We start from the raw sequence: 72089 nt of genomic DNA, 5'->3' as shown, positions 1-72089 counted from the left end.
GAAGTGCATTGATTATTACTTGTGCATATCGGTACAAATCTGCTTTCATTATAAGAATTTTTATTTGTACGCAATTTTATATTGATTATTGTATTCCAGGTGTGGTTTGAAGGGGTGTTGATCTAACTCGTAAGGATCGATTGTAAAGGTTGAGGTCAGCCCTGCTTTAATTTGACCAGGTTGTATTTTGATGCTGCTCCACCCATTTAGTGAGCCGTAGTGGAATCCTTGGGCTTGTAAGTTGAGATGGGGACGTAGGCAGTATTGGCTGAACCCCGATATCATATCGTGTGTTGATCTCTTCCTTGCACACTTTATTTTTTGCACTTTGAATTCAGTTCATGTATGTTTAATTATTTATTGTCTTGATTGTTCTCACATACGTGCTTTGAAAACTGTGAGTATTGGAATCCATTTAGAAAGACCCCAAGTTATGAAATACTGCTAATATCTTGTTAAACCTAGGAAAAAGTTTAAAATTCCAATTCACCCCTCCCCCTATTAGGAATACACCAATTCCAACAACCACAACACAAGAGCCTCACACTATTTTATCGAGTCACCTTCATGGCCTATAATGTCACCAATTCGTCTTTCAAATTCTAACATAATTAGTTGTGGAGCATGTATGGTCTAATATTTTATATTTATTTTGAGGAAATAATTATAGAGAAAGTGAAAAAGAGGTGAAGACTAAACTTAATTTGAATAGCAATTATTGTTTAATTATTAGCTACTTGTGAGTGGATATAAGAATGTTTTGGGACAATTATAGGTAGTTATGATAGTGTTTTTAGCTGTCTAAATACCAAACCAAGAAAGTAGAATTCTCTTTCTAGTAGTTGAGATTATAAACAAAATTGTGTAGTTTTCTAACAAATCGTTGACGGTTTCCATATACCCTTTGATGGTTGCTTCGACGGTTTCAAACAGAATATTTATCAGGAAAAAACTGTCGACAGTTTGGTGAAACCGTTGACGGATTACTGCAAACCGTTGACAGTTACGCATGTTGCTAAATTTTCAAGAATCTTAATAGTTGAAAATTGACTGATATCTGATAGTCTGCAAGCATCTAGGATTCTTCAATTGTATTACATGAATATTTGTTTGTATTTGATAGTTTATGATCTTCTTAAATTGGTATTTAAATACTTTTGAATTTGTAAAACCTATACCTTGTATAAGTCCTATATATAGGACATATCTACATCAATGAAAATGTTCATCATTTTCTATATGGTATCAGAGTCCTTTTTCTAAGGAGCCATTTTTTTCTCCCCCTAATGGTCGTTTCCTCTGAGTCTGTTACTGTTAACACTCTCGAGCTTCCTGACAGTGGCAACTCTCCTCTTATTATCATCAATGTCGGCTCCCACCTTCCTTAGAAACTGACCCCTTCCAACTTTCCTTCTTGGCAAGCCCAACTGATGTCATTGCTCATTGGCTATGACCTCCAGGGCTACCTTGACGATACCACCATGTGTTCGTCACAAACCCTCTCTCCCAACACCTCCTCAGCCAGTTCATCTTCTGCAGGTGGATCCAATTTGGCTTTCTGGCATTGGCTTTGGCAAGATAAGCTAATCCTTCACGCCATCCTTGCATCTATCTCTGAACCAGTTTTGTCGCTCATTATTGCTTCAATCACTGCTCATGATGTTTGGTTCAGTTGCAACGATTCTCTACCAATCGTTCACGCACTCATGTTGTGCAACTTAAGGAGGAGTTGAATCTCATTCGGCTAGAGTCCCACTCGGTCTCGGAGTATCTCCATGCCATTATGGTTTTAGTTCAATAACTTGATGTGATTGACTGCCCCATCTCATAGGATGACATCACTTTGTATGTCCTCAATGATCTTGGTCCTAAATTCCGTGAGATTGCAGTGCCTATTCGGGCATGTGAGACTTCTCTTACGTTTGAGGAGCTTCATAACATGCTGGTTGGCCACAAAAGTTACTTCCGATGCGTTGACGCTTCCAATTCCGTCTTGGTTGCCACTGCGAATACCACTCAGTGCAGCACTACTGCTTCCATATTCAACCGCAACCAACATTCTAGCCCTGGTTCCTATGGTCAACGTCACCTCAACTCTAGTTACTATAATTGCAGGGAGCAGTCTGGTAAGCACCGAATTATTTCTCAATTGTCTGACAAAGTGAGCCTGTGAAGACCCAAAAAATAATAGTAATTAAATAGAATAAGGAAAGGAAAATTCAGAGGAGGTAAAGCAGGGCTCGTCGACGAATGCTCTGGCTTCATTGAAGAACTCCCTTATACAAGTCATCAACAAGTCTTAGTATCTCATCGACAAAGAGATACCGAGAGGGTGTATTTCAAACCCATTCATTCGTCGATGAGTTCTTTACTTTACGTTGACGAACTTCCTTCTTCACCTCGTCGACGAGGCCACGTGGCCAACCATCTATATAAGAGCAAAAATCATATTTTTGACAGAAAAATCATCAAATTCTCTCTCTCTCTCTCTCTCTCTCTCTCTCTCACACACACACACACACACACGGTTTCAATTTCTCTCACTTCTCTCTAGATTTCCAACCCCGTTTCTCCCCGATTCAACGACCAGAAGCTACCATGATGATCCTGGGGAGATTTTTTACAACCTAACTGGAGCAGAATTTTGATTTGAGAAGTTTGAGAACTATTCCAAAATCAGGGTAAGTAGATTATTTAAGGGTTATTGGGTTTGTAGGATTTTCTGAACCTAGATTTAATAGTAAATGTTGTTATACTGCTATTTGAGATGATTTATGTGGGTATTGTGAATTCATGGCTTTTGGGGCTTTTTACTGCAGGCAAGTTAAGGGAATCTAAAGGGTGTTCTCAGGAACCTAGGTACGATGAGGAATAGTTTATAATTTAGGAAATATGAATAAGAAAATTATTCTGGGTATTTAGTTATTTGACAATATATATATATATATATATATGTGTGTGTGTGTGTGTGTGTGTGTGTGTGTGTGTGTGTGTGTGTGTGTAATTTCAGAAATATGGAATTATGAACATCATGTGCATGAGCTAGAACTAGTAGACGAGTTCAGTTAGCCAAGGTAAGGGAAATATGCTATGCTAGAAAATTCAAAAAATTTTATCAGTAAAGTATAGTATTTAATTATTAAGATATAGTGCATAATCTATACAGTTTTACAGATTTCAAAATATGAGTTTTATTATTTGTGTGGCATGAGTAGGTATTTGCTTAGTACAGTGTTTATGTAGTTTTCAGAAAATCATGATTTACAGTATTTTTGCATAGAAATATGTTTTATCAGATATTATACAGACAGATATATTTTACAGACAGATACTGCTCAGACAAATATATTTTACAGACAAATATATTTTACAGACAGATAATATTAAAATAGATATATTTTACAGATAGATATTTTACAGTATTTACAGAATTCCATGATTTTCCAAAACCATAACACTCAGATATTACAAATTATTCAGTCAGATATTATAGTTAGATATTACAGTATTTCAGATCATATTTATAGTGTTATGGTTATTTTGGAATCATGATGAATTAGCAAAATAATTATATATATATATATATATATGTTAATATTATACAGTATCAGATCCCTGATGAATTATTTTAATCAAATTAATTATTTTAGACAGAATCAGTCAGCAGAGCACGATACCATTGCTATTTCATATCAGAGTGCAACCACATATCTCAGATAGTGTGTAAATTCCATCTACCATGCCTATGGAGGGATTGTAGTCTCCCCAGATTCTTAGGTTAAGGTGGCCGGTTTGACGAGGTAGATACTAGTATCGTGCCTTTGGAGGGATTGCAGTAAAGGTCGAACTAAGGTTTGGTAGAGTATTTAGGTGACTTATCCTGGTGGGCCAACCAAAGTTAAGTCCAACCTACGGGCCGCACAACCCTGTCATAAGGGGTTAAATCATGACATACAGATTTCCAGGGATATTACTCAATTATATATATACAGAATAACAACAGATATATTATATTCTTAGCAGTATGAATAAATAGAAAACTCAGATAATACAGCTGTATTTTAAGCCATATAGGTGTGAGTTACCCAGTATTTACATGATATCTTAGTTCAGTTATTTATCAGTAAATTATTTATGTAAATTCAGTTGCCACACACTAGTAATAGCATATTTTTTTCTTATTGAGCGTTGTCTCATCCTAATAAATTAACATTTTTCAAGTGATCTAGTTAGACGAGCAGATTAGGCTTGCAAGTAAAGAGGTCGTCTACACTACCCTGTCTGTAGGGTAAGTGTTATCAGGGGATTGTATTTTTGAGTAGTATTCAGGAGTGTTTGGGTAGAAGATGCTAGGATGATGTATAATTATATATGTATGTTTTAGGATAATATTGGCTTCTGGTAAAATAAATATAGATGTATAACTTTATATTTTTTTCGCTACATAGGTATGCTATTTTATGAACGGGATTTTCCTCAGTGCCCTCCTGAGGCCTGAGATGTTATAGTAGATAATATAGGGGTATCAAAGTAAAATGATTATCAGTATATTTTATATATTATTAGAAAAAAAATAGTATGAATTTTCATGTCATTACAGAACCACTCGGCCAAGACTTATCACTCGGCTTCAAGAGTGAAGTCTATAATTTGTGTCGCTACCAACTCATCCACCGACAAAAAATGGCTTGTGGATTCCGTTGCTTCTCACAACATCACCTCTGATCTTACCAATCTCTCTATTCACTTGGAGTATAATTGCATAGATGAGGTCATCATTGGCAATGGCTCAGGTTTGCAAGTCACACATGTTGGCTCTATGCCTCTTCCCTCTTCCTCGAAACCTCTTAAATTGACTAATAGTCTTTGTGTTCCTAATATTCACAAGAACTTAATCTTCGTTCATAATTTTACTCGTAGCAATAATGTCTATCTTGAGTTTCGCCCATTTTATTTTCTTGTGAAGGATCAGAGCACGGGGACAACTCTTCTTCGTAGTAAATGTCAAGGTGGTGTCTATCCAATGCCAATGGCGTCTTCCACTAATGAGTCTTTTGTTTTAGCACCTGTTCGCGAATGAACAACATCTGACACCTGACATCGACGACTTAGGCATCCGTCAAATAAAGTAGTTGATTTTGTTATTCGTATTTTTTCCTTCCAGTTGTAGTGCCTTGTGCCTCTTCATCATCAATTTGTAATGCTAGTCAATGCAATAAAAGTCACAAGTTGCCTTTCTCTTCCACTTCTTTTGTTAGCACTGATCCACTTGAATACATTTTGTAATGCCCTGGTCCTTTATACGAACCCAGAGTGCTACTACAAAAATTTTGTTATACATGTATCTGATAAGCATATACAAACAACCCTCCCTAAACAGGGACAAATGGGTGTATCTCATACATATCTGTATTCATGCACAGGGTAAAACATAAACATTCCCATTCGAGGTTCTATTAGACATATACTAGAGTTCTATCTATATTCCTCAGTACAAAGGATCCATGTTTAAAACATAAACATATTACACTCTCTTACATTCTACCAGGCTAACAACCCAGTACTGATACAAAAACTTACGTCTACTAACAAGCCTATACGCGCCAAAGTCCCTCGAGAAGAATTAAGACCGACGTCCTGTTGGACCTAAAACAAAGGTTGTAAGATTCGGGTGAGACACTTCTCAGTAAGGTGTAAGATATTACATCAGCACGTGACTACATGAATTTATTCCAATTAAAATAGTTGCACAATATTACATACACAGTACAGTACTATCAGTGATACATAAACATAATACGGCATCATTACAAGCGAGAGTCCCCAAGGTTAGGATAGGGTACAAGCTCATACACTGTATGATTCCCTCCACATGGTACTCAATCCTGTGACTTTGCCCATTTCAGTTTTTAAATCATGTATATGAAAATTTAGGACAATGACTAGTTTTGGAACTTTCAGTAATATGTCTAATTACCCTATGGCATGGGTTGTGCACTGATAACTTTGATAGAGCCTTGTTCGTGCAGGCACTGTCAAGTATCATAGATATAGTCTAGCTGCTCCACCTAATCTATTATTTCACCAGAGGCCCTATACACTCTTGTAAGCCGACTATCTCGATACCCACACTGAAATACATGTGTGTTTGCACTGTACCTCAGTCAGCAACGGAACCACGCCTCTAGCTATTTAAAGCCTCAAATAACCTAGAGTATCTTTTAACACCTTCGGAGTGTCTTTTAACTCCTTTAGTAACAAGTTGTGGTCCTAATAAATCATATATATAATTTACAATAAAACATAACAACCTGTGCAGTTCCAGTATTTTTCACAATCACAATCAGGCAATCTTTCATGCATTCATTCTTTCTGTCAGACAGTGGTGTTAACTAGTACAAACGCTCTCATTTCAACCCTTTTTACAAATTAAGCTCGGTGATTAATCGACACCTATTTTCCACATTTTTAGATAACAAAAATGGAATTTCAGTTTTCACAGTTCAATTACCAATATACAATTCAATATGTTCCATTTCATATCAGATGTCACGTTTGTTTCGTCAAAATTCGCTATAAATAGTGTATAACTCGAAAAATGCCATTTGGACCGCAAACATGAGTATCAGGCAGTTCCTACTATAGTTCTAAAGTAGTTAGAGTATTTTTGGAGAGTTTGGAATTCGTATACCAAAACCCCTATTTTTACCAAAAATTGTAAAATTGTAAAATCGTAAGAAACATCATTTATACCCGGTAAAATTTTGCAGATAAGCAATCAAAATGTGCATAAAGGCATAAGCCAACTTTCTAGTGGTTCCATTTTCTAAAAATACTAATGTAAACAAAGTCCCTTACCTTAATCCCGAAAATAGAAATGCGAACGGATCAGTCCAAAACAATGACCTGGGATCTTCGAAACCCTAAAAATCGAAGAACATTACTTCAATATAATCTCGACTATTACATAACTACCAAATCAAAAATGAAATTAGATCCTTACCTCGATTTTAAGGAAAACCCAAAAAATCTTCAAAACGATGATCTGATATGTTATAACTGTAGAGTTTGTTCCCTTGATCCACACATAAACTTCTGATTGTAGAAACAGACGATGAACGGCAAAGGATCATAGACAAACAGAGAGAGAGAGAGAGAGAGAGAGAGAGAGAGAGAGAGAGAACTCGTCAGTTCTAGAGAGAAAGAGAGAGAGAGAGAAAGAGAGAGAGAGAGCTTTTAGGTTTTATTCACCCATAAGCAACCGAAAATGATATTTATAGAACCTTTGACTGAGTCAAATTCGTCGACGAACCAGCCATTCAGTTCGTGTACGAAGCTCTACCTTCGTCGACAAACCCCATCTGGATATTTTCTTTGGTTTCGCTCGATATCTCTTCATCGATGAATCTTTGAATTTTGGTGATGAAGAGTTGAAGGGGCTTCGTCGACAAACATACTGCCTTCGTCGACGAACCCTGCGGTAATTCTCTTTTTACCCTTTTCTTATTTATTTTCCTTATTTTTGGGTTTGGGTTTCAACACTCTCCCATTCTTATAATAATTTTGTCCCTGAAATTCACCAACCAATACTAAACTCACTCTACCTTACGTTAGAGGCCTATAGAAGAGTCGGCAGCTACCCACGAAGTAGCTCCAGCCCGAATTTATTACCTACCCTCACTTATGGTGAATGAATATCGTGGTTACAACAATAAGCTTCAGGAGCTTACAATATACATACAAAATTCTCCCGAAGATCATATCTACTTACTAAACACACTAACATATACACATTCACTTACCTGACGAACTTAACCGTCTCTAAACAACTGAGGATACTTCTGACGTATCTCAATTTCTAACTCCCATAAAGCTTCTTCCACTGCATGGTTCTGCCATAATACCTTTACTAGCGGTATTTCCTTAGTTTGTAGTTGTTGTACCGTCTGATTTAATATTTGCACTGGGACCTCCTCATATGATAAGGCATCACTAATCTCTAGAGGTTCATAACTAAGCATGTGTGATGGATTTGGCATGTACTTCCTCAACACTGACACATAGAACACATCATGAACTCTGGATAGTGCTGGGGGTAAAGCCACTAGATAAGCAACCAAACCTATCCTTTCCAGGATCTCGAAAGGCCTAATATACCAAGGACTTAGTTTCCCCTTCCTTCCAAACCTCATCACCCCTTTCATCGGAGCGATCTTCAGAAACACCATATCTCCTACCTCAAATTCTAGCTCTCGTCTATGAGCATCGGCATAACTCTTTTTCCGACTCTGAACTACCTTGATTCTTTCCCTTATCAACTTGACCTTTGCAGAGGCCTACTGAATCAATTCCAGAGCCAGTATCTACCACTCACCTACTTGATCCCAGTACAACGGAGATCGACACCAATGACCATACAACGCCTCGTAAGGTGTTATCTTTATGATGGCCTTGTAACTGTTATTAAACGCAAACTCAACAAGATGTAGATACCGTATCCAACGGTCACCAAATTCCAGTACGCAAGCTCGCAACATATCCTCCAATGTCTGAATAATCCTCTCAGACTGCCCATCCGTCTGCGGGTGAAAAGACGTACTAAATATCAATTGTGATCCTAAGGCATCCTATAGACTCTTCCAGAAACGAGACGTAAAACGTGGATCTCGATCCGAAACAACTGAAACAGGAACATTGTGGAGTCGTACAATTTCCTATACATATAGCTCTGCCAACTTATTCAAGGAATAGCTGGCTTTGATAGGAATGAAATGTGCATTTTTCGTCAGCCGATCAACTACAACCCATGTAGCATTCTCTGATCCCGTCACAAAATCCATCAAGATGTGCTCCCACTTCCACTTGGGGATGTCACGTGGTTGAAGTGGTCCTGCTAGCCTCTGGTGCTCTGCCTTGACCTGTTGACATGTCAGGCACTGCTATACAAAATGGTAAATCTCTATTTTCATATTGGACCACCAGAAAGATTCCCTTAGATTCCGGTACATCTTCGTATTATCAGGATGTACAGTGTAGAGCGAATGGAGTGCCTTCTCCAAAATGACTCGTTTAATTCTAGCGTCATTCGATACACATACTCTGTTATGGAATCTTAAAATCCCATTGCTAGAGATACTAAAATCCGACTTTAACCCACTCTGAATTCCTTCCATAACCTCAACCAGCTCTGGATCCTCTTTTTGCACTGCTCGGATCCTCTCATGTAAGGTCGGCTGTACCACCAAGCTAGCAAGAACAGCCTGATGATTTCCTTCCACAACCTCTAAGACCAACCTTTCTAGGTCCATACAGATCTGATGTTGAACTCCCACTGCAGAGATTGACACATCCACAGACTTCTAACTTAGAGCATCAACTACCACATTTCCTTTATCAACTCAAGCCATCTACGTTATCTCATGTTCAGCTCTTTCTGAGTGAAAATGTACTTAAGACTTTTATGATCAGTAAAAATCTTGCACCTTTCACCATACAAGTAGTGCCTCTATATTTTCAATGCAAACACGACCGCTGCCAATTCCACATCATGTGCCAGGTAGTTCTTCTTGTACTCTTTGAGTTGATGAAAAGCATAAGCAACTACTCTACGCTGCTGCATTAGAACACATCCGAGACCCTTCTTAGAGGCGTCACTGTAGATAAAAAATCCACCATCCCCAGATGGAATGGTTAAAATTAGAGCAGTAACCAATCGTCGTTTCAACTCCTAGAAACTCAGCTCGCACTCATCAGTCCAATCATACCTCACGTTCTTCCTCACGAGTCGCGTCAAAGGACCTGCTAAACTAGAGAACCCTTCAACGAACCGTCGGTAGTAACTTGCAAGACCCTGACAACTTCTGATCTCCTAAACATTATTTGGTCTCACCCAGTCCACTATTGCCTCTATCTTACCCAAATCCACAGATACTGCTTCTTTGGATACTACATGCCCTAGTAAAAAAATCTGTTTCAGCCAAAACTCGCACTTCATTAGTTTAGCGTATAACCTCTTATCCCTAAGAACTTGCAATACCAGTCTCAGATGAACTTCATGCTCTGCAGCACTCCTAGAATACACTAGGATGTCATCAATAAATACCATGACGAACTGGTCTAAATATTCGTGAAAGGCCCTATTCATCAGATCCATAAATGTTGTAGGTACATTCAGCAAACCGAATGGCATAACCATGAATTCATAATGGCTGTACCGAGTTTGGAAAGTTATTTTCGGAACATCCTCCATTTTCACCTTCAACTGGTGATACCCAGACCTTAGATCAATCTTAGAGAAGATCTGTGTGCCCTATAACTGGTCAAAAAAATCATCAATCCTGGGTAACGGGTATTTGTTCTTGATCGTTACCTTGTTAAGTTCTCTGTAGTCAATGTACATCCTCATCGACCCATCCTTCTTCTTCACAAATAGCACAGGTGCTCCCTAAGGAGAAACACTCAGTCGAATGTACCCCTTATCTAGCAGCTCCTGAAGCTGTTCTTTCAACTCTCTCAGTTCAGCTGGAGCCATACGATACGGAGCTTTCAATATTAGTGTCGTACTTGGAGCTAACTCTATAACGAATTCCACTTCACGGTTCGGAAGTAATCCTGGAAAATCCTATGGAAACACGTCAAGGAACTCGCGCACTACAGGAATCGTCTCTAGTTTACGTTATTCTGCTTGCTTGTCTTTCAAAAATTCTAGATACCCTTGGCATCCTTCCCGAAGCAATCTACCCACCTGTAAAGCTGAAAGGATTCATGGTGCAGAACGCACACACGACCCTATAAACTTGAATTCCTGCTCCTCTGGAGTTCTAAACATCACTTCTTTCCTGTGGCAGTTGATAATGGCATAACTGGAAGACAACCAGTCCATCCTTGGGATTATATCAAAGTCATACATGTCAAATATTATAAGGCCAACTGATAATAACCTTCTTTGGATCACTACTAGAAAGTCACGGACTACTTTGCCATATACAATTGTCGATCCCGATGGTGTAGCCACTACCACTTCATAACCCAACTGTTGCATCTTCAATCCACACAATTTAACAAATCCCTGGGAGATAAAGGAATGCGTTGCTCCCGAGTCAAATAATATAACAGCTTTATTGGAAAGCATGTAAATTTTACCTGTTACCACATCTCCAGCGTTTTCTGCATCACCTGGAGTCAAAGAGTACACCCTAGCCTAGGCAGTACCCCCCTGCTGTCCATCTCGTGGCGCCTGCGCACCACCTCTGAAAGGCTGCTATGGAGCTCCGCCATATCTCGGCATATTACAATCCTTCACCTAATATCCCATCTTGCCACACCATAAACAGGCCCCCATAGCCCTCCAACACTGCCTTGCGTGAAGTTTCCCACACATAGAACAAACTGAAGCGGACGTGGTACTCTGAGAAGCACCACTACGGTTCTTCTTCTTCCAGTTGTCCTGCCTTGCCCCTCCATAAGAACTGGAAGGCGCAGTTCTCTTCTTCAAGATCTGACCCCCAACATTCTCCTACAGACTCTACTGTGGTGGCTTTGTCAACCAGAGTAACAAAGTCTTGCATCTACTAGATAGTCATCTTCCTATGAATCTCCTTCCTCAAACCCCTTTGAAATTTTCAGGCCTTCATTGCCTCGTCTAGAACCATGAATGGAGCAAAATGGGATAACTCCTGAAAACTGACAATGTACTGCTGAACTGTCAGCTGCCCCTGCTCCAAACTCATAAATTCCTCCATCTTGGAATTCCTAACCATGGCTGGAAAATATCGTTCAAAGAATAATTCCTTGAACCTAGTCCACACCACTACGACAGGGATGGGTTGATGCTCTTGAAGCATCTTTACAGATTTCCACCATCTCTCCGCTTCGCCCAACAACTTGAACGTTGCAAAAGCTACTTTCTGTTTCTCGGTGCACTTCAAGATGCCCAAAATCTTCTCAATCTCCCCGATCCAATTCTCAGCTTAAATTCGGTCTGCACTTCCCATAAAAACAGGAGGCTTCAATCGCGTGAACTAATTGATAGAATAGCCCAACTCAATCACAGGATGATCCTACCCCCTATTCGTCTGAACCACCTCAACCATCAGCTGCCGAGTGAAGTCCCGCAGAACATTCGTGGAATCACTGCCAGCCTCAGCGCCAACTCCCTCACTGCTACTGGCTCTAACATTGGTAGTATTATCCCTGGATTCCATCCTGAAAAGCAATTGAGGAAACTAATTATAAGTTTAACCAACTAAAACTACAATACTACAAACTTACTTCCCAAAATAATGGTCCTAGTACTGACGTACCCTACTGAATCGCATGCTCATTCTGACTCGAGTTCTACCCTTCCACTTAGAAATAAAACTGCCAATAGATTGTCGTGACTTTCTGAACCTTTCGAATGATCCAGAAAAGCACAAAATTTCATCAATGGATTTCTATCTCTAGGTATACAAAGCTGCACTAGCTAATCTTATTCACATCCTAAACTCTGGCATATTCTAAACTACAAAACCTAGTAACCTAAGTTCTGAGTATACCCCTAACCAGGCAGTATGAATCGCATCACACTTTCGATTGGTTAAGGGCTCTGATAACATACCGTAACGCCCCTATCCTTTATACGAACCTAGAATGCTACTACACAAATTCTGTTATACCTGTATCTGATAAGCATATATAAACAACCTGCCCTAAATAGGGACAAACAGGTGTATCTTATACATATTTATACTCATGCACAGCAGAAAATATAAACATTCCCATTCGGGGTTCTATTAGACATATACCAGAGTTCTATCTATATTCCTCGGTACAAAGAATTCCATGTTTAAAACATAAACATATTACACTCTCTTACATTCTACCAGGCTAACAACCCTGTATTGATACAAAAACTTACGTCTACTAACAAGATTATACGTGCCAAAGTCCCTCTAGAAGAACTAGGATTGACGTTATGTTGGACCTGAAACAAAGGTTGTAAGATTGGTATGAGACACTTCTCAATAAGGTGGAAGATATTACATCAGCACGTGACTACATGAATTTATTCCAGTTAAAAATAGTTGCACAGTATTACATACACAGTACAGTATTATCAAAGATATATTAACATAAGGGTAGGGTACAGGCTCAAACATTGTACGATTCACTCCATACGGTACTATACCTTGTGACTTTGCCCATTTCAATTTTTAAATCATGTATATGAAAATTTAGGACAATGACCAGCTTTGGAACTTTAAGTAATATGCCTAATTACCCCATGCCACGGGTTGTGCACTGATAACTTTAACAGAACCCTGTTCATGCAGGCACTACCAAGCATCACAGATATAGTCCGGCTGCTCCACCTGGTCTATTATTTCACCAGTGGCCCCATACACTCCTGCAAGCTAACTATCTCGATACCCACACTGATTTACAAATATGGTTGCACTGTACCTTAGTCAGCAACGGAACCGCACCTCTAGCTATTTAAAGCCTTAGATAACCCGGAGTATCTTTCAACTCCTTTAGTAACAAGTTATGGTCCCAATAAATCATATATGTAATTTACAATAAAACATAACAACCTGTGCAGTTCCAGTATTTTCACAATCATAATCATGCAATCTTTCATGCATTCATTCTTTCTATCAGACAGTGGTGTTAACTGGCACAAACGCTCTCGGTTCAACCCTTTTTACAAATTAAGCTCAATGATTAACTGGCACCTATTTTCCACATTTTCAGATAACAAAAATGGAATTTCAGTTTTCATAGTTCAATTACGAGTATACAGTTCAGTATGTTCCATTCCATATCAGATGTCACGTTTGTTTCGTCAAAATTCGCTATAAACAGTGTATAACTCGAAAAAAACTATTTGGACCACAAACATGGGTATCAAGCAGTCCCTACTCTAGTTTTAAAGCGGTTAGAGTAGTTTTGGAGAGTTTGGAGTTCATATACCAACACCCCTATTTTTACCAAAAATCGTAAAATCGTAAGAAACATCATTTATACCTGATAAAATTTTGCAGATAAGCAGTCAAAATCTGTATAAAGGCATCAGCCAACTTTCTAGCGGTTCAGTTTTCTAAAAATACTGATGTAAACAAATCCCCTTACCTTAATCCCAAAAACAGAAATATGAGCGAATCAGTCCAAAACAACGGCCCGGGATCTCTGAAACCTAAAAATCGAAGAACATTACTTCACGATAATCTCAACTACTACGTAACTACCAAAACGAAAACGAAATCAAAACCTTACCCCGATTTTAGGGAAAAACCTAAAAATCTTCAAAATGATGATTTGATCCACTATAACTATAAAGTGTCTTCCCCTGATCCACGCATAAACTTCCGATTGTAGAAACAGATGATGAACGGCAAAGGATCATAGAGAAAGAGAGAGAACTCGCCAGTTCTAGAGAGAAAGAGAGAGAGAGAGAGAGAGAGAGAGAGAGAGAGAGAGAGAGAGAGAGAGAGAGAGAGAGCTTTTAGGTTTTCTTCACCTTTATGCAACCAAAAATGATATTTATAGAGCCTTTGACTAAGTCAAATTCGTCGACGAAGTGGCGCCTTCGTCGACGAACCAGCTATTCAATTCGTCGTCAAAATTCAGAGAGTTGTCGACGAACCCCATTCGGATATTTTCTTTGGTTTTGCTTAGTATCTCTTCATCAACGACTCTCTGAATTTCGACGACAAAGAGCTAAAGGGGCTTCATCGACGAACATACTGCCTTTGTCGACGAACCCTGTTGTAATTTCCTTTTTACCTTCTTCTTATTTTTTTTTTCCTTATTTTCAGGTTCGGGTCTCTACACATTTATACTAATGTTTGGGGTCTTACGACTTCCACTTCACTTGATGGGTTTCGATTTTATGTATTGTTTGTTAATCACTTTACTAAATATTGTTGGTTGTTTCTCATTCGACGAAAAAGTGATGTTTGCTTCATTTTCTATCAATTGAAAGAGCTACATGAAAAACAATTTTGTTTTCACATCAAACACTTGTACTTCGATAATGGGGCCGAATATCAAGGTCTTCATTATTTTCTCTCCTCTAATTCCATTAGTTGGCTTACTACTGCTCCTCATACACCTCAAGAAAATGGTACAAGTGAACGTCAGCATCGGCACATTGTCGAAATTGGTCTCACTATGTTAAGTCAGACGAGTCTTCCTCAATTTTATTGGTTATATGCGTTTTAGGCAACAGTTTATTTGATAAATCGTATGCTCACTCCTATTTTGAAAAATAAAAGTCCTTTCGAATGTTTGTTTGGTCGTCGCCCTGATTACAAAAAGTTGCGTATTTTTGGCTGTTAGTGTTACCTATGGCACAAACCTTATACCACTAGTAAACTTCAACCAAAATCTACGCCTTGTCTCTTTCTTGATTACACGAGTTTGCTGAGTGCCTACAGGTATATAAGCCTTGTTACATCTCGTATTTACGTGTCTAGGCATGTGGTTTTTTATGAATGTGTTTTCCCCTTTTCTTCCTCTGCCCATGTTGCTATGCCTTCTCTGTTTATTTCAGGTGCTAACACACAGGATCTTGCCATACCAGCGATGCCTTCCTTTTAACAAATACCCTCCTTTCCTACCACTGTGATGGATAGCACTCCTACCACCGTGCCCGAAGAGTTCACTGCGTCAGTTAAACATGGCACATGGGAGCTAGTTCCACTACACTCTACAATCAAACTTGTTGGCTGCAAATGAGTTTTTCATATCAAACAAACTCCTGATGGTAGTATTTCTCACTATAAATCATGATTAGTGGCCAAAGGTTTCATAAACGACATGGTTTTGATTATAATGAGACGTCCAACCCAGTTGTGAAGTTGGTGACTATTTGAGATGTCCTATCCATTGTTGTTAAAAAAAAAAATAGCCTCTTCGACAGCTGGATTTTAATAATATGTTTCTACATGGCCGCCTTCAATAGGATGTATTCATGGTTCAACCTCCGGGTTTTGTTAATCCTAATTTGCTTTCTTATGTTTGCAAGTTAAAGTGGTCTTTGTATGACTCGAAACAAGCACCTCGTGCTTGGTATCAAGAACTGAGTGCTTGTCTTCTTCAACTCAGTTTTCAACAGTTTAAATCCAATTTCTCTCTATTTATCTACACTTGTGATGATGTTACTCTCTATTTTTTAGTATATGTGGATGATCTCTTACTTACTAGGAATAACTCTACTACTATCTCTAAGGTTGTTCAGCAACTCGGTCATTGATTTTTCTCTAAAGGATCTTGGTCCCTTACATTATTTTCTTAGTGTCGAGGTGATTTCAGTTACCTGTGGGTTGTTCCTCTCCCAACAAAAGTGTATTTGGGATCTTTTTTCTTGCACCAACATGGATGGTACTTAGGTAGTGATGACTCCTCTTGCCACAAAGGATCTTTTTTAGCTTCAAGATGACTCTTCTCTTGCTGATCCAATTGAGTACCGCCGAGTTATAGGAGCTCTCCCATATCTCTCTTTTCAAAAAAGTATCCCAAAAGAGGCTACAGTCAAACTAATGCTTGAAAAACCACCTTAAAACAAAAACTTCAATTGAGGGATGTTACCTAAGTGCCTAACAATCAAACATGAATGAACTAAAAGGTTTTCTAGAGGCCTCAAGGCAACACAAACAAAGGTGAATCAATAGGCTGGACCTTGATTTTATTGGTTTGGTTATAATTTCCTATATAAAAAAAAGTATATATTTTTTTATTTAATGACAGTGATTGTTATTATTGTACATCATTATTTTTTTTAAAACAAAAAATAAAATTAATTAAGATAGAAAAGAGTGCAACAGAAAATGGACAATTTTGGATTTCCATAATTTGGTAATTAGCAGAAATTTTTATAAACCCCTCAATGGAAAGGAAAATCATTTTCTTGGAAAAGAGCTAATTTTAGAAGATCAATTCTCAATTGGCTAATGAGTTAAGATGTCAAAATATCTTATTTAAAAAATACAACAACAAGAAATGATCTCAAAAATAGATTTTGAAGATGTTATAAATTTGAAAAAATATAAAAAAAAAATACCAAGATTGATGGAAATTCCAAAGATTAGTGTCAATAGCCCAACTTTTCAAAGGGTTAAAAGAATAAACTTTATGAAAAAGCTAAAGAAATTTTCCAAATAAGTTTTCAATAAAATTGACATGTAGGTAAACTCACTAATGATTAAGTAAATCCTTGAGCATTCCAAAGATTATTCTTTTAAGATTACTTCTATCATATGAGAAAATTCAAGGTTGATCTTCAGTTTGACAAATGGAGCATGGAAGATGTTGAATGGGGTCTTGTGAATGAAATTGTTTTTAATCTCCTAGAACTATTATGATATAAATATTTTCCTGTTATTATCAAATTAATCGTTTATAAGATGCCTAAGAGCTACAAAAGGAAGGCAATGACATTTGTAGTCTATCGTTCTTTGGGATGGAAATCAAGGGAAATGTTCTTCCAATCATAGCAATTTTGGCATCTTCGTGCTTATTGGGAAATCCTTTACCCCGAAGGAAATGACAATCATCCTAACATAGTCAAAATTGAAGAAGAGATGCTTCTTTGATTTTGGGTTAGTCTTGGGTGGGACATGTAAAGACCTGGAAAAATAGTAGTAATTAAATAAAGAGGAAAAGGAAAATTTAAAGAGGTAAAGCAAGGTTCGTCGATGAATGCCCTGGCTTCATGGACTAAGTTCAGTGTTTCGTCGATGAAGAGATACCGAGAGGGGGTGTTTTGGACCTAGTGGTTCGTCGACGAGATTCTTACCTTCGTCAAAAAACTACCTTCTTCATCTCGTCGATGAGTACACATGGCTCGTCAACGAAGCCACGTGTCAGGTCGCCTATAAATATGCAAAAATCACTTTTCCAGCAGGAAATTTCGTTTCCCTTCTGTTTCTCTCTCTTGAATTTTGGCTTCTCTACCTTCTCTCTAGATTTATGGCTCTGTTTCTCCCTGGTTTGATGATCAAAAGCTACCACAATGATCTTGGGGAGATTCTCTACAACTTAGTCAGAGTAAAATTTCAATTTAAGAAGTTTGAGAACCATCCCAAAATCAGGTTAAGTAGGTTATTTAAGGGTTATTTGGTTTGTAGGATTTTCTGAACCTAGATTTGGTTATAGATGTTATTATACTGGTGATTGGGATGATTAAATTTGGGTGTTCTGAATTCAGGGTTTTGGGGTTTGTACTGCAGGTAGGTTAAGGAACCTAGTGGGTATGCTCAGGAATCCAAGTAAATGATAAATATATTATAGATTCAAGAAATGTGAGCATGTAAATTATTTTAAAAATTCAATTGATTAACAGGGAAATATGTATGTGTATAATTTCAATATTATGGAAGTATAAACGCCATGGGTGTAAGTTAGAAAGTTAGCAAACGAGCTTAATTTGCCAGGTAAGGAAAATATGCTATGCCATGAATTTTAGAAATTTTATTAGTAATATATATGTGTTTCGGGGTAAATTCTACAGAGTATAAATTATCTTCATTATCCGCAAATACAGATTTCAGTACAGGGGTTTTTATTTATTTAGTTGTATGACATGAGTTAATATCAAAACAGTTCATAAATTATACAGCTTTTCATAATATCATGATTTATAGTATTTTCGCATAGAAATATGTTTTACCAAATTTTACAGAATTATGAATTACAGTGTATATGCAGATAGATATTTTACAAATAGATATTTTACAGTATTTACAGAATAGCATGATTTTTAGAATTTTAAAATCATAATACTCAGATATTACAGTTTATTCAATTCAGATATTGCATATCAGATATTTCAGTTTATTCAATCAGATATTACAGATCAAATATTACTGTTATTTTCATCAAATATTACAGTATTTTCAGATCAGTTTACAGTGTTAGGGTTATTTTGGAATCATGATGAAATAGTAAGAAAATTATATATATTAGTATTATATAGTATCAGACCCTGATGAATTATTTCAGTCAGATTCAGTCAGCAGAGCACGGTACCGTTGTTATTTCAGATCAAAGTGCAACCACATATCTCAGATAGGGTATGGATTTCCTTCAACCGCTCCTTTAGAGGGATTGTAGGCTCCCTAGTAGTCTGGGTTGAGGTGGCTGGGTTGATAAGGGAGAGATCAGTTACTATGCCTAGAGGGTTTGCAGGCTCCCCAGTATTATGGGTTAAGGAGGTTAGTCTAATGATTGATAGAGTTTCAGTTGACTTATCCTGGTGGGTCAACTAGAGTTAAGTCCCGCCTACGGGCCGCACAACCCTGTCATGAAGGGTTAAATCATGACATACAGATTTTTAGGGTAGTTTTCACAAATACATACATATATATATATATATATATATATATATATACATATTTACAGGATAATAGCATATATATTATAATACTTGAAGTATGATTAAATAGAAAGCTCAGATATTACAGATGTATTTTAAACCACAGAGGTGTTAGTTATACCTTGTATTATTTTATAGGCTATCTCAGTTTCAGTTATTTCTCAGTAAATTATTTATGCTAACCCAGTTGTCACACACTGGTAATAGCATATTTCTTCTTACTAAGAGTTGTCGCATCTCAGTAATTTAACATTTTTCAAGTGATCCAATTAGGCAAGCAGGTCAGGCTCAGAGATAAAGAGGATATTTGCATTGCCCTGTTTGTAGGGTAAGTGTTTTTAGGAGGAAGGTATTTTTGGATAGATCATAGGAATCTTGATAGATGATACTGGAGAGTTATGTTGTTGTGTATGTATATTTTTGGAGGATACTGAATTCTGGTATTGTGTATATGGTTGTATAGTATTATATTTTCCGCTGCATAGGTGTTTCCTAATAGTTATTACAGGGGTATCAGAGTAAATGATTATTAGTCTATTTTAGTTTAAAAAAAAAATTGTATGTGTTAGATTTGGTGTATTCCCAAGAGGAGGGTGAATTGGAATTTTAAGCTTTTCTCCTAAGTTAAGTCAGATGACAATATGATTTGGCAACCTAGGGTCTTTCTATACTATCCCAAATGCGCAGATAGATATAAGGAACGTAAATTAAATCATGCACTTCATTCACACTATAACATACACGTGCAGAAATGTAAATTGTGAAAATGTAAAGAACAAGCACGAAATGTTATCGGGGTTTGGCCAATTGTGCCTACGTCCCGCCTTGGCTTACCAGCACAAGGATTACCACTATAAGCTCACTTAAAGGGTGGAGCGACACCGGTTACAACCAGGTCAATTAAAGGAGCTGACCTCAACCAATACGCCTTACCAGGATGGCGGACCTAACTTTCCTAACCGGATCTAAGCCAGTCCAGGACTATTTGACGAGGCTAGTCTTCCTCTTCAAGCCCACACTTGGAATACATACGATATAGAAATTTGCGCACAAATAAAATGCTTCTTACACTAAGAAAATATGCACCAATATGCTTAACTAAATAATGCAATCATAGATGATAGGATATTAAGCTCTAGTGAGACTCAGTTATGCGATGTGGTAACTCTCAACAGGATGTGAATCAATGTGTATATGTGAGAGTGAGGCCTTTGATGTCAAGCCAATATGCTTGTGACGTGATTAATCAAAAGCTCTTAATAAACCTAACACATATCTCAAATAATATTTCTTAAGTAATAAGCACAGTCGATAATAGGGATTTTACACTTGCTTAAAGGATTTTCACCAAAACACAAATCAAGCTTATGAACATTTGCAATGAGGATGCAATGTTCCCAGCCACTCAAGGGTTTTTCCCAATCAAATATTTATGAGTGAAATATAATGGGAAAAACCTTAGGTATCTCTCCAAAAATCAATACATGACACAATTTGAAACAAGGGAGAAAATAACCTATGCAAGAGATATAAGAAATACTACCTTTCAAGTTAAGTAGATAGATGAACACAAGAGGTAGAACTTTAGTAATAGATTTGAAGGATTATAGGAGTATGAGGATTTTGGCCAAAAATATTTTCTAAGGATTTTTCTTAATCATAAACCCCAATCACTTCCTAATCTTTGCAAATGATGGGCTATATATAGAGGTTGAAAAAATTATAGTCGTTAGGGACAGGCTGGGTATTTTTGAAAAAGTTTAAGTGAGTTTAATTAAAATTAACCCAGTTTAACTCTCGATAAAATTTCAATAACCCGAGAGGGTCGGTCGACCGAACTTAAGGTTCGGTTGACAAAGTATCCAAGTTCGGTCAACCGTGGAGAAAATGAACTGAGTTGTTGGTCGACCATCTTAGGATTTGAAAGTGATTTTCCAATTTAGTGTGGTTCGGTCGACTGGGACACTTTGAACTATGAAGTTCGGTCGACCAGGGCATTGGGGCATCTCCCGATGACCTTCGGTCGACCAGGAAGTTGAAGTACTTTCCTGGACAGTCGACCAAAAGGTCAAAGTGTTGACCAAGGGAAGTTCGGTCGACCAACACAATTGAACTAGTCTTCATTCGGTTGACCAAACAGTCAAAATTCAACCGTTGGGGGTTTGGTCGATCGAAGAACTTAGTATAACTGAGTTCAGTCAACCGGATATGCCCTCTTTGGGCATTTCGGTCTTTTTCTTTCTATTATAAATACCCTACTCATATAGTGATGTAATTTTAAGGCAATAGGGCAAATTGTGGGTAGTATAGAGAGTCCTAAAGTCAGTCTAGGGTCGTTGAGCTTTAAACACTATCATGCATGCAATGCATTAAATATTACAGACCATACTACTTTAGATATTACAAACCCAATAATAGAAAATACAATAGATAAGAATGTTGGGGTCTTCATTCTTCAAGTCCATGTGCATCATATAGAAATCTCCACTTGATCCGACACACAAACTTATCAATCATTAAATACCAAGGTATTTGTCATGATAAAAATGGGATATGACCTATAAGGTCAACAATCTCCCCCTTTTTTATGATGACAAATGCCTTATGCAAAAGTGGGTACAGCCATGAAAGACTCCCCCTGAACCTATGCATAAGGGAAATCTAAAGATGTAAAAAATTGCAAGCCATTTTCCTGCCATTTTCCCAAGGTGCCATTTTCCCAAGGTACCCAATTTTTCTTAAGTTCTCCCCCTTTTGGTAACAACAAAAAGGGCCAAGATAGGATTTAAAACAGATAGGCAAGTCATGGAGTACTAAACATTTAAATACAAGATATGATTTGTAAGGACTTTTTAGAAATTTTGGCATCATGCCATTTGAAAAGAGAGCAGTTTCCAAACCAATCTGTATAAAAATGACCTGAGTGAGTTCAAATATTCAATTATCTATAATGGCTAACTCAAACAGTTCAGTATGGATCAAAACGGGAAACTCATATGGTAAAGACCAATTAGGCGCACAAACACAATAACCGGTTATTTAAAGTTTTAAATGACATGAAAGCACAGTTAGACCAAAAGGATGCACAAACCATTACAGTTCAAAACATATCGGCATATGATAGCAAATATTTGGTTGAATACAAGCATGGTCTAACTAATTCGCATGTATTTTCACATGAGAGTACGATACCAATTATGCAATTTTAAAAATCATGTGTATATATCCCCTTTGATATTTTGCAAAAAGTGTTGGGGGTTGCTTGCTGAAAAAGAAACGTTAAAAGCAAGCAAACTCTACTTATCTGGTTTTGACAATGAAGTGCATACAAAGAAATAACCAGATTATGACCACCATATAGATGTTAACAAATGGATGCAAGACCATATGGCACAACAAACGAAAGTGGCAAAATAACATATCTCAACACGAGATTTTGAATGAAGTCTATAAGTTTCAACACATGCCACAATAAGTTCATTCAAGATCTAAGAAAAACATATTAGAGAGCATGACAGAATGGGTATTTAATTTTAAATGCTCCCCCTATCAATTTAAATTATAGGTTAGATGAAATGAACTGCTTACACCAGATAGATAAATATTTCATCATGTCTACTAGTATAAGCCATCAATTTGAAATAGTTAAAAACAACTATACTAATAGATGTCCCTAAAGACCATAGATGCATCAAAGAATATACATTAAGACATGCAATATAGCATGACCCAAGAACATTCCATATCAAATTATAGAATTTCAAACACAGGATATAATGTTTAGGGATTTCAGAAGAGCCTCAATATCTTGAGAAGAAAATTGATGCATATGAGTTCTTTGAACCTTTTCTATAGGGATGGAGCTGAGCTCCTCTAAATGTCTGATGATTATGCTTGGATGAAGTTTAATTATTTAATTTATTTTCACTCATCCTTTAAAAAAATATTTTGAATTTAATTTTATTATAATCATCTTTGGACAAGGTTTTATGTTTGAAAAATTCCCGTTGAAATTTCGGCAGCGTACCGTCTGTAAATCGGACATTTTCCCATAAAACCTACACCTGATAGTTTCAATCAAGCAATTTATAACTTAGTTCAAAGCACACGAGAACCTATATCCACTACCAGCATGCAATACAAATCACTGCATCCGCCATGCAGGAGACTTTCAACGCAAGCATGCAATCTAGTAGTAATCAACAATTTATGAAATATAAAACATCCAACAAAGAATATGCATAGTAAACGGCAAAGGATAGTTAAGAGTCCAGTGCAATGTTGTAATTCATAAAGGCATATGGGCATAGACATTATAAGGTAATGAGAGCGTTTAATTTTTATAGTCATGAAAGTGTAATGCTCCCCCTCAATTTTGTACTCTACTCATTTAATGTCATCACATGCTTTAAGTTTCTTGACCAAGTGACTTAAGGGTATTCAATGAAATAAACTTGACATTTTGATTATAGGCTTAACGGACCAAAAAAAATCACAATGAATATCTTTTCTGTTAGTTAAGCCTATCTTGCCTTTTTTCTTATGAATCTCAATGCGTGTGAGAGGCATAGATTTGAATGACTTTGAACTTTTAGTGACTGTGCATAGGTTTCCTTTAAAATATGTTTCTTCTGCTAGATTGAGACCTAGGTGATCAACTTAGCCATTCAGCTCATTTCAAAGGATATAAAGCTCTGAAGGATATGACTTAACATTTTGAGAGCTTATGAGACGAAGTAAAGAATAAATACTCTTAACATTTAAATTTCTATTAAGTTTGGAAGAGTATTTAGGAGATGTAGGACAATATTAAATTAGTTTTATGATCGTGAATATGTCCAAACCATTTAGACAAAGAACAACTAGGAGTATATGAATTTTTGAACACTGCTCTTTGGTGATTGGAAAGTATCCTTCAGATATGATCACATAGAGGAGCAAGGATACAAACCAAAGAATGGGTGAAACCTTACCGAATATGATCGTGGTTTGGTAAGGATTTCTTATGGATGAGATAAACCAAAATTAGGGGATTCATAATTTAAACTCAAAGGGAAACTTTATGATATCTAAATGAAGACTTGATTCCCTTAGTGGATGCCCCCTAATTTTGGTTGAGAAAGGATGTCTTTTGAATAGCCACTTTGAAATATTTGGAATTTATGATCATCTGTGCTTAAACCTAGAGTAATATCTAAGTTTTGATCCAAGCCTTTATGTTAAAAGATAGGTTTAGGAATAAAGGATATATAGTGAGATGAATCCCTAAACCTCAACTTTGTAAAATGCACAAAGTATGCTTAACTCAAGATGTTTATATTTAATTGTGGGTTGAGAATTTTGAATTATATACCAGACGTAGTAGCTTTGTCTATTTGGAAGTGGATGTATATACTAAACTTCTACATTTTGAACTTAAGTCACTTCCCAAGCTTAATGTCATTACTAACCCCTAAATCTAATCCTAGGGTCTAAGGAGAAAAATAACTAACTTGATAATTTTAATTTAAATCCATTTTTCCTTAGGTCCTACGGGGTTTTCCTTGTTAATTATCCATTTCATTTCCTTTTATAAGCCTCTGGCACTTCTAAGTAGACAGTTAAACCACACGTGCCCTTTTCTTTCATAAAGTTAGCATATTTTGTATATACGTGAAAGATTATGCTTATATATTTTGTTTTTGCTCAATGAGGCATGAAAAAGGTTATGGAATTTAAGAGATGAACCCTTTTTGAAAGAAATATTTCTTCTTAATTCTAAGGGTTTGTTGTGATTATTCTTCTCATTTTTAGCTTTGAGTGTACATCTAGAATAATCATCTGTCTCTTTTTCCAAGCATATAATTTTCAATATTTTCTCAATCTTTTTCTTTTCAAGAATAGCATGATAATTTTCTAACTCCTTGAATTGTTTTTCTATTCTTTTGTTCTCATTCTTCAAAAGTATTTTATGCTTAGACGTCTGAACTAAAAGTTTATGCATTTTAGATAAAGTACATTCTAGTTCTTTGTTTGAAGGCATGTTTTTAACAATAAATTCAATACATGATTCATCATAAGATATAACATAATTATTACATGAATCATTGCACGCTTCAACGTCAAGTATATCATAATAGCACTCAAAAACATCAATGCATGCATCATAAGAGATATTATTATCAAAAACAATAGATGATTCATCATATAGTTTATCACATGTTTTTGGCACAAGAATCATCACAGTAAACATCACATGAATTAATTTATGCATTATCGTCAAAGCAATCATTAGAGGCAACTGATGATTCAAAATATGATATATCACAGGATTCAGCATAAGAATCATTACATGCTTCATTACATGAATCAGTAAATGAGGTAGGGTAAGATTCATATACCTCATCATCTACTAATGCAACCTCCTCATTATTAGCCACTACCTGATCATCGTTTGGAGTGGCAGTTTCTTTTTCCCGCGTCTCTCCGTATCTCTTTTCCAACTCAACCCAAATCTCCCTCGCATTTGTACAAGTCATAATCTTAAGAAAAATATTAGACTCTAAAGCGCAAAACAGGAGATCCATGGCATATGAATTTGCATACATCAAATTAATATCATTTTCTACTGACATACAAATTTCCTTATCAATCACCTGTCAAGCCCTCCAATTCATAGATTTTACAAAAATGCTCATTCTAATTTTCCAGGTGGTGTAATCAACACCACAAAATACAGGAGGCCTAGTAGGTAACTGTCCCTTGTCGAATGGGGATACACCAAATCAAGCCATTACGATCATTTTGAAAAAACATTTAAGTCTAGTGCAACGAGGCTCTGATACCAATTGTTAGAATTGGTACATTCCCAAGAGGGGGGTGAATTGGAATTTTAAAATTTTCTCCTAGGTTAAGTCAAGTGACAATATGATTTGGCAACCTAGGGTCTTTCTATACTATCCCAAATGTGCAGATAGATATAAGGAACGTAAATTAAATCATGCGCTTCATTCACACTATAACATACACGTGCAGAAATGTAAATTGTGGAAATGTAAAGAACACGCACGAAATGTTATCGAGGTTCAACCAACTGTGCTTACGTCCCTGCCTTGGCTTACCAACACAAGAATTACTACTATAAGCTCACTTAAAGGGTGAAGCGATATCGGTTACAACCAGGTCAATTAAAGGCGCTGACCTCAACCAACACGCCTTACTAGGATAGCGCACCTAACTTTCCTAACCGAATCTAAGCCAATCTGAAACTATTTGACAGGGCTAGTCTCCCTCTTCAGGACCACGCCTGGAATACAAATGATATAGAAATTTGAGTACAAATAAAGTGTTTTTTACACTAAGAAAATATGTACCAATATGCTCAACTAAATAATGCACTCACAGATGATAGGATATTAAGCTCTAGTGAGACTTAGTTATCCAATGCTTGTGATGTGATTAATCAAAAGCTCTTACTAACCCTAACACATATCTCAAAAATTATTTCTCAAGTAATAAGCACAGTGGATAATAGGGTTTTTACGCTTGCTCAAAAGATTTTCATCAGAGCACAAATCAAGCTTATGAACACTTGCAATGAGGATGCAAGGTTCTCATCCACTTAAGGGTTTTCCCCAATCAAATATTTATGAGTGAAATATAATAGGAAAAACCTTAGGTATCTCTCCAAAAATCAATACATGAAACATTTTGAAATAAAGGAGAGAATAACCTATGTAAGAGATATAAGACTACATTTCAAGTTAAGTAGATAGATGAACACAAAAGGTAGAACTTTAGCAATAGATTTGAAGGATTATAGGAGTATGAGGATTTTGGCCAAAAACATTTTCTAAGGATTTTTCTTAATCATAAACCCTAATCATTTCTTAATCTTTGCAAATGATGGGCTATATATAGAGGTTGGAAAAATTATAGTCGTTGGGGACACGCTGGGTATTTTTGAAAAAGTTTAAGTAAGTTTATTTAAAATTAACCCAGTTTAACTCTCGATAAAATTTCAACAACCCGAGTGTCCAAGTTCAGTCGACCATGGGGAAAATGAACTGAGTTGTTGGTCGACCGTCTCAGGAGATTTGAAAGTGATTTTCTAATTTAGCACTGTTCGGTCGACCAGGACAATTTGAACTATGAAGTTCGGTCGACCAGGGCGTTGGGGCATCTCAACTCTCGGTCGACCGAAGAACTCAATATAACTGAGTTTGGTCGACCGAACATGCCATCTTTGGGCATTTCGGTCTTTTTCTTTCTATTAGAAATACCCTACTCATATAGTAATGTAATTTTAAGGCAATAGGGCAAATTGTGTGTAGTATGGAGAATCCTAAATTCACTCTAAGGTCGTTGAGCTTTAAACCCTATCATACATGCAATGCATTAAATATTACAGATCATACTACTTTAGATATTACAGACCCAATAATAGAAAATACAATAGGTAAGAATGCTAGGGTCTTCATTCTTTAAGTCCATGTGCGTCATATAGAAATCTCCACTTGATTTTGCACACAAACTTATCAATCATTAAATACTAAGGTATTTGTCATGATCAAAATGGGATATGACTTATAAGGTCAACAGTATGAGATTTTGAGGTCGTTATAGGACATGCGTCGCCACAAGTTTTATTTATTTATTTATTTATTTATTTTACTTTTGTTCTCTATCTCTTCAATCGACTAGACGGAGCCCCCTCGCCCACCATGTGCATGGCCCCCACCTAATTTTTTTTGTCCCCTCTCTCTCTCTGTCTTCATTTGATTGATCCCACCCCAATTATCCCCTCCCAACACCTTTACATTATGTTGACATAAATTAAAATTATAAACCAATACAAACTATTGGCTCTCATTCTTAATTCTTTAGAGTTTGGGAGAAACTATTGAAACTATTAAGCAACACGAATTTTTTTTAGCATTAATTATGATACTAACGTTGGATTTTTTGCAACCTTTTAAATAATTTAGTACATCTCCTTACAGAGTCATTATGACATAACCTAATAATTTTTCTTTGGTCCATATGCTTTTGTAAGTTATTAACAATATTGACAACAATTGTGCCAATTTTTTAATGGTTCTTCCACATTTCTTAAGTTGGGTCTCATATAAATCCAAGTAAATATTAATAGTCACATTAAACCTCTCCAAGTCATATCTCTTGTGTGGAAGTATTCTTCATCTTTTTCATTAATTTTAGTTTTTTAAATTACTCATGAGAACATCACACTCACTATCTATAAAGAAATTTAAAAACAATTCCAAAATATGTGAATAATTCTTATTATCTCCCTCACCAAAGCATGTGTTTATACGTTTCATTTAGTTTAACCCGGTGAGACCCCACGAATATCAAATCTACCAAAAATCATCCAAACACAACTCAAAATGTTTCAAGAAGATGATATAGTGAACTAACACCCATGATCCAAACAAAATCTTAGGAACCCGTGTAATTATCAAATTTGTTTTCATTTATTTTAAATAAATATAAAAATTATAAAATAATTTTTCAATTTTACAGCATTTACATATAAACAAATAAACAATAAATAGGTTTGGTAGAAATGACTTTATTCTTATTTTTATTTCTAATTTTTCAAAAAAATTACAAAAATACCACTTTATTTTTCAATTTTCTTTAAATTTATTTATATAGAAAATTTGTAAAAGATATTATTTTTTTTACTAATTTCTAAATTTCTAATTGCTTACTTTGCATTTTAGAGTGCAAAAATTAGATCTCAAACTTTGACTAGTGAATTATAACAAAATAAAATATAAAATTGTATTTAATTTCCAAATAGATGCAAATAAAAAATCCTAATTCCAAAACTTAAATGTTCATTATGTGGGAGTGCGAATAACAGATACTCCAGGACTACGCAAAATTTTGAAAATAAAATATCATGCCTGGAGATGGGAGCAGATGTTATGGCAGCAAGAACCAATCCCCTCAACCAGGACAAGTTAGATGCATTGGATATGCTACCAAGTTCCAAAGGGACTCCAATTATTCTTTTATCATTCAGGACAGTTCAAATTCAGTGTTCATGATTAATGCCAACTTGAAGGGGCCTGCTAGGTGCCACCTCCATCAACATTCCATCCCTCCAGCAGACTCCCCTCCCAAAATAGAAGTTTACGACTCACGAATTTGTTCCAAGGTCGGCATTGAATTTCCTGATAAGAAGTTTTTGATGAGTGCAAGAGCTTGTTTTGGTCTATGCAGGGGCACTTCATGGCCTGCTCCCCTCACTGTCACAAATGTGAGACCTATGTACTGCTGTGTCCATCCTCCAACCTGTTCAATACACCATTCAAATTCCGAGTTAAGTTACTGCTGCAAGTTGGTGGGAGGTGCAAACAAGCATGATCCATACTTCCATTTCAAGAAAAAAAAAATCATGGATAGCACACTTTATTAGTGATAAAGCTGCATCCTGGAAAACCATTCTATACACCATGATTAGGACTTAGCAAAGAGAAAAAGAATAACTGATTAAACGGCTACAAAAACTGCTATACCTGTCCATCATCATACCAAGCATGCCAACGACCGAGAGTTGGAAGCTTAAGAGCATCTATGCTGTAACGTGTGGATGTAACTGGAATTATGGCATCTGTATCACCACTGTCGCAAAAGAAAATAAAAAACTAGGATTATTACCTCATATAGGCAGAACCATCTGTCAATTAACCTAGATTCCAATGGACTTGTGTGGTAGGATTGAAGGGGCACAAAATGAGACAAATTTTCTGCATATTCTGTATGTAACTTAGTCAATTTCAATACAAGGGAAACATAAATGAAAATATTTTTATAGGGGCATTCTTAGAGGAGACCAATCGTGTAGTGCACCAATTAAAATCTTGGGGCATAGAGTGCAAATGAAAAAATATCTCCCGAGAGCAGGCACTCTCTGCAGCCAAAGCTAGGGCAATATCCAGCCAACCTGCCATGCAACCCTACTTATCATAACCAGCATTAGGTAAAGACCACTCATGGCCCCCAATGGTCCTCTTAGAAAGAGTAGATATATGAGAGTAATCCAGGCAAGAAAAAAATGACTGCACTCTATATAGCTTGAAAAATCTCAAATAATCAATTACACACAGATTACTCTCCTCTTTGGGATTCCTTGATATTATTTATTAGTTATCGGAACCTTCATGGTACACAACGCTTCCATCTTGGAACCTTGCTTCCATGTTTCTTATGATATAATCCTCACAGAACCTCATTCCTTTATTATAAACCTCAAAATACTTAGTAGGCCATACACCCAAGGGCTTTATTCTTTAGAAGGATGAAGTTACTATGTAATCTTGTAACACCTTAGGACATTGTTATGCAAAAATACTCTAATTATCACATCTGTTAAACACTTGGAGCTAGACTTATTTCTTTTTGAAAATGTTATATTCCATTTATTATTTTATAGTTTTATACATATTTTTTTTTTTCAGAGGCTTTCTATTAACCTTTGATTCATCTACATCTTTCTGCTTCCCACAAGTATTGCTCCTCCACTCTCTGTAACTATATATTAGTCTTGCTCATCTTTTGTACACACAGTTTGCAGTATTAAATGACAAATTATTAGATTCATATTTGTAATGAATACTCAAAGGTGCAGTTTTGCTTTCAGCTATCATCCTAATTATATAGCCAACACACTGAGTCGAAGAGTGAGCTCAAATAGGAGGCACAAACACTGATGCTGCCCATGGGAGCATGGATTTGGTGCTTGGATCTGGAATAGTGTAAATTTGGAGAAAATTCAATAAGAATTCGTTCCGAGTCTACCTGTCCAAATCCAAAACAAAAACTTGAGTACGTGTTCTTTAAGGCAGTGCGAAAGAAAGCTTAGACCAATAGACCTCCAATAGTCAATTGAGTTGTCCTAGATCCTCAAGAACTTGGGCATGGACTTCAGTGCATATCCCATGGCTTTTTTTTTTTTATTTTTTTTTTTTTGGGGAGATGGGGGAAAGAGGGGGGGAGGGGGGATGCAGAGCTTCCCAAATCTGGTGCAAAAGTAAAATCATGCCTATTCACTTTGTGCATCTTCTATCTCTCTTAATTGACATTAAGGAAATGAAAATTTACATTGTTTTCATGCTCATTCAAACTTTTATAGATCTTGTTCAACACACCCAAAAATTCCACCCGTGATGCACTCAATGTCCTAAATCTTTTCACATACAATTAGTCCCAAGCCTAAGTAAAAGGAAAGTCACATCAGGTAGCTTACAGCTACCGTAAAATTTGTTATATCTCTGCTATATGAATCCTAATATGCATTAGGGCAACCTATACGAGCGAGGTGTTGCGCATATACCACCTAGGCGTAGCGAAAATGGACGAGGGTGGGCCAAGTCATCGCCTTGAAGCTACATACCACATTGGCACCCAAGTATAGTGTCAAATATTAGAGGGTTGCTGGATCATTCTAAAGATGAGTGGGTAAAGAAGTTAGTTGAGGAGACTATGGTTAGATTAGGAGCAGGGACTATAGGTACACTTACGAGTAGAAGCATGGAAGTAGTTGAAATGATTATTAGAAAAAAATTAATGTAAACTACTTTCAAGAAACTATTTGGTACATTGGAAAAGAAAAGCATAATAATGGGGTAGGAATCATTTTGGACAAGACCTAAAATATAGCGTTGTATATGTTAAAACAATAGGCGCATAGAATCATAAAAATCAAAATGGTCTTAGGTCAAGAGATAATAAATTTTATTAGGGCTTATGCTCTAATGAGCACAATAGGTGGAGAGGCTAGGTAACTTCCAATCAATAGGTGTACACCAATGATTTTCTTTGAGTCTTTATCTTTTTCACTCTAGTAATAGGTAAACTTACTAGGAGTCTCCAAAAAGAGGTTCCATGGTGTGTGCTGTTTGCAGATGATATTGTCTTGATTAATGAAACTAAGGGTGAAATAAAATATATGTTAGAATTATGGAGAGAAGCTTTAAAATCTAGAGATTTGAGGATAAGCACCAATAACACTAGTAGATTTCGATACCTTGGATATATTGTGAAAGCTAAAAGAGAAATTGAAGGATATGGAATGCATAGAACTAAAGCTGGTTGGGTAAATTGGAAAAGTGCTTGAAGCGTGTTGTGTGATCATAGAATATCCTTAAGATTGAAAAGGAAGTTCTACAGTATGGCTGCAAGACTAGCTATTGTAGATGGAAAAGAATGTTAACTAAGAAACAACAAAGCCAAAGAGTAAAAGTTGCTAAGATGAGAATGCTAAAGTGAATGAGTGGTATAACGTTAAGACATAAATAAAGGAACGAACACATTCACAGTAAGTTAGCATAGCTCCTATAGAAGATAAGGGACAAAAGGGTCAAATGGGCTGGGCATCTATAACGCAAGCCAAATAGTGTACCAATGAAGAGGAATGAGCTGGTTACTATGAGAAGCAGTAGAAGGGGTATTCGTAGACCAAAAATAACTTAGAATGAGATATTGAATAAGGATTCAATACCTTGAATTTGTTAGAGGAAATTACCAATGATCATGTAAATGGGCGGTAAAGGATTCATGTAGCCACCCCATCTAGCGAGACTCAAGGCTTGGTTTGTTATTGTTATTGTAGTGCTTATGCTCCTTAAATAGGCTTAGGAAAGACCTTCAAAGACAATTTTGGAAGATATAGACAGTATTATACAAAGGATATCAGGGACAAAGAAAATATTCATAGGATCTTGTTTGAAAGGACCAATTGAAAAGAAAAATAAAGGTTATGAGAGGATACGTGGAGGTCATGAATATGGAGATAAAAATGAGTCCGGTGATATGATCTTAGACTTTGTCAGGTCGTGTGATCTTATTACAAAGCATGCTTTAAGAGATAATAACACTTAATAACCTCTTCAAGGGTGGATAAAATAAAAATCAAATAATTTTTTTCTTAACTAGGAGTAGATCGTTTATCATGTAAGGATGTAAAGTTATCCCAAGTGAAAGTTTGCCTACAGGACAGAGGATTTTAGTGTTATATATATGTACTAAGAAATGGAGTACATATATATAACACTAAAATCTGTTGTCCTGTAGTCAAAGAAAGGGTAATATAAATCAATGCAAAAGAACTAGGTGGTGAAACCTAAAGGGGAAAAATATAATAAAACTTAAAGATAAAATTATCAAAGTGGGAGATTGAACAATAGGGATAGTATAAGCCCAAACACTATTGGGAGTAGGATAGCTAGTTCTATTAAAAAGACGGCAAAAGAGATTTTTGGTGAATCTAAAGGAAGATTCTTAGCCAGTAATAAAAGTTGGTGGTGGGATCAAGATGTCCAAAAAGTCATAAAAACAAAAAGAACTTGGCATAAAACATGACAAAAATACAAAACATAGAAAACTTTGAAAAGTATAAAGTGGTAAGAAAAAAAATGCAATAAAGGTCGTTAGTGAAGCTAAAGATAGAGCATATAATACTTTATATGCTAAATTAGATACAAAAAAGGGTGTATTCAAACTTGCTGGAGGTAGAGAAAGAAATAGCAAAAACTTAGGGGCCATTTGGTATCACTTTCAAAAATTAGAGAAATGGAAACTAGAAACGAAAACCAAAAAATAGGAAAAAAAAAACTAAAAACTAGAAACTAGCAACCTATTTGGTTAACATTTATAAAACTAATACAAATTAAAAAACTTAATTAAAAAATGTTCATTTTCATCTTTAAATCAAATAATATTTTAGAAATACTATTAAAATAATAAAATTACGAACAATACACATTGAAAAAATTACTATAATAAAAATAAAATTTATTATAATTATTTTACTTAATTGTTCTACTTCTACAGACCCATTGTAGTCCGCCACTTCCTCGAACCTCGCAAACGTGGGAGCTTTGTGCACCGGGCTACACCTTTTTTATGACAATTGAAAAATAGTAAAAGTATTTTGTAATTGGATTTATTATTATTTTTCAAAATTTATGTATATTGTTCTTTCAATTATAATTAAATTCATATAATCATTTAATTTTGATTTTATTTTAAAAGTGTATAAAATGAATAATTTAATAATAAAAAAAACTATTTTTGGATATTAAAATTTCTGAGAACATGCTGCCAAAACAATTCAAAACAATAAAATATGGTTCTCAATTTTTTGGCAAAAGATTGAAAATCGACAATAAAAACTAACATAAAAAAAAACGTTTTTATGATCAATTTCTTCGCTATGGAGAAAAGAAAATAGAAAATAGAAAACAGAAAATAACAACGATACCAAACAGACTCTTAGCTAATGTAAAATGTATAAAAAATAAGGAGGCTAGTGTCTTGTTTGGACGATTAGACAAAGGAAAGATGACAAAGTTACTTTAATAAGCTATTTAAAGAAAACCAAGTAGGAGGCTGAAACTTAGAATTGACAAATAAATAAAAAAAAAGCTAAAACTTTGAGATTTAATCACAAATTAAAGTTAATGATGTTAAGTTTGCGCTACAAAAGATGACAAATGGAAAAGACATAGGACTGAATGGCATCCCAATTGAAGTTTAGAAATGTCTAAGTGATTATAAAATTTTATTTAATACAATTATGAAAACTAAGAAGATGGAATGGAGGAAAAGCACTTCAATACCCAAATGCAAAAATAACGGAGATGTTCAAAATTATAGTAACTATCGTGGAATTAAACTTATGAGTCATACAATCAAAATGTGGGAAAGGGTAATTGAACATAGACAGAGGTTAGAAATGAGGTTCTCAGAAAATCAATATGGTTTTATACCTAAGAGATTGGCTACAAAAGCTACATATCATTTAAGAGATTAATGAAAATGTTTAAGGAAAAAGGACTTGCATATGTTTTTTACTAAGTAAGAAAAATCCTACAATAGGGAAGTTCTATGGAGGGTTTTAGAGGGCAACCAAAAACTACATATTAGGTATAATGATGTCGTTAATAATACGTACAATAGAGTAATGAATAGTGTTATGACTACAATGGAGGGTCGAGGGAATTTCTAATCACAATGGGTGTACATCAAGGATCTGCTTTGAGCTCTTATCTTTTTAACAATAGTCATGGATGAACTTACTAGAAGCATGAAAACAAAGTTCCATGGTGTTTGTTGTACGTAGATGATTTTGACTTGATTGATGGAACTAAGGTATGGAGTAGAATCTAAGTTAGAATTATAGAGAGAAGCTTTAGAATCTAAAGGTTCTAGGATAAGTAAAAATAGGGCAAAATATATGAATTGTAATTTCAATCATGGTAGGAGGAATATTGGAGAAAAAATTAAACTTGATGGTCAAGAAATTAATAGCATTACTGGATTTCAATATCTTGAATCTATTATGCAAGCTAAAGGAGAAAGCAAAGAATGTGCTATCCGTAGAGTTAAAGCAAGGTGGGTAAAATGGAGAAGTGTCTTAGGCATGCTATGTTATCATAGAATACCCTCAAAATTAAAAGGAAAGTTTTATGGGACAGCCATAAGACCGTCTATACTATATGTAATAGAAACAACATATCTTAAAAATAAAGGTTGTCGAAATGAGAATACTAAGGTGGATGAATGGTATAGCGTTAAAGATAAATTAAGGAAGAATATACTTGTGATAAGTTAGGCATAAAACCTGTAGATGATAAGATAATAGAAGGACGACTCAAATGGTTTGGACACTTGCAATGTAAACTGTTAGAGTACCACTTTACCTAAAAGCTTAAGTTGTTAGGTTGTGGGTCAACAATGTATATCAAGCTTTAACACTTCCCCACACATGCAGTCCGATAGCGCGTGGAGAGATAAAGACATGATAAATAACACCCGTGACAGGAAACACAATAATTTTTTAAATGCACACAATAAACATGGGCAACAAGTCTAGACCCCCAGACCTCTTGGTAACCATCTCTGATACCATGTTACAATACCACTTTACCTAAAAGCTTAAGATGTTAGGTTGTAGGCCAACAATGTATATCAAGTTTAACATAAACCAAATAGTGCACACGAGGAGTGAGCTAGGTTTGGTTTGTTGTTGATGTTTCATTATTCCATACACCCAAATAGATCCAACTATCAGAGATACTCCCAAAATCTTAAATAACAACTTATTAGACATTTCATTATCATAACACCCTTTATCAACTTGAACTGGTTTATACACTCTTTGGTAGCCCAACATGTACTCATTAAAGCATGGCTAACTATTACACTGATAGTGGTTGAAAACAAGACAAAGTTTAAAGAAACCCTCGAAAAGTTGTGAACATAATGAAAATGCATAGGGGTGTTGGGGGTTGGTTTTGTGACACAAAATCGAATAAGGGTAAGAAAGATTGATACAACATGATTAGGCCAAGTTACAATTTTGATGACATGCGATATACATCAAGTTGTGTTTCTTGGCGCAAATTAAGTAATTTAATAAATAGGGCAAAGTGATTCTAAGAAGGTCAACATTCTCAACATTAAAACAATAGAGATGATGGAAAGGAAAACCTTAATGAAGAGGAAAAACTTTCAACCTTGTTCTGGATGGAGATAAAATTAACGAACTATAGAAGAAGCCAAAGGATCTACATTTTCTAGAAGATGGATCAACTTAACACTCTCAAATCTTAGGGCACCAACAATCCACCTAAGGCTCAACAAGACAAGAGGGTGGGGGGGGTGCACGACCATCATGTTCCAATTGAAGAACATCTACATATTCATCACATAGACAAAAATTAACCAAGGTGGATGGCAAACTATCACATTCCCAAAGGGATTGGACTCAAGAGGGTAGAACAATGTTTCAATAGCTACTAAGGAACTAGACTAGAGAAACCTAATGGACACCACCCGAAAGGCCTTGGGAAGTGCGTTTCAAATTCAATCACAGGCAAAACCCCATCCTATGCAAAGGCAACTTACCAAAGAGGCGTAAAGCTTCCATGAGCATAAGCCAAATGTGACCACCTCCCACCATCATTTGGTTACTATATTGATTTCTCCCTCAAAATGAGCCCAACATAGGAAGTCATAGCGATTGACGAAGAGACAATTTATGCTAGTCTCACAGAGAAGGTGATTGAATCAATGCGCTAGTTTATGCATGTGGTGGAGACAAGAACATGTACCAACAAATAGCTAAGTAGGTTGGGTTGAATACTTCACAAGTTTTTCAAAGCCTATTAGTGGGATTCAATTTGGAATAGAATGGAATAGGATGATTGGAATCAAATTTATCACTTGATTTCTTCATATTTTCCATTCAATTTTCCAATCCATTCTATTTCCACCCTATCCCATTCCACAAACCAAACATGATGTTAGTCCGAAGGACTAGTCCACTACGCGACAACTAGCCTACCTAGCAATAATGGCTCACCAAAACTTGGTGACAAAGACAGCAGTTTGGATTTAATCCCCATCTCCAACAAAGCTTTGGAAAGCAACCCACAATGTTTTCTTCTCTGAGGATTGAGGAGCTTAAGGGACTAGATAGATTTTCATTTTCCTTTTCCTTTTTATAATAAAAGAAGTTAAATTAAGAAAGGAGAGAGAGATTTACAACCTAAAAGAAGACAATAAAAACTCAAGAGAAAAGAGAACAAGAAAATAAAAAAAAAAAATTGGCCCTTCTTCGGCTTCTTTTTACCTACTTCTCAAAAAAATTATAATCTCAGGGATCAGATAACCAAAAACCCTTTATGTCCTTCAAATTACCCTCATCTACATGAGGGCAAATCCCAAATATCGAAATACCACTAAAACTTTGCCCATTGGAGGTGGTGGCACATATGATGTATCCCATCTAAATCTCATGGTTTCGTTTGAATACCATCCACATAAACCTTACTGAACCCTAGTCAAAATCACCCCCACAACAATCACCAACAACAATTCCCACTGGGTACTTGTAAAGTCAAGATGGTTAGCATGGCTATTAGAGTTTCTTTTGATGTCTTTGCGGAAAAGCAGTAGTCTTTTTGAGGAGAGAGGAGAAAAAAAAAAAAAAAGGAAAACATAATATTGATGAATCCTTGAGCAGCAATGAAAGAAGCATGAACTAAAAAGGCAGGAATTCTCTGTCAGTTTTGAAAATAATGGAGGATTAACAGACTTGAAGAAACCTAGTTGCAGCAGAGGTTATTTCCTGAATTTATGACAATAAATGGAGGTGTAATCTGCTTGCAGGAACCAAAATTGAGACTACTGATAGGTTTTTCATCAGCGGAATATGGGAGTATAAAAAGCGCAATTCTAAGAGCTGCTGGAAGACATGGTGGAATTAGTTGAACACGACTGAAACTTTATCAGTATCTTGCTTGTTCAGAAAGATGGGCAGCGTCTTTATCTGGCTTTTACTGGAGTCTATGGCCCCAGTGAAGGACCTTCTAGACCATTGCTGTGGAATGAGCTTTTGGAAGCCAGAACCAAAAGGAGTGCTCCTTAGGTTGTTGGAGATGACTCTAACAAGGTATTGTTTCCCCCACGAAAAAAAAGGTAGGAATATGGAGAATACTAACATGCAGGAATTTTTAGAATACATAACGTAAAACCGTACAACTCAAAACAGACTCCTTCAGTTCTCAAGGATTGACAGGTACCTAATCTCAACAGGGTCGGAAGAGCAATATCCCAATGTCCCTTAGAAACTTCTCTCAAGGCCTATCATTGATATTTACCCTATCTCGCTGGATACAAAGGGAATAAAATGGCACCAAACTCCCTTTCATTTCGGAAATGTGCCGCTCAAGCTTGAAGGCTTCAAGAAACATATTTAAGTTGTGGTGGTCCACTCCCCAATTTGAAGGTTATGCAAGTTTTGTGTTCGCTTTTGAGTTGAAGGGGCTAAAAGAAAAGCTGAAATTCGCACCTTTGAAGATATGCTTGAAGAAGGAATGTATTCATAGGAACAGTAAGGTGCTAAAAGATAAAGAGACAACCCAAGGCGTCACCAACAAAGACAAAAGAAGATGGCTACTTAGGAAAGAGCTGTACGAGTCCTTAGTATGGAAGAAACTGCTTGGAGACCAAAATCTAGGCCTTTATGGCTCAAAAGGGGGACTGAAACACCGAGTTCTTCCACCCAAAAACAATACTCATAGAAGGTTTAACAACTTAAGTAGAGTTAAATTTATGGGAGATACCAGAAAAGGATAGAGTCATAAAATAAGGCACATTTAATTTTAAAAGAATCTCTACTCCATTTCAGCTACTGGGAGACCAAAAGTTAATGGAATCACTTTCAGCAAGATTAATAACTCTACTGCCCTATGGCATGAAAAAAATTTTCCATGCCCTTAAAGGATTGTAATAGTGACCAAGCACCAGGCCTAACGAAATCAAGATGACCTCCTTTCAAGCCAATGGGGATCTTCTCAAAGCTAATATCATCAAGATTTTTATGATTTTAACACTGCAGATAACTTGGTGGGCAGTATTAATTCAACTTTTGCTGCTTAGATCACTAGGAAGGCAATGGCCATTAACATCAAGGACTTCAATCATATTAAGAGAATGCATTTACAAATTTTTATCTGAGACGCTTCCTTTGAGACTTAAGAAAGCGAATCCGGAAGTTATTGGTCATCACCAACATGGCTTTGTTGAAGGAAGATAGATTACAGATGCAGCCCTCATCGCCTCTGAAGTTGTGCATTCCCATTCTTGGTCAATACAACGGGGTTGTTTGTAAACTTGACACAGGAAAAGGCTCGGACCATGTTTGTTGAGATTTTCTTCTCTATATCCTTAGAAAATCAGGTTTTGGGGAATTTTTGGTGCAAAAGGATTGAACAATGCATCACTACCCCGTCCTTCTCCATTCTCTTTAATGGATGCCCCTTAGATTTTCTCCATCCTTTCAGAGACTTGTAGCAAGTTGATCCCCTCTCTCCTTTTTAATTTGTAGAATTATTCGATATCTGTCATCCTTTATTAGAGGCTGATCTTTAAGAGACTTACAGCTAACAAATCAGTTGATTTGTTAGCTATATTTGGTTCCACAATCCTAGGGGATTTGGGTAGCATGTTACCCAATTCTGTGGATAGTCTTTCCTATTTTACTGCATTCCATTTTAAATAGGATATATTATTTTCAGTAGGTTGTAAATATCCCTAGTAATTAGATGAGAATTATCATCTATTTAAAGGGAATGTAATTTTTTTCATAAGTTAGTTGAATATTCAATTTTCTTTTCCACATTTCAACATGGTATCAGAGCATCCTCTGAACCCTAACTTCCCATATGACCAAATATAGTATGGCCACCGGAGACGCGACTCCACCTCTTCACTCTCAGATGTCACCACCAATCAGGAAGCCATGGTCTCAGGCAACAACAACAGTTCAGATAGCAGCCTCATGCCCATTACAGGTTACAAACTTATTGGGAATAACTATCTCCAATGGTCCCATTCCGAGATGATGTTTCTATGCGGAACAAGAAAGGATGATTATCTCTCGGGAGTTGCAGCCCAACCAAGCAAGGATGATGTGAAGCTCAAAACATGGAAATCGGAAAATAACATGGTCATGTCATGGCTCATTAATTCCATGACAAATGACATTGGAGAAAATTTTCTTCTCTACGAAATAGCGAATGAGATTTGGGAAGCTACCAAAGAAACGTATTCTAACAATGAGAATACATCTAAATTATTCGAGGTGGAAAGTGCTCTCCATGACTTACGCCAAGAAGATTTGACAGTGACCCAATACGTCAACACCCTCAACCGCCACTGGCAACAGCTGGACTTATTCGAGGAGCACTATTGGAGTTGTCCTGAAGATGGAATCAAGTATAAATAAATCATTGAAAAAAAAAGAATCTACAAATTTCTTATTGGATTAAATAAAAATCTTGATGACGTACGAGGAAGAATCCTAGGATCCAAACCATTGCCAAACATCCGAGAAGCGTTTTTAGAAGTTCGCCGAGAGGAGAGTCGAACGAGGATAATGATGGGCCCTCAAGATTTTGCAACAAACCTGGAGAGTTCAGCCCTTGCAGTTCGAGGAAATCCATATAACAGCAGTGACAGCAGACCGAAGAAAGGGAGGTCGTGGTGTGACCATTGTCGACGACCTGGTCACACCAAGGACACCTACTGAAAAATCCATGGTAAACCCACAGATTGGAAACCTTCGCGCTTTGCCAACGACAGAGAAGGACGGGGAAATTTCATCTCGATAGATGAAAAACCAAAACCACCTGAACCCAATCTCTTCAGCAAGGAGCAACTAGAATTATTGCATAAAATGTTCAACCAATCTTCATCAACCCCTACTACTGTGGTTGGTACCGGTTCTTTGGCACACAAAGGTAATTTTTTAAGTGCTCTTAATGTTAAAAAGGAGAAGCTAGGTCCATGGATTATAGACTTAGGAGCATCGGACCATATGATCGAAGATAGAAAATTTTTTTTCTACTTATAGTCCCTGTTATGAAAATTTAACAGTCAGGATAGCAAATGGTTTACTCTCAAAGGTGGTCGGTAGAGGTTCTGTTAAAATTTCAGAGAACCTAACACTCAACTCAGTTCTATTAGTGCCAAATTTGGATTGCAATTTACTGTCTATTAGTAAACTCACTCAGGATCTCAATTGTGTAACTAAATTTTTCCCAAATATGTGTGAATTTCAGGTCTTGGATACAGGGAAGACGATTGGCAGTGCTAAGATGTGTTTGGGGCTCTATCTTCTCAAGGTTAATGATCCTCCTCAAGGAACAACTCACAAATCCGATTGTTTAGTGTCTAGAAGTCAAAGTTATTTTTCTGTCATTTGTTCTAATAATGATAGTGCCATTATGTTGTGGCACTATAGGTTAGGACATCCAAATTTCTTGTATCTTGAGAAACTCTTTCCTTCATTATTCAATAATAAAAATCCAAATGATTTTCATTGTGAGATGTGTCAATTTTCAAAACATGTTCGCAGCTCTTATCCCAACTTACCCTACAAAGCATCCCAACCCTTTTCAACGATTCATAGTGATGTGTGGGGGCCATCTAGAATCAAGAATATTACTAGATCTTGCTGGTTTATATCTTTTATAGATGATCACACTAGACTTACCTGGATATTCCTCATGAAAGAAAAGTAAAAGGTTGGTGAGATTGTCAAAAATTTTAATACCATGATCCAAACACAATTCCAAGCAAAAATACAGATTGTGAAAACTAATAATGCCAAAGAATATTTCAAATCCATTATGGATGATTATCTCTTGAGTCAAGGTATAATACACCAAAGTTCTTGTGTTGACACTCCACGGCAAAATGGAATTGCTGAAAGAAAAAACCGGCACCTACTAGATGTTGCCTGCTCCCTCATGTTCTCTACACATGTACCGAAACACTTTTGGGGTGAAGCGATTCTCACTGCAGCCTACCTCATAAACAGGATGTTCTCTCGCGTTCTCAAATTCCAAACTCCCTGTCAAACTCTACTTCAATCCTTTCCCAATACTCGACTCATCTCCACTATTCCCTTCAAAGTATTTGGGTGCTTAGCTTTTGTTCTTGTTCATAGTCAACACCGGGGTAAACTTGATCCTAGAGCCCTTAAGTGCATTTTTCTCGAGTACTCTCCAAACCAAAAGGGTTATAAATGCTATTCACCAGCTACTAAAAGATATTATCACTCCATGGAAGTCGCCTTTTTTGAGCAACAACCATATTACCCCAAATCTGAAATTCAGGGGGAGATTACACAGGAACTCCAACTTTGGGATATTGAAGAGTTATCTCACCCTTCTTCTGATTCTGGCCCTTCTCACCTATCACAAATTTCTGAATCTATTCCAACTATTGACTCCATTTCTCCTTCACATCCCTTCCTAGAATCTCCCGTGAAACATCAGCATCTGGACACTATTCAACCAACAAAAAATGATGAGTTGCTTACCCATTCACGGAGGAGAAGGAACCAAAAGGAGATAGAACAACAAGCATACCTTGAGCAAATCCAAGGGTCTAATCCGAGCCAAGATCAAGTGAAAATCCACCAGGTAACTTTAATCCCAAGACTTCCCATAATGAGTTAACTAATGATGATAGTGATTGTCCTATTGTTGTGAGAAAAAGTGTGAGATCATGCACAAAACACCCAATATAAACTTTTGTGTCATATCAGGGTTGTCATTGAATTTTAGATCTTTTGTTGTCAACCTCAACAATATCCAGGTTCCTAATAACATACAAGAGGCTCTCGGCACACCTGAATGGAAGTCTATTGTCTGGCCAGAAATCAGTGCACTAGGAAAGAATGGAACATAGGAGATCACAGAATTACCAACTGGAAAAAGTCTAGTAGGTTGCAAATGGATATTCAGTGAGAAATATAATGAAGATGGAAGTGTTAACTGATTCAAAGCTTAGCTGGTAGCAAAGGGATTCACTCAATCATATGGAACCGAGTACAAAGAGACATTTGCCCTTGTAGCCAAGTTAAATACAGTGCGGGTCCTCTTATCCTTGGCAGCAAATTTAGACTAGCCTCTTCACCAACTAGATGTCAAGAATGACTTCCTCAATGGAGACCTAGCTGAAGAATTCTACATGGAAATTCCTCTTGGATTCGAGACACAAGCTACACACAACAAAGTCTGCAAACTCAGAAGATCTTTATATGGCCTCAAGCAATCCCCAAGAGCCTGGTTCGAGAGATTCACAAAGGTAGTCAGGAGGTATGACTATTCTCAATGTCAATCAGATGATACACTATTTGTTAAATACTCACCTGAAGGGAAAAATTCTATCCTCATTGTATATGTGGACAACGTCATTCTAACGGGAGATTATGAGGAGGAAATGAGTAATCTCAAAAGTATTCTAGCTAAAGAATTTGAAATCATGGATCTTGGGGATCTCAAATACTTCCTAGGCATGGAAGTGGATCGGTCAAGGAAGGGAATCTTTGTCTGCCAAAGGAAATATGTTCTAGATCTTTTGAAAGAGACCGGGATGCTCGGATGCAAGCCAACTGATGCTCCTACGGATTCAACAACCAAACTAGGAGCCAAGGAAGACAATGAACCAATGGATAAAGGCAGATATCAAAGACGGAAAAATTAAATATTTGTCTCACACCTGACCTGATGTTGGCTTCTCTGTCAATATGGTGAGTTAATTCATGAACAATCCCAATGAAGAACATATGGAGGCAGTTTATAGAATCCGACGATATCTAAAGCTAACACCAAGTAAAGGGTTATTTTCTCAGAAGAATCAAAGAAGAGATATTGAAGTATTCAGTGATGCAGATTGGACAGGATCAATACTTGATCAAAGGTCAACTTCTAGGTACTGCACATATGTATGGGGAAACCTAGTTACATGGCAAAGTAAGAAGCAATCAGTTGTGCCAAGAAGCAGTGCAGAAGCTGAATTCAGGGCAATGGCACATGGCATCATGAAGGAATAGGGCTAAGAAGGCTTCTAAAGGAATTAAAGATTTAAGGTGAAGAACCCATGAAGATGTTCTGTGACAATCATTCAGCCATCAGCATTGCAAAGAACCAAACGCATCATGATTGAACAAAACACGTGGAGATTGATCGACATTTCATAAAATAAAAAACAGACGAAGGAATAATCAAGATGTTGTATGTGCCTACATGTCTCCAAACAGCCGATATCCTTACCAAGGCTCTGGCAAGAAAGAATTTTGATAATATGATTTCCAACCTGGTCCTAATCAATATTTACAGACCAACTTGAGGGGGAGTGTAGAATTATTAGATATCTGTCAGCCTTTATTAGAGGCTGATCTTTAGGAGATTTACAGCTAACAAATCAGTTGATTTGTTAGCTATTTTTGGTTCCACAATCCTAGGGGATTTGGATGTTACCTGATTCTATAGATAGTCTTTCCTATTTTACAGCTTTCCATTCTAAATAGGATATTCTATTTCCAGTAGGTTGTAAATATCCCTAGTAATTATACGAGAATTATCATCTATTTAAAGGAAATGTAATTTTTTTCCTAAGTGGGTGGAATATTCAGTTTTCTCTTCCACATTTCAACATTATTCAATGAGGCAAAGGTAGTTCTCTGTGTTTTGTTGCAGAATGCCACAGAGACAGGATTCCTTAAGGGCTTAGTGTTGGAAGTAATAGTAGGGAAACGGAAGTATCTTACCTCTTTTTGCAGTTGCCACCATAATCTTTTCTGAGGTGGAAGCTGAAAGAATTTTCAACTTGAGATGCATCCTTATTGGTTTGAAGCAATTTCAGGATTGAAAGTAAAATTTGGAAAAAAAAAGTGCACTTATCCCCATTTGTTTTGAGACAAATGGCTTCTTCCTAGCTGGTATTTTAGGCTCCAAGTTGCAGCCTGTCCTTTGACTTATTTAGGACTCGCTCTTTGAGTGAAGTTTAGGATACAAGTGTTTGAGAGCCATTATTGAGAGTTTATATAAAAAACATACTGGTTGGAAACGAAATTCTCTCTCAAAAGGTAGAAGACTCACACTCATCAACAGCACTCTCAAATCCCCAAGTGTGGGTCCCATGCTCAGTGACTAGAAGACTTGAAGATATTCAAAAATGGTTCCTTTAAGGAAATAAGTGGGAGGAATTGAAATACCTCTGTAGTTAAATGGGGAGTTGTCAGGCAAATTTATTCAAACAGGTGGCTTGGGTCTCAAATCTTTAATTTTGTTCAACACTTCAACCAAGCCCTCCTCAGTAAATAACTATGGAGATTCATGAATGAAAAGGAACAATATTAGAGAAAGTTTATTGCCTCAAAATACAGCCTTGATTACAATGGATGGATCTCCAAGGAAGTCAGATAACCCTATGGGATTGGAATGGTGCCTGGAAATGAAATCAGAAAGGTTGAGATGACTTTTGCACCTTCATCCATTCTAAAGTGGGTAACAGGCATACTATTTTATTTTAGTGCAACACATGGTTTGGGCTCACCCTACTCAGCATTCAATTTCCTAATATTTTCAGTTTGGTATGTGATAAGGATGCTCTGGTAAGTATGCGTTCTCCACTTTCAGAGAAAGGAGTAATCTAGGACATTTCCTTTGTGAGAGATGTCCATGATGAAATGTCCATGATTGGGAGCTTGGAGCTTCCATTGTTGGTTGCTAATACAACACAGTTCCTTATAAAAACAATTAAAATGAGCCTAAGTGTAACACCTAACAAAAATCGCAGTTTTTCAGTCAATTCATACTTTAGAAAGATGAATAAACCAACAAAGATCAGAGCCATATCCCCTTGAAAGCAATATAAAAATCTCTAGCCCCTAAAAAAGCAGCACTCTTTGCCTGGGAGGCAGCTCTGGGGAAGTTTCTTACTATAAACAAATCTTCACAGTGGGAAGATCTTTATTTAAGAGATGTTTTGTATAAGTCACTGAATCCATTGATTACATCCTCCTCCGCAGCTCTAGGAAGCTCTGGAATCTGGATATAGTTCTGGTTGGCCAGTTTTGGGTTACATTTATTGACAGTGGAGAACAAGATTGGGGCCCGCAGAGGTATTTGTTCAAGCAAAGGGAAAAAAATCCCATGACACTGATCCCTCTCAACATTTTTTTTGAATTGTGTGTAGGGAGAAAGGAACAGAAGAACTTTTGAAGGATCAGCTACATTGCTGAATCCTCAAAGATAGATGGCTTACCACACTCACTAGCAAGTTTAGAGGACTGTACATGTTGGATATTGGTGTAATTCTTCATTTTTTGGAGACTTTGTATGTCAGGTGAACCCTGTCTGTTTTAGCTATCTTTCTTGTAAATGGGGGGCGCCTCTTTGCTGCCCCTTAATAAATTCTCCTTTTGCCGATCAGGAAAAACAAATGTGAGAGGAAAAAAAAGCATTTGTTTGGCCAGAAGCAACATAAGGCTGCAACAAATACAAGCGACGTAGGATAAACCCCTATACAGTAGAACTGAAAAATTTATGCCACATTGAAATATACCTGAATATCCAGATACGAAGCCCAGAATATATAAGTTCATGATAAATGTCAAGCACCGACCTTGGAGAATCCTTCCAATTATCACCTACTTCATGACTGCAAAACAGCAACAGAAGCAATAAAAACAGAAAGATGTCAATCTGAAGCTACTTCATCACTCAAGATTATCACGTGATATGATGCCATTAAGGAAATTTATATTATATATTTCTCAAGAGAAATACAATCAAATACAAGATATGTGACAGTTTCATGTCTGATGCACATGCAGGTCACTAAATCCAAAAATGACCAATCAAAGTTTCCAATGTACTATATTTTTGGGGTTGGGATTATACACTTAATCAATATATTCCACAAGTGTTAAATGGAGCAAGTGACTGCTAGTACAATGCGTTAAGTAGGATACTAGTTAGAGAGAGTGTTTTGAGCAAGATTTCTGCTCCCATTTTTTCTCCAGAATGTTCTAAATACCTCCATACATCATAATATCAAGTTGTTCGTCATGTATTTTGTTAAAAAAAATTAAACTTTTTCAATTGTTCACTTGGAGCACTCTGTTAATGGAGGTTTGGTACTGTTAGAGCTGTGTGTTGGTTTCTGTGTAAGCTTTTTGGTGCTTGTGGAAGCCTTATGGGTTGTGCCTCATACGTGGTGGATCATCTTGTTCGTGATTACTCTTGCTGTGCCAGTGCTGTGTTGGTTTTTCGGGGCTGTGTCTGAGTTTCTTGGTGGTGTGGCAGCCTTGTGCTAGTTTGTTTGTGACTCGTTCATAGTGGGTCACCTTTTTCGTGGTTGTTCCGATTGTTCCAAATATTAATCTTGTTATCATTGGTCTAAGTTTGTGGATGCTGGGATGGAGTTTGCAAATCTCAAAAGTATGGTTCCCTCATTAGTCACTTGCTAGAGTAAACCACGTACTGTGACTATCTCAAAAGAGAAGTATTCAAGGTTTCTACAATGACGATCATCTCAGCAAACATTTCATCACATTGCATCTTTTGCTCAAAAAGGTAATCCTACAGTCTATGTGTCATCCAGTATCTCTTCCACTAGTGCTAAGGTTATCAACGCTGCTGCCACTGACCATACAACAATTGATAGGAGCAACCAACTTCTTTTCAGCCGTCTAGTATCCAAAAAATTTACCTCAAGTTACCCTTGTTGATGGGTCCACTAATACACTTAAAGGGATAGGAACAGTAGATCCTACTCCCTCCATCTCTATTTCTTCTGTTTTGTACATCCCTAAACCACCTTTCAACCTCATGTCAATTAGTAAGTTTACAAAGACACTAAATTTTTCTTTAACCTTCTTTTCCTAATTCTATGGTTATTCAAGACCTGAAGACAAGGAAAACAATTGGCACGAGATATAAGGATTGTGGATTTACTACATTGAGTCGTTCTCTCCTCCCACTGCCTGCACAGCCGCAACTACACTTCAAACCCATTGTCGCTTCGGCCATCCATCCTTGGACAAGTTGAAATAACTAGTTCCTACCTTCAGTTCTATATCTGATCTTGAGTGTGAGTCTTGTCAATTGGGAAAACATCATCATGTTCCCTTTGTTTCTCGAGTCAACAAGCTGGCAGTTAGTTTCTGCACTTTCTTACATTTGTCAACGACTACTTAAGATGACTTGGTTGTATTTAATGAAAGATCATTCTGAGTTGTTTAACATCTTTTGAGCCTTCTATTCTTAAATAAAGACTAATTTTGATAAGCTAGTCAAGATACTTCGTCATGATAATGATAAGGAGTACTTCAATACCCAATTCACTACCTATATGACTAATTCTGGAATGATCCATCAGTCATCTTGTGCCTACACTCGACAACTAAATGGAGTTGCAAAGCCGAAAAACAAACATATTCTCAAAGTCCCCCATGCCCTATTGTATCAAATGAATGTCCCCAAAGTTTTTTGAAGTGATGTCATGCTTACCGGTTGCCCTCTCATCAATAAAATGCCATCCTCTGTCCTTGGTGGTAAAATCCCATATTTAGTTATCTTAAGGCTCCTTTGTTTACCTTTCCTCCTCGTATATTCGACTATGTGTTCTTTGTTCATCAATTAACTCTAGGAATGGATAAGTTGGATCCTCATGCTATCAAATGCATTTTTCTGGTCTACTCCTATACTCAAAAGGGACATTGATGTTATAGCCCTACTTTACATTAATTCTTTGTCTCTTCTGATGTCACCCTTTTTGAGTCTACACCAAACTACTGTGATTCCTTGAGTTTTGTTGTCCTTCATGAGTCCCTTCCTCTGCTTTGCCATCCACATCCCAACCTATTATCTATGCCTAATCCTCTTACATCTTCCAACTTGATTCCTTCTCATTACTTGGATCATCCCATTTTGCAGAGCCTCCTCTATCTTCTACTTCTGTGCCTCTAGTTCCCTAATCAAATGATCCTATTTCCTATGATTTTGATCCTTGTATAGCCATTTAGAAAGGTAAACGCACTTGCACCCAATATCCAATCTTTATTTTTGTTTGTTATGATTTCCTATCACTTTCGTATTACTATATTACCTCTTCTTCTTGATAAGTCTACGATTGGTTGTCATTAGGGGTACAATGTGAAAGTCAATCCTAATGGTTCTCTGGCTCGTTTGAAGGCCCAAATTGTTGCTAAAGAATATACTCAGGTGTACAATTTGGATTATTTAAACACATTCTCTCTAGTTGCTAAACTTGCATCAATACGTTTGTTCATCTCCTTAGCCACTACTAATCATTGGATCCTCATGCAATCAAATGTATCTTTCTAGTCTATTCCTATACCCGAAAGGGGCATTGAAGTTATAGCCATACTTTATATCGATTCTTTCTCTCTTCAAATGTCACCTTTTTTGAGACTACAATACCATACTACTATAATTCCTTGAATTTTGTTGAGCTTCATAAGTCCCTTCCTATGCCTTGCCATCCAAATCTCAACCTACTATCTGTTCCCAATCCTCTTAAATCTTTCAACTTGAGTCCACATCACTTGGGTCAGCCCATTTTGCGAGTATAAACACAGCGACTCAAGGGAGGAGAGCCTCCTCCATCTTCTACTTCTGCGCCTCTAGTCCCCTCGTCAGATGATCCTACTTCCTATGACTTTGATCCTTGTATAGCTATTCAAAAAGGTAAGCGCACTCTCTATTTTGATTGTTATGAATTCTTGTCACCCTTGTATTACAATATTACTTCTTCCCCTTGATAAGTCTGTGGTTGGTTGTCGCCGAGTATACAATGTGAAAGTCAATCCTAATGGTTCTCTAGCTTGTTTGAAGGCCCAAATTGCTGCAAAGGAATATACTCAGGTGTACAGTTTGGATTAGTTGAACACATTCTCTCCAGTCACTAAACTTGCATTAATACGTTTGTTCATCTCCTTAGCCACTACTTATCATTGGCCTCTACATTAGTTAGATGTGAAGAATGTTTTCCTACATGGTGATCTTTAGGAGGAGGTCTGTGGAGCAACCACATGGGTTTGTTGCTCATGGGGAGTCGGGTTCAATATGTCACATTAAGAAATCATTATATGGATAAAATTGTCTCTTAGAGCATGGTTTGGTCAATCTAATGTTGTAGTACCTGGGTTTGGCCTTTGAACAATGTGTAGTACATCACTCTATATTTTATTGTCATACTCCATCTAGTAGGATTTTTCTTATTGTGTATGTGTATGACATTGTGATCACTGGTGAAATTATCAAGGCATCCAGGATCTAAAGCTTTTCCAGCAAAGTAAGCTTCAAACCAAGGACTTGGGACCATTGAATAACTTATTGGGTATTGAGGTATCGAGATTTCACATAGGAACCATCTTGTCACAAAGGAAGTATGTTCTTGATCTTTTAGATAAGACCGGATTGTTGGAATACGAACCTATTGATACACCCATGGATCGCAACTCCCAACAATAAGTTAGTGTTGGATATGGGTGATTTGTTGCCTAACTCAGGACAGTATTGGAGACTTGTTGGAAAGTTGAATTATCTAAAAATCACTCAACCGAACATATTTTTCGCAATAATTATAGTGAGTCATTTCCTCGATTCTCCGAGAACAAGTCACTCAGATGCATTTATTCGCATCTTGAGATAACTCAAAGGTGCACCTAGGAGAGGCCTCTTGTATTAGAATCGGGGTCACACTCATATTCAAGGATATACAGTTGCAAATTAGGTCAGGTCACCTCCTAATAGAAGATCCACAACCAAGTATTGTATCTTTATTGGTGGCCATTTTGGTTTTCTGGAAGAGTAGGAAACAAACTACAGTGGCTAAGTGCTGCGTCTCAGGATAGGGCCATGGCTCACACTACATGTGAGCTTGTTTGGGTGAAAAACATGTTAGAAGGACTGGGTTTTCCACATTCTTGGTCCATGGTGTTGCCACCAACCTGGTCTTCCATGAATGGTGAAAGATATTGCAGTTTATTGCCACTTTGTTTGAGAGAAGCTTGTGCAGAAGCTTATTACAACCACTTATGAGAAGTTTGATATGCAGCTTGTTGACTTGTTTACAAAAGCTTTGGGGGGTGCTTGTGTTAAATTCATTTGCAAAAGCTAGGAGCATATGATACATATGCTCCAACTTGAGGGGGAGTGTTAATGGTTATTTTAGTTATCTAGCATTATTAGTGTGCTAGTGTTATGTTAATGAGTAAGAGTTTTAGTGAGGATATTATGGTCACTGGTATGTACTTCAAATATGGGGGATGGGGGGAGGGGAGAGGGGAGCGGAAGGGGGAGAGAAAAAGGGCATGTGGAAATACCTAAGGCAAGCTGAAACTTCTATTATTGCTCTTCAAGGAGGGTCAATGAAATTATCTTAAAGACCTAAAAGAAAGATGGCGAAGAAACTTTAGCAAGCTATTTAATGAAAACCAAGTAGAAGACTTAAACTTAGAATGGACAAACGAGGAAAAGACAAAAAATATGAGATTTATTGGTAAGATTAGAGTTAACAAAGTTAAGTTTGCACTAAAAAGTGACAAATGAAAAAGCTATAGGACCGAACAACGTCTCAATTGAAGTTTGGAAATGCTTAGTTGATAATGGAATTATATGCTTAACTAATTTATTTAACACAATTATAAAAACAAAGAAAATGCCAGACAAATGAAGGAAAATCACTTTGATACTTGCATACAAAAATAAAAGTGATATTCAAAATTGTAATAACTATTGTGGAATTAAATTTATGAGTCATACAATGAAACTGTGGGAAAGGTTAGCTGAACAAAGATTAAGGCTAGAAACAAAAGTCTCAGAAAATCAATTTGGTTTTATGTCTGGGTACTACAGAAGCTATGTATCTTTTAAGAAGATTAATAGAAATGTTTAGGGAAAAGAAGAAGGACTTGCATGTGGTATTTATTGACTTAGAGAAAGTGTATGACAGAATACATAGGGAAGTTCCACGGCGGGGTTAAGAAAAAAAGTGTATATGTAGCAGGTATACTAATGCCATGAAGGATATTTATGGAGTAATGACTAGTGTTAGGACTATAGATGGAGAGACTAGAGACTTTCCAATCATAATAGGTGTACATCAAGGATCTGCTTTGAGCCCTTATTTTTTTGCTTTAGTGATGGATGAACTGACTAGGAGTATCCAAAATGAGGCTCCATGATGTATGTTGTTTGCAGATGATATTGTCTTGATTGATGAAATCAGGGGCAAAGTAGAATCTAAGTTAGAATTATGGAGAGATGCATTAGAATCTAGAGGCTTTAGGATAAATAGAAATAACACAGAATATATGAAATATAATTTTAGTAATAGTAGGAAGAATATTGGAAACAGTTAAACTTGATAATTAAGAAATCAATAGCACAAGTAGATTTTGATACCTTGGATCTATTATGCAAGCTGAAGGAGAAATTGAAGAAGATGTAATATATAGAGTTAAAGCAGGTTGGGTAAAATGGAAAAGTGTTTCGAGTGTGCTTTGTGATCATAGAATACCCTTAAAATTAAAAGGGAAGTTTTATAGGGCGGCTGTTAAACCAACTATGCTGTATGCATCAGGATGTTGGGTGACTAAGAAACAACATATCTTTCAAAGTAAAAGTTACCAAAGCGAGAATGCTTAGATGGATGGTTGGTATAACGTTAAAAGATAGATTAAGAAATGAATATATTCGTGGCAAGTTAGGCGTAACACTTGTACAAAATAAGATAAGGAATGGATGACTCAGATGATTTGGACACTTGCAACGTAGGTCACATAGTGCACTAGTGAGGAAGAGTGAATTAGTTACTGTGAAGGGCAGTAGAAGAGGTAGGGGTAGACCTAAAATAACTTGAAAGGAGATAATGAGTAAGGATTTAATGACCTTGAATCTGTCGAAAGAAATTGTCCATGATTGCATAAATTGGCGGAAAAGGATTCATGCAGCCGATCCCACCTAGTGGGACTAAAGGCTTGGTTTTGTTGTTGTTGTTTGTCAACCTACCCATTTGCAAGTTTACATCTTTTATTCTTAAGTACTAACTAGAAAGTAGGCGAAGGACTTCCATTTGCTTTCATGTAGTTCAAAACATTTTCAGTAAACAATGGAACCATTTGTTATTTACCCAAAAAAAAAAAAAAAGGTACGTAGCTATACCTGCAGGTTGCCCATTTAGATGGCGCAAGTTCCAAATTAACATGAAGTGCCTTTTGAACCGCCGGTTGATTGAAATATACAACAGAATGCTTTTCAGTGCAGGGATCATAATTCTCACTAACATGACGAACCATCTATCAAAGTCGATACATTTCATCAGAGTTCATAAACAAATATTTCAAAAATTACAGCCAGAAAAAACCTTGTTCTGGAGAAACATTCCACAACTTTAAGTTCAATTAATGTTTTGTAACTTTAAGAGATACTTATTCATTATTTTAACGGAAGTTTAGGAAACTCAATTTCATAGATAGAAAAAAACCAGAAACATATGGCAGTTGACAGTTCCAAAAGAAGACAATGTGGTTCAGTCAACACAGTGAATGATAACAGGGTAAAATGTCCTAAAAGTGAATAAATAACTTTATAACAGTATCGTGAATTAAGGGCAAAATAATTTCTTTTCAATTCGGAGCAGGTGGCACAAAAACAACTACCAAGACAGCATCTCCCAATTCAAATCATCCTTCATTGCCACGCGTTATTTTAGCCATAAAATGCATTGCAGACCAAGATTAGTTTTTCTAGCATTCCATTTGAAAGTCATATTTACACATTAAAATCAATTGTATTGTCAAACCAATAACAGCCTGGATTGGAAAATCTAGAGAAATTTATTGCAAGGCTTAAGAGTTTAACCCTTTTGAAACTTTTCAATATTCTTTGATGGTTTGTCAATTGTCACCACTGTGATGGATGACTATCCAGCAGAAAGCTACATAATTACAGTCCAATCGAAATTCCTATAGCTAATATCAGAAGCTAACATTTAAGTTGATTCTTCCAGAATAGCCCATTCACTAAGCTAAATTATAACAAAAGTGTGAAGAATCACACAACAGGGCGTAAAGTTCAAAAAATTTCAAGTAAAAAAACAATTTTAATCACCTGGTTTTCAAAGATACTCTAAACAAAAAGTAGGTCATATAGGAAATTTAGAAAATGTTCATTTCCAGAAGGATTGTTGTGGACCAAGAGTCATCCTTGTACACATCAGGGAACTAGCAACCACTGAAAGATATTAGGCTTAAAGATACACTCAATGTCCTAATTTTTTTCAGTCAGTCCCAAGCCCAGGTAAAGGAACAGCCCGCATAATACTTGTCACATCTCTATGATATGAATCCTTACCAATTATGCAAGTAAGGGTTTAATAGCACTGAATTTGTCAGAGGAAACTGCCCATGATCATGTAAATTAGCGGAAAACAAATCATGTGGCCAACCCCAACTAGTGGAACTTAGACTTGGTTTGTTGTTTTTGTTGTAGGGTTAAAGATGCCAGAAAACTCTGCTGCCAAAAATTTCAGAAACTTTCAGAAACTCAATTTGGAACCTTGGGGATACTTTTAGATATATTCTATATCAAGATATACTGGAACAAGAAAGTCTTAACATAAATAAGTTAGGAGTTAAAACATCACTATAGATTTTTTAGGGGATGTGACACTCACAAGCCATCTTTTCAGCAGTTGACTTGATGAACTAACATTGGCAGTGCAGGGAGGAGTGAAGATGCTATATGGATCAATATTACCGAGTTCTTCATTAGCGATGTCCAAATCTTACCACATGATTTTGAGGGGTGTATAAATGACTGAGAATAACAAAGTACATTCAGCAGCTTGTATGTTTGATCTGAAATCAAACCAGCTGACCATATAAACTGGGAAAGCCCTAAGTGATCATGGTAGTTATCCATAACAGCATTTCCCACCTGCAAAACACAGTTTTTAAATTTGTCGCAATAACGTAGAAATATCCTGCACCACAAACACTATCAGAAAAATTCATACCATGTAACCCTTCAGATTGATTGGTTTATACCCAGATACCAAATTGTATCTTACAATTGCCTGGCTCAGCTGAGGAACATAATGACCTGAGACAGACTCCATAAATCAGACTAAACCTCTGCCATCAAACACAATATATTTTGCCAAAAAATAAATAACTTAACAGCCATATTTGTTGAATTACTACTTTAGTAGCTTCTCTACCTGTCAGCAAGCGCTACCCCTAGTTGAAAACACAAGTCCTAAATAGGAAAAAAAGAAAAACTGTGGGGTTTGCACCTGTTGTGGAAGTACCTTAGTTAGATATAGGTAATTTCCCATCCTATATCTACCAACGCTGCATTTCAAAAATGTTGAGGCAAGAAATGTGCGAAGAAATTCAAATGATCGTAAGGCATTTATAGAATGAATATATATATATTTTAAGACATAGGAACTCCAGCCACCAACGAGCCCTTTGGACCCCCTGATGCGCCACCTAATGTAAATCTGAATGCGGTCACGGCTTATACACACTCAGGCCGGAGGTTCAGGCTGAGCTAATCTTTTAGTAGATTCTCCAGCTACAAGAAATATTCCTTTTCTATTATCTTCTCGTTAACCTGGTATCAAAGCATTGACCCAAGACCCAAAACCCAAGTGGCATCGACACCAAGCCAATGCCAAGTCAAACCATAAAGCTCCTTCCCGCATGATTTTCCTATGTTTGAACAGTGAACCCCAAGCCTGAATTTGCCAGAATTGCTGGAAAATTGCTCAAGCCATTGCAACTTGGGTTTGACCATCTCCAACCAGTTTTATGAAAAATCAACACCTAGGCCTCCTCAGAACTCACTGATTTCCAAAAAAATCAAGAGCTTCGAGCCAATAAATACTGAGAAGAGTGACTCAAGATAAAAAAACAAATTTCATTAGGAGCTCAGTTGTGGAATCTGGAATTCAGACCTAACCATTAATCAAGAGGCGATATGAACAAAAGAACCTGTGAATACAGAAAATTCCACTGAAAACAAATCCTAATGATTCATTGGGTGGGGTGGTGGAACGAACCAGAACTAATTCATTTATTCTGAGGTTATGAGCTAACCCTACATCTGAAATGGATATTGAAAGAGTAAATAATCACTCGCGAATTGCTAAATTTTTTGATCAGATAAACGGCAACACAAAATAAAGATTCATTACAAAATACGAATCTTATCTATAACTTAAAAATTAAACATATATAACATATATCTATCAGTTTTAGTTATACATCCATTTCCAAACAAGATTTACAAATTCCTAATAGATTAAATAAATGAAATCTCAAACAATTTCAAAATTCAGTGTATTATGCACTAAATACATGTATATAAATATTAATATGTACAAATATTAAGTATAAATATTAAAATATTCAAAAATTATATATTCAATTCTTGATTTGCATATTCTTTCATCCATCAAAAGATCTTCACTAGCAAGAAATTTGCATGCCAATCTGGCCAACAGCTCGAACACCATCCATTGGCATGTGAGGCTCCATTCTTGTTTTACACTAATATGCTTCAATTAATTTCATAAATCATGTCATTAGGTCAATTATCATATTATCATGTCTTCCGATCAGGATTCATTAGTTTTTACTTGTCCAAGTTCATCTTCACTGAACCTAGATTTGGACATAAGCATTAAGTCTCTGCCCTAATGAATATTTGTTGGTCATACTTGGTTATTGGTGTTGTGCCATTGGTTTTCATTGTTGAAATCTAGTTTTATTGGTGATTAAGTGTATGAATGCCAAGAACTTAGTTCCTTCTCTGTAACCACAATGACAATGGACAAGTTCAAAGGTAGCAACTATCTACAGTGTTCTAATGCCGTCAAGATTTATTTGATTGATCTAGGTAAGTTTGAACATCTCTCTCAGTTAGGTCCTAGTAACAAGAATGGATACATGCATTCATGAGCATGCATTAATTGTCATGTTGCTATGCAATTCCATGGAACCCTTAATTACCAGAATATATGTGCCTTGATGCTTGTAAGTAGATCTGAGATTATGTCACTCTCTTGCATTCTAGTAATCACTCACCAGAATGATCTCTCCTTGGAGTATTTTCACAAGGGGATAAAAGAGTTCTTAGGTATTTAACAAAGATAAAGCACATTCATGAGAAGTTGAGCATCATGAACACGTAGAAACAAAGAAAGCTAATGACAGTTCTTCGAGTTTCAGCCAGTCTAAAGCCTGAATTTGAATCAATTTGATCACAGATTCTAGGTAGTGCAGTATTACCATCTTTTGATGATGCTTATTCCTGCATACTTCATTACTTCATGCCTCTCCAACACAACTTTTTACTGCACTCCTAATTCTAGCACAAAGTAGCCTACTTTATCAGAGTGGTACATGTACTCAGTCTTGCGGTAGCAGAGGTTCTTGGGCAGGTCCAAGACACTGTAGTGACGGAAACAAGCATGGTAGAGGACATAACAAAAAGTGCACTAATTGTCAAATACACTACACTCTTGATGTCCAATGAGATCGGCTGGTAAACAATGCCCCTCCCCCATCCCTCACCCCTTCACCAGGTGGCTAGTGTGTCCTCTTCAGTAATTAGTTGGATACAGAGAACTGTGTATATCTCAGAAGATGAATATTTCAAGTTTCTAGGTCTTTCATTAGGCATCTCTTTCTTTTGCATGCCATACTCAGTTAGGGAAGCCAACAGCTTGTGTACCTTAACTCTTCTTCTGGACCTTGGATTATAGATTCTGATGCCATTGATTTATATAACAGGCATGCTTGGATTCTTTTCCAAAACCAAGTAGTCCAAAGCATTGCCTAGTTCACCCCTGCTAACAGATCAACTACACTTCATGGCATGGGGACAATAGACCTACTTCTTCGGTTTCTCCTCTATTGTCTATAATTCTAATAGTGTTATCTTTGCTACTGAACAGCTGTTTTCATGGCATAGAGACAATGAAACTTGCTTCTTTTGTCTGCCTATCCTCTATTTTAAATATTCCTAACCTCCCTTTTGACCTTATGTCTGTTATCAAACTCACAAAATCCTTGAATTGTTCATTATCTTTTTCCCTGATTCTAATACTCTTCAAGACCTAAAGATGAGGGAGACGATTTGCGGAGAACCTGAAGTTAGAGGTCTCCATTAATTCATTGTCACCTCCCATGGCTTCTTTCACTACAGTTATACCTCTTCAGATTCCTCAAGAAGTTGAAGATCAACCTAAGTTGTTCAATATATTCTGTGCATTTTTCTTTGCAATTAAAACCCAGATTAACTTACCTGTTTACTTTCTTCATACGACAATGCAAAATCATACTTTAGTATCCAATTCACGACCAACATGGCTAACTCAAGCACCCTCCACCCTTCATCCTGTGCACACAGCCCACAACAAAGCATTGTTGCGAAAAGGAAGAGCAAAATTATTTTGGGTGTCACTTGTACATCTGGAACCCATCCTGGAGATGACATAAGACAAAATCTGATCTAGTACATTTTGAAGAGTTTTGCTGGTTTTGGGAAAAAAAAATTATTCTAAAATGAGATTTTTATTGGAAAATGAGAATTCTTAGGTGGAAATGATTTGGATTCCTTTCCAAGTTTTCTAAGGTATACGCAAGACATTAGATGCGCTTTGGTGTTACAAGACTTGTAGTTGAAAAGCTTAAATTTACGACTAGCACAGTCCTTGGGATAAGGCTTCAAGAAAATTTCGATCGGTATAAGGAAGAATAAAGTTCATCCTAGGGATAATAGGGGCCTGTTTAGTTATGGAAAACAATTTCCATTTTTTCCATTTTTAGTTTATGAAGAATTACAAAAAAAAGTCCACTAATTCTTCATTTTTACAACAGTTGTATAAAGAAAATGAAAGCAATGAAAAATTATGCCACTATTCACTTATGGTAATAGTTTTTTTTTTTTTTTTTCTAATTTTTCAAACAATTAAAAAAAAATCCACCTTATGAATTTATATAGGAAAGTTGGAAAACATCTTTTTATTGTTTTCTACATTTTTGATTTCTTACTTTGCATTTGGGAGCATGGAATTCAAATATTGGATTTGGTTTTGTGTGAATTTAGATAAAATACAGTATAAAATTGCATTGATTTTCTTCCAAAATGACACAAATCCAAATCCAAACCCCAAAAATCCATGTTCCTAAACACTACCTTGTACAATTTTCAGAAATTGAAAAACAAGTTTTCTTTTTTGTAACTATTTTGAAATCTAGATATAAAAAATGAAAAATTCTTTTGCACAACTAAAACTCTTTATTTTGTACCTTTTAAATTTGAATCCTGAAACTTAAAACAAGGTGGAGTGTTTATATTTCTTTGAAAAATTACAAAATGGAAAATGAAAATTGTTTTCCACGACTAAACAAACCCCAGACTTCCCCTTACTCTCTTCAAAATATTGTCCAAACCCTCTTCAAAATCTTATCCAAATCCTCCTCAGTGATGTAGGGGCTAGAATTGGACATGATGGTTGTTAAGGGAGAAGAAGTAAATCTAGAGGAGCACATGAAGTAGATGCCCCATAGTGAACTTGTGGTTAAGGTGTATTGGATGCGCGAGGTATATTGGGGACTGTCCCCCTTCTGATTGAGGTGTAGTGGATGCATGAGGTACTGAAAGGTGGTGTCCGAGAAACCACCATAGGCTTCAACGTAGAAGGATATTTTTGGGTTGGCAGCATTTTATTACCATGCCCCCTATAAATATGAGGAGCAATAGTATCATTGTTCATGCTTTTAGGTAAATTCACATGAGGGTTCAATGTAGTTCCTTAAGGTTGTGAAATTGATGTGCATGTGGGAATCATTTGACTAGTAAGTACTACTTGATATAGTATTTTAGTATTCTCCTAGAGAGCACCAAACACATCTTCTTAGGAGGTTTAAAATACGATATCATCTAAGTCATGTAGTTGGCAATGCTAGGGGATTCTTCGCACTTGGGAATTCTATAAACTCTACTCATACAATCGTCACACTAGTCATTACTCTATCATACATATCCTTAGAACATAAGTATATCTGCTGCAAACTCCCCTCTTTTCTAAAACCCACTATCAGACTTCCCTAGGTACTCTAGTCAACAAAGACCATATGCAAGTCCCTCATCTTTCCTCTAAACTTTTTCATTATTCTTCTTAGTAGGTAAATAGCGTCTCTTGTCGACCTCCCAAACTTAAAACCAACCTAATTCTCTGAGACCCTCATTAAGTTTAATTCCATGATATTACAATTTTTAATATCGCCTTTGTTTTTGTAAATAGGTACAAACGTACTTTTGCTCCATTCCTCTAGCATCGCCTTAGATTTTATAATAGTGTAGAACAAATTAGTTAACCATATACTTCCTTTAGCTCCTAAACATCTCCAAATACAATTGGGACGTTATAGACTCCCCACTTTTCATCATTTTTAAAGTCATCTTAACTTCAATGACGCTGATATTGCAAATAAATCTCAGTTTTTTTTGTGTTTTCTGTCACTTCTAGGTTTAAGCTTTCAATTGGTTTTCATGAAACAGCTTTCGTCTTCTTCTTCCACTGCGACATTATCATTTTCATCCTTTATGCATTTTATATTCCCTAAATATTTGCACTTGCTTTCTCTAGCTCTAGCTAGTTTATATATGCCTCTTTTCCTTTCTTTAAGATCTAGTTTAGGATATAAATTATTATAAGCTCTATGTTTAGCTTCAATAGTGCCCTTTCTTGTCTCTTCATACTTTTCAGAGTTTTCTATATTTCTACAATTTGGCCATGTGTTATACCAAATTCTTTTTGTCTTTAATACTTTTTAGACATCTTAATCCCACCACAACTTTCTTTCTTGGCTGAGCCTCTTCCTTTTTGGACTCACCTTAAATCTCTTTCCTAACGTTTTTTAAATAGAGTTAGCCATTCTATTCCACAAAGTGTTTGTATCTACTTTGCCCCCTCTAGTCCAATTGCTCTCTTGGATAATTTTATCTTCAAATTTTCCTATATTTTCTCCCTTCGAACTCCATCACCAAATCATAATGCATAGTTAAGGAGAGAGAAAATACGAGGAATCATGCGTCACGAAAATGACAAATGGCTTGAGCAACTTCACAAAAGGCTAAGGGGTCAGGATTCCCTTTAGTGAACCCTAGTTCGCACACCAAGCCAAAACTCTCTAAAGCATCCCAAGACCGAGATTGATAGTGACCCTACGATGTGTCTCTATGGCCAATCCCAACACACACTTCTAATTTTAACCTCCTAAAAGAATGCAAGCATAATATAGTTAATAATAATTCAAATTTGTGCACATGCAAAGTTAGTGTTGGTCAATCTCACAATTTAGAGCATAGCAGTAATTTTACACATTTACAAAATCTTAACTTTAGTTCACCGGTTCGGGGATTAGCAAGCTCGTGCATCTACTAGGGACCTCTTCCTTAGTCTATCCAATCCCATACGTTGGTTGGACTAAACATAGGCTATAGAAAGCATAGCTAAGCCCAGCCATCATTAGTTTATAAAACAAACACACCCTATATGACTTAAAAACAATCTCCTTGAGCATGATGCGGGAGAGTCAGTGAGATTGTAACTGGTTTTGTGTAAGACTGTTCTCAACTCAGTTGTGATATTGATATGACAACGACAACGACAACAACAAGCCAAGCTAAGAACCCTAAGGTGGGGTCACCTACATGAATCCTCTTCCACCAATTATAGAATCATGAACAATTTCCTCTAACAATTTATTGAATGTTTACGTCAATGATATAGGAAGGACAGTCAATCATTATCAAGGCACAAAGAATCTAAAGCAATTCTCGTAGGCAAAGTTTGAAACAAATGATTTGGGAGCAGTGAAATACTTATTGAGAATTGAGGTAGCTGGCTCTCATTTAGGAGTTGTTTTGAGACTCTGTCACAAAGAAAATATCTTCTTAATTAGTTGGATGGGATAGGTTTCTTGAGATCCAAACCCATTGTGCTTCCATGGATGCTGATTGTAAGTTAATGTCGAAACTGTAAATTAATGTCAGATGGAGGTGAACTATTAGCTCAACTAGGACAATACCAAAGACTAGCTGGAAAGAGTTTAAGTATCTTACAATCACAAAGCTAGATAATCTTTCGCAACTACTGTTTTTAGTCAGTTTCTGGATTCTTCTTGAACTAGGATGTTATTCCTATTTTGCGATATCTAAGATGCTACAGCTATAAGTATTTTATACCAAAAGGAAACAGAAAATAAATGGGAAAAATAAAGAGAAAGTGAAAATCATAGGAGGACTCAACTTAGGGCTTAGTTCTCAATATTCAGATCTCTCACTCATGGTTACACATCCAGCCTTTATATAGGCTTTCTACTAATAAAAATAAGGACAAAACCTCTAGGAAATAATACCAAATCCTAAAGGAAAGAATCCCTAAGGAAACAATATCAAATCCCCAAAAAGTATACAACGACATAATTGTAAAATACCAACTATCATAAAAACCCTAGATAATCATAAAGACCTTATATTATATCTTTGCCAATGGTATACATAAAGGTCTTGCTAAGTGGTGATCCCATAACCAGGCCTAAGCACACAGAAGTTGATCGTTTATTCTAAAAAAGCTTTTGCAAAAGCTTATCAAGACAACTCATGTGAAGCTTGAGTATCAATAGCTGATTTATTTGATAAGTCATTAGGGGACACCTTATGTTCATTTATAACAAGCTAGGAGCATACGATATATATGATCCAGCTCAAGGGGGATTGTAGCAGTTTTAGCATGTGTTAAGGGGCATTATCATCCTTTTATGCATAAGAGATATTATAAATACAGTAGGAGATCTAATCATATGGAAGGTTCTCCAATCACAAATCTTATTTTTCCTCATTCTATTTTCTCTTATAATACTATGTTCTGCAAGCAGTTATTTAGCAAAACAACAAAATCTCCCTTCACTTACCCCAACTACTCTATCTCCTTTTATCATACCCTTAGAGATCATGATCAGTTTTACAGCCAGCAATTTGAAACTCAGGGAGCCTCAATCCCTTGAGTTCTTATGAACCGAGTGCAGGTTAAAGACTCATAAGAAGGACGCCTATTTAAAATATATATATATAAGAAATGGAGAGCCCATTTCATTTGGGATTATGACCTTCAGAAAGCATTCAGAGAATTATACTGTGATGAAGCCAACTTTGTTAACGTCCCCTTCTTTTGTTGAGGTGTCCTACTAATGTTATCTTTTGTTTCATTCCTTTTTTCACAACCATACCAATTAGCATATTTAATCTATTCTAAATCCTTAAAGAGTTAAAATAATGTTAGTTGCAATATATTAAAGCTAGTAACGAAACATCACGAGACAACAAAATTTTTTTGCGTCTAGTTAGATTACAACTTTACCTAAAAGCATAAGCTTATAGGTTGTGGACCAACAATGTATATCAAGCCTTAAGACTCCCCCGCATGTGCAGCCAAATAACACATGGAGAAAGAAACAAATGAGATAACACCCATTACAAGGAATATAATCGTTTTTAAATACCACAAAATAAATGTGGGCAATAAGACTAGAACCCAGGGCCTCCTAGTGACCAACATTGATACCATGTTAGCTTAAGCTGTTAGGTTGTGGGCCAACAATGTATATGAAGCTTTAGCAGAGCCTAATTTTGAACCAACAATAAATTAACCCTAATTTCCTCAAATATCATAAGGTATGTTAAATCTTGTGTTGGTCACAACCTAAAACTTTTACCTTTAGGTCAAACAGAGATCTAATATTGTATTAGAGCCATGGCTGCCCTGTTTCTATTTTTGTTGCCAGCTTTTATTGTTGTTTTGTCAAAAATTATAATATTCCTCAAAGTGAATGCCATTCATTGTTTATTTTCACCTCCATAAGAAATTGCACTGCACATATTAAGGCTAGGAATACATTGTGAGCCCAAAACCTAATGGCTTAAGTTTCTAGATCAAGCAGAAACCTAACAAGCCCAAAGAGGTATATATTCCTTGATTCTGGTTCACCGCACAGTTATTCTGTAAATTTATTGGCAAGGGCAGAAGAGGTTTCTTTGTGCACTAGCTCAACAAATAAATGTATTCCCACTACCTGCATAACTCTCTCCAGTGATATAGAAGTCTCTTCCTTTGTATTGGGGAAAACGCTCAAACCACTTCAATAAAAATGCTAGTGAGTCTTCAGCTGCACCACAAGGATGGTAAAATTTCAATTAATTATTTGTTTATTTATTTTTGTAAGTGAAAACTTCAATTCAAGGACACAAGGGGGTAGCAACACGAGGTAAATAGGCATCAAGTGTATGAGACACACGAGGTTAATAGGCATCAAGTGTATGAGACACAGTATGAGAAGGGGGTAAGAGTAGTACCAGTCCTTTTATCTCCATTATTCAGCACATCAAAGGATGTGTTTGAATATGAAAAACCAACTCCAACAGGCGAGTCGAGAAATAGAATGTTGGCAACTGCAACATAAATGAGTCCATATAAAACCTAACAAGGATATTCTGAAATTTTAACATTTCAGAAAGAAAAATAAAAAAATAAATCTTCGGAGAGAGCTACATCATAATATCTGTTTAACTGCAAAATAATACTCGAGTTTCAGGTATCCAGATAGAAAATCAGCAAAAGCTACTTTTTAATGATAATGTCACAATGGTGTATGCATACTGAGTCAAGTGACAAAGAAATTAAACATGCAAGATAAAAGAAAGGTTAGAAAAAATTATATAGTTACATGCATGTACATTTGTTATGACCACTAAAACCATCCAGATCTGTGCTTAACAAGATGCCAAGAATTATTTTGTCCATAAGATTAATAATGTCCATGTATATATTTAAATATAAATGGTAATGGATAAAATCAAGTCATGCAGTAACTAAAATAAGGAAATAGAATGTCCCTGGGTATACTACTAAAATAAAGACATGCGATGTACCTAGGTATGCTAATTTGGAACTCTGAAGGGGAGAACAGGAGCATGCAACCCTTTGGAATTCGGATTTTGTTTACAATAGTACAAAGGATAAGCTATTTAAATGGCAAAAATATAACAGTTATTGAGGTCATTCTACAAGTAATATAGAAGAATAGATAATATATATTCACATGCTTGGCAAGCATACATTTGTAGTGACCGCTAATCAATCTAGTGTGGAGTTAACACGAACTATTCGTTACCTAGAAGATTAAAAATATCAACAAATGCATTTAAAAAATATAAACAGAATATGAATACAATCATGTTGTGCATTGATTAAAATGCACTAATATATGTAGGTAAACTGATTAAAATATGGGCATTACTATCTGAGTTGCATGACCTTAAATGCGCCATTTACAGATTTGCAAGAGATTCATACCTTGATTCCAAGAGTAAGGGTTCAAATAAAGTGTTTTCCCATCTTCCTTTATATGAAAAGGGCCTATTTCTTCTGCCTCCCCGTAAGCAATGGATGAACATCCAGGCCCTACACAAAAAGCGTTTGTGTCAGAAACACTGCTTAGTAATACCAACCACTGCGAAAAACCATATGACCTATCCATCGAATCTTAGAGAATCAAAATGGCAAAAAGCAAAACCTTTGAAGTTCGAAATTTTTTATTGATATGAATGAGCCGATTTGATCCTTAAAGAAATTAGAATTACACGACAAGACCGTATCGGACCCCACCCCCCCTCCCAGCCAAACACACACACAAAGAGTTCAGTAAACATGTGGTCCATTAACAGAATGCTCCCACTTACTCAAAGGGTCCATTCGCATCAAGAAATTTGTTCAGGAGAAGACAGAAAATAAGAAGGAAATTTATTTTTTAGTGTATTTTCTTTCTATATCAAATATCATTAAAAATAAAAAGTTGAAGGCGAAAAAAAAAAAAAGCACGATTGATCATCATAGCATTGAAAAAAAAGGCTACTGTCCACTTACTTATACGATTTAGAAACAAAAAGCAAAATCATCCATAATGACAATCTATGATACACGAGACAACTCGAAAGGCAAAGCAAGAGTGATAAATAAGATGAGAAGTAGGACAGGCAAAAAGAATGACCTCCATTGAGCCAAAGAACAAGTGGCTTAGAAGAGGGGCCTTCAGCGGCTTCAATGAACCAGTAGAAGAGTGCCCTCCCGAAGTGCTCATTGACGGTGACATACCCAGAGTAATGGTCGAAGCTGACATCAAAATTTTGACCCGGAAGGTGAAGAACCTTGTCCAGTTGCTGTTGAACAACTGGGTCTGGAGAAGAACGGCTGGTACACCTACCCACACGAAGATTGACTGGTAGGAGGATGAATGCGAGAAGAACAAAGATTGCCCAGTTCAGCTCAGGCATTTTTTTTATTATTACCATTATTATTTTTTGTTGTCGGGCTTGAGGTAGAGGCAGCTGAAGGAGGATGGGCAGCGAGGATTTGGTTCTGCTTGCACGTAAGAAGAGAAGGGGTTGGCCTCAGAGCCCTTACCCAACCAGTGGCCACGATTTTCGCACAGGAGGCTGTCACTGACTCTTTTCTTTTTATCAGTGAAGGTAAATTCTGTCACTCTACCCTCGCCCACAACAGCGCAGAAGGCCATCGCGCGTGCCTGGCGGTTTTGCAGCTTTTTCCTGACAACAAGTCATCGTTCGCTTAGTTTGGAGACCTTTGATGCAAGCCGATGCCTGAAATTACTCGTGAGCTCCGCTACCTTACAAAGTTACAATAGGTCGTAATCATAATTTAATTGAAAAACTGATGTTTCTCTCCCAGAAGTCTTTAGAAAATTATTCCAGACTGTTGAAGACACAGCTACGTCTCCACCTCAGCACTCGAGCAGGCAACTCTCAGCGCACAGCAAAACAACCACTCAACTGCCTCATATTTCCTTGGAATCTCATTCTAACAGAATAGCTGAGCTGGCAGAATAAAGTTGTAATTTGCCATTGCCTATATATTGAGTTTTTCCTTCTTTTTTAAAACATATATTTGTCATTGGTTACGTCTGAATTATTTCGAAAAATATTTTCCTAAAAAATATATTCTTTAATATATTTTAAAAAAAATGGATAAAATCAGAAAAAAACTCTATATATTTTGGCCTTGCTCACTGTGTACATATACTGAAAATAATGAATACAAAGCAAAAACTTATTTTCCTGTATCTCTCTTTTGCCTTTTCCTTCATGCATTTGCTTTTACTTTAACATGGTATCTCAGAGCCCTTCTTTGTTTGGACTCACGTCTCGATCCAGTATTCAATAGATTTCATGGCCTCAGACACCGATTCAGATTCCTCCTCTGCTCCACCTTCTCCTCCTCCACCCCCTCCACCTCTGTCCCCCAACCTCTCATATTTTCCTACTTCCTCTCACTTCATCACAACGAAACTTACCATCGACAACTACCTTCTCTGGAAGACTCAGATGGTTCCCTTCTTGAAGGGACATCAACTCTTTGGCTTTCTTGATGGCTCCATCCCACCGCCTCCTTCACAGCTCCACAGCAAACCGAATGCCGACTACCAGCGATGGGTTCAGCAAGATCAGCTTCTGATGTCTACTCTTACTGCGTCTCTCTCTGACTATGTTCTGGCTCAGGTGATTGACTGTACCTCTTCCTGTGACGTTTGGAAGACTCTACAACATTTGTTTGCCGCCAAGTCCTCGGCTCATGTTGTTCACACTCGATACCAATTAGCATCGCTCAAGAAGGGCCTTGAATCTGTCTCTGATTACTTCGGTCGTGCTAAAAACTTGGCCTCGACCCTGTCTGCGGCTAGTCATCCTCTCACCGACTCTGAGTTCTCTATCTGCCTCCTCGCCGGCCTTGGTACTGAGTATGAGTCGCTTGTCACCTCCTTGACCACTCGTCCAGACTCTCTTTCTCCCCATCAGATCTACAGTTATCTCTTAAACCATGAGTCCCACTTAAATCACCAAACTCAAGCTCTATTATCTGCCACACCTCTGGCTGCCAACGCCACTTCTGTTCGACCTCCCTTCCCAGGGCATTCCCGTGGCCGTCACTTCACTTCATATCGTGACAGTTCCTCAGATTCCTCTCGTCCTCAATGTCAGGTGTGCAACAAGTACGGACATACAGCCCAAACCTGCTATTACCGCTTTGATCAAGCTTTTCAGTCACCACCTCCACCTTCCCTTGTGGCCAACAATACCACCCTCTCTGTGCCTTCACCTCCGGCACATACCTGGTTTCCTGACACGGCTGCCAAGCACCATTTCACTTCGGACTTTGGGAATCTTAACCTGGATTCGGTTTCGTATCAGGGGCCTGATCACGTCAGTATTGGCGATGGATCTTCCTTACCCATTCAACATTCTGGCTCTGCCCAATTGCACACTTCCTCTAGCAATTTTCTCCTAACAAATTTACTCCATGTTCCTGCTATTACTCGCAATCTTCTCCCTGTTCGTCAATTTTGTCAGACATAAAGTTCTGCGTATTATAGAAAGCTAACATAAAATATGATTTGCATGGCAACATAACTGTTCATCAAATGTAATTTTAAATGGCGTCTCTCAGGGACTGAAAGTTTACGTTAGGCTTGAATAAACATAATGAAGGAGACCTATTTCTATTATATCTCCCTAAATTTAAACCCCGGATATTTAATATAAAAAGCCCAAATTTTAACAAATAGAATGTAATTAGTTTTGATCTACTTTTGTTGGGTTAAGATCTATATACTAATTACTATAGTATGATTGCATAATAAAATTGAACAAAAATATAATGGGAATGAGATGTGAACTTGGGGATGACAATACTTACAAACCTGGATCCAACATCTTGACTGTGATGGCGAGCTTAAAATTAATTTGTGTGAGGAAATTAATCGTATCAAGAGTTATATAGAATCATTGATGTTGATAATCATTTGTTATCCAAATATAATAAAATAAATTAGGTGAATGTATGCAAGTTAAGTTGAAAAATCAAAGAGGAAAGAGTACAAAACAATGCAATCAATCTGTCACTTAATGGGAGTTGATTCGCCCTAGTCCCCTTCCTTGGTTTAGCGCCACTCGATAGTGGTTGACCAACCCTCCGCATGCTGTAAATTGGTCCAATAAAATTTAAAATTTTTTTAATTGTTTTCATCTAATTGGTTGATGGAGCTAGAGATGCTAAGTGTCTTGATAATTGTCACATGCCAAGAACAACCAGGGTCATTGGTAGCTATTGATTAATAATTTTTAGTTTGAACTTGAATTCTTAAATTTTAAATTCAAATGTTGTTTACCTCTTTCCTTTTGAGTAGTTTGCAAATAGATCATCAGGAGACCTTTTGGACATGTATAAGTGAGGCAAGGAAGGATGTTGCAAAGGATATATGAGAATTTGAGTTTATTTAGGACTTTGAAAAAAGTTCATTTCTTTTTGAAATTTGGAAGATCTCGCATTCCTATTTTTTTTTTTTTAGGGTGTGTGCATTCAAAAGAGTGTACCCCCACTTGCAAACCTTGGGTGTATCATTATAAGGCCAATCTTATTACCTTACCTTTATTATTTTCAAGTATCATTTTGGTTTTTACATGAAAGTATGTGTGCTACCATATGATTTGTTTATTGATATTTTTTGTCTGAATTCATGTAATACTTGATAAAAGGTGTCATCTAGGATTTGTTTGACATGAGATCATAGACTTATTTGTGAAGGAATTGTATAAACTAGCACCAAATTTGCATTTTCCAAGAGGAGACATGCAAATGATCAACAAGGCTACAAGTACAGTCCATTGCCTCTTGAGATGGTTGATTGGCCTCTATAGGTGGTTGACGTAGTCAACTGACCTATCTAGAGGCCATGTATTCGGCCATTTTCCTTTTTTTATTTTATTTTATGATTTTATGTGAATTTCATAGGTCTAGACACTCTCTACAGTGTATGGTCAAGATTGAATGACGATTTCATGATGTGGTTTTATGATTTGTCCATTAAAAAAACTAAAAATTCATCTTTAAAGTGTTTTCAAAGGATTTTAGGTTTTAAATTTTTTAAAACCAAAATCTTGAAGTGAATGTTCATGATGCAACTTTCGGGCATTCTTTAGAGTCTTCAAGTTTTTCTAAAATAAATTTTCAAGGTGGGGTTGTCGTTCTCCCACCAAAAAACCATTTTCTAATTTTAAGGAAGAAAATGATATTTTTTTTTTCAAAATAATCACCTATGAAGTGACTTGAGGGTGAAAGAATGTTTCATTTTTTAAACTTAAACCTGACTTCAAATTTTATGCTTTCAAAAGATTCATTGGAAAGTCAAAGTTTTAAAATAAAAATGGAGATTTTTCAATTAAAATTTCAAGTATTTTCAAGGGACTTCAAGTGATTTCAAGGATTTCTAAAGATTCATTAATATATTTTATAATCTCAAAATTGAAAATGTGTTGACGAACTAAAGACTGTTAGATTCATTGTAAAGGATATGTAGGCAATCTATAAATGTATGTTGGCTCAAAGGCAACCCAAAAGGGGCTGGTGAATTGGGTTCAATGAAAATCAAAAGCACTTAATACAAAATTTAAAGCAAATTAAAACAAGCAAACAAATACACAAATATAAAAGCAATTAAATCAAAGAGAAAGGAAGAAATATTTGCAAACTCTTTTATAGTGGTTTGACAACCGACCTATCTCCACTCTCTCAAGACCAACTGATGCGAACCTCAATCGACACGCATTGAGACCCAGCAAAAAATGTTGGAATGCTTGCCTAAGAAAGTTAAAATTCAGATTTTGATAGGAAATCCGACCCAACGTTTATAAATGAAACGTGAACCAAAAGTATAAACAAACCCCGACCCAATGATTATAGCTTAATCATGAACCGAAGGTATAAAATTTGAACGCCACAAGGAAGAATCCTTAATAAGTTCGAAAGTTCTCTAAAGAACCAAAGAAGAAACAAATCCTTACTTTTTCTTGATTTCTATTCAATGATCCCTTTAGCTCTTACAATGGTGAGATATATATATATATATATATATATATATATATATATATATATATATATATATAGCTAGCATGGGGGAAAAGGATATTAAACACTTAACAATTCCCACACAAACATGGGAGACAAGGACATTAAATACTTAGAAATTCCTACACAAACATGGGAGATAAGGACATTAAATATATCAACTTAGTAGACACATTAATGACTCACAACTTACTAAAAACCCATGCAAGTTAAGTTGTCTTACAAATTACAAATTAAATGTAAAGAAAAAAAGCCACAAATTCAAATCCCA

General features: G+C 36.4%; 1 protein-coding gene across 1 annotated transcript; it reads right to left on the bottom strand.

Moving 5' to 3' along the window:
• Positions 1-29179: 29179 nt before the first annotated feature.
• Positions 29180-67760, bottom strand: LOC131157359 (serine carboxypeptidase II-2). Its single transcript, XM_058111437.1, is given in 11 exon segments — positions 29180-29659; positions 29884-29989; positions 47297-47392; positions 53926-54059; positions 55439-55548; positions 55551-55701; positions 55781-55866; positions 64917-65009; positions 65197-65292; positions 66197-66304; positions 66891-67760. Coding segments are annotated over 11 exon segments (1443 nt in total). The 5' UTR covers positions 67192-67760; the 3' UTR covers positions 29180-29497.
• Positions 67761-72089: the final 4329 nt, after the last annotated feature.

Source organism: Malania oleifera, chromosome 6 (genome assembly GCF_029873635.1).
Source record: "Malania oleifera isolate guangnan ecotype guangnan chromosome 6, ASM2987363v1, whole genome shotgun sequence".
Lineage (NCBI taxonomy): Eukaryota > Viridiplantae > Streptophyta > Magnoliopsida > Santalales > Ximeniaceae > Malania > Malania oleifera.
This window is presented reverse-complemented; position numbering and strand designations above follow the sequence as displayed.